General features: G+C 44.8%; 2 protein-coding genes across 2 annotated transcripts; one reads left to right on the top strand and one right to left on the bottom strand.

The window, feature by feature from the left end:
* Positions 1-11843: 11843 nt before the first annotated feature.
* On the top strand, positions 11844-25154 carry LOC310871998 (aldehyde dehydrogenase 1A1-like). The gene is made up of 14 exons (XM_083783649.1): positions 11844-11960; positions 15251-15435; positions 16858-16962; positions 17255-17395; positions 17899-18028; positions 18850-18911; positions 19502-19630; positions 20061-20174; positions 20479-20581; positions 20930-21114; positions 22848-23012; positions 23348-23505; positions 24198-24272; positions 24765-25154. The coding sequence occupies exons 1-14, from the start codon at positions 11918-11920 to the stop codon at positions 24835-24837; spliced, it is 1668 nt and encodes a 555-aa protein (XP_083639775.1). The 5' UTR covers positions 11844-11917; the 3' UTR covers positions 24838-25154.
* Positions 25155-27643: 2489 nt separating this feature from the next.
* Positions 27644-62281, bottom strand: tmc2b (transmembrane channel-like 2b; the record flags this gene model as incomplete). Its single annotated transcript, XM_083783396.1, has 19 exons — positions 27644-27795; positions 28039-28174; positions 28957-29035; positions 29597-29722; positions 30660-30899; positions 45403-45470; positions 47295-47423; positions 47641-47802; positions 48324-48503; positions 49345-49539; positions 50457-50604; positions 50701-50843; positions 51577-51675; positions 52652-52758; positions 53260-53341; positions 53831-53921; positions 58823-58957; positions 61312-61786; positions 62218-62281. The coding sequence occupies 19 exons, from the start codon at positions 62279-62281 to the stop codon at positions 27644-27646; spliced, it is 2811 nt and encodes a 936-aa protein (XP_083639522.1).
* Between the last annotated feature and the right edge of the window lie 9808 nt (positions 62282-72089).

The following is a 72089-nucleotide window of genomic DNA, read 5'->3' as shown; positions in this document are numbered from 1 at the left end:
TGCACTCCCTGGGATGGGGTGGACACTGTGGAAAGCCTTTGTCATTATTAGAAGTCAGTGGGGCGAAGAGTTCTCGAGTTACGTGGACTACAGATTTGCGTACACACGTGCACACACAGAGACGTGGTGCATTTATTATAGGATATATATCACTCATTCTTGAGATGAGGGACAAAAGTGGAAAAAACATGTCCCACACATAAGAGCCTTATTTATGTTAAAAATAAATTAATTCATAAAAATAAAAGCACTTGCAAAGTTAAATGTAATACAGTTGTGTATTATTATGCCATTAATTTCATTATAATTGTTTTCATATGCCATCTGAATTAGTTAAAAGCAGGCACTGTACCCAAAAATGCCTGTATTTAGCCTGTCCCCAGCAAGTGTTCAAAATTTCAAACTGCTAAAAAAGTGTTTAATACTGTCACAATCACATACATATACATACTAAATTAAAGTAGATTGTCAACAACATAGCAAACAATATACACAGTTAATTTTAATTTATATTTTCCATTAGATATCTCATATCAAATGTGTGTCCCACGTCTCCGTCAACTCCGTCAGGTTTTTAAAAAGTCTTAAATTAATCAGAAAATATTGTCGACAGATTTAGCCTGAAGACTCCTTTTCCAAGTCCCGTTTATATTTGTTGCAACAGTGGAGCACCTGGTCTGACAAGCATTCAATTGTTTGATATTTTAAACAAACAATGTTGATATCAATGAGGTCACAGCTTTTACATGTCAACTCCGTCAGGACATTATTATGATCTTTGTTAAGAATTCCAAAATAATGTTTATTATTTTAGTTTAGGGTTAGGTTTAGCTAACAAATGAAGCAAAAACAAAATGGCTACATTGTACTACAGAGGGTTAAGATGAAAACAAATGACATTTTGTCAACTCCGTCAGACGTCAACTCCGTCAGGTTTTGTGTCTGACGGAGTTGACATGTATCTGACGGAGTTGACAAAAGTGTTCCTAAAACAATAAAATTATAGTTTTTGAATAATGGGACGTATTCTAATTTGGCACACAGTTAGAGCATGCCTTAAGGAACATTTTTGGCTATAGGGCCATCACAGATTTGTCTCGTGGTGACCATGGCAGCCATTTTCCAAAATTGCCGCCACCTGATGTTATTTTACAATAACTTAAGTTCTACACCACCTAGGATCTTGATTCTGGTGACTAAGACTACATTTTCAAGGATGAGGGATACAGTGGTACAATTTAGATTTTCCCTGTGACCATGGCAGCCATTTTTCAAAATGGCCGCCACCTGCTGTTATTTTACAATAACTCAAGTTCTACACCATCTAGGATCTTGATTCTGGTGACTAATCTAGTAATCATACATTTTCAAGGATGTGGGATACATTGGTACTATTTAGATTTGTCCTGTGACCATGGCAGGCATTGTTTTTCAAAATGGCCACCACCTGCTGTTATTCTACAATAACTCAAGTTTTAGACCACCTAGGATCTTGATTCGGACGACTAATAATACATTTTAAAAGATGAGGAATACAGTGGTACTATTTAGATTTGTCCTGTGACCATGGCAGCCATTGTTTTTCAAAATGACCACCAACCTGCTGTTATTTTACCAATAACTCAAGTTTTAGACCACCAAGGATCTTGATTCTGGTGACTAATCATTACATTTTCAAGGATGAACTTTCTCTGGGAGGGGTCAGGGCTTATTTCAGGTGCAGGTTGATTTGCTACTGACAGGACATTAAAAGGAGGTGGGCTTTCTGGCCTTTGACTTGTCCCTTTCAGGTATAGACGCACAGTTTGACTTCACTGGCCACTGCAGTGTGGCGTTGTATCTTGGTGGCCTCCTGCCAGTGTTTCTCCATCCTTCTCATGAGCTCTGTGTTCTGGGGCTCTGTTATAGTCAACTTACATTGTCTTGGCTGGATTGCTTTCCTGCAGGGCCCAGCCCAGTCTTGTGCAGATGACCCTTTCAAACGGCAGTCTGGCCAAGTGTCTGTATTTAGTTGTGAGGCTAGATACAGGATACGATTGCTCACCCAGCCCCAGGTGACTTGAGGTGAAGGCTCCTTTGATTTGGTAACATTGCTTTGGTTGACATGCTGGGGACACAGAACGACACTGATGCCTTCAGTGTCTGCACATCCTGCCTGATAGTCCTGAAGGCAGATCTTCTGTCTTCAGTCTTTCGCTCACTGGTCACTGCTCACTGTTCACCTCAAGCAGGTCTTCAAGGTGTTTGCCTTTGCACAGGCTATATGGCTAGGACTCGTGCTTCAACCACTCAGAGAACTCCAACATGGTGTTGGTTGCTCCTGGGCCGCAGAGCATTGTGCGGCAGAATTCAGCTCTCATCTCTGGTGGCAGCTTGTTGAGGAGTCGTGCAACATGTGAGCCGCATCTAAGTTCTGTGTCTCCCTCTGGGCCTAGGGTAGACACTTGCTATTTTCCGTAACACTAATTGGTGGGGCTGTCCAAACTTGTTGTTTAGGTGTCAATCGGGTCTCTGTTGGTGAAGTCGGGTCTAGGTGGTCTAGAAGATGAGTTAGTCAGGGGATATTAATACAATCTGGTAATAAATTCCTTATCAAGAATTTTCTTCACCAATGTGTTTGGAAGGGTGTCTACTAACATATCCCACATTGCTTTATATTCAACCACCCTAGGGGAACTTTTGACAGCTGCTGAAAGTTGGGGTACCATCAACAACCTATATAGGGCAAAATGTTCATTATGCTTTAAGTAGCATGTGACATGTCAAACTAGGGAGTTTTCATGATTCTGAATGCATTCCAAGCATTAGCTATGCACGAAGAACACTCCTTGGGCTGAAAACGGCCATAGCCGTCATCACAAAATGAGGTCAGCACATTTGGGCAAGTGGATATATGGCCGAATTTAGCCCAAGGGGTTTGACCCCTAGTTTGGCCATAGACTCCCTAGTTTGGCCATAGCCACTTGGTATGGTATACCCAACTTTCAGCAGCTGTCAAAAATGCCCCTAGGGTGGTTCAATAGAAACCAATGTGGGATATGTTAGTAGACACCTTTACAAACACATTGGTGAAAAAATTCTTGGTAAGAAATGTATTCACAGATTTGACATTATTCTGATAATATTCCCTGACTAAATTGGTAAAATAATAGCAGGTCCACCATTTTTGAAAATGGCTGCCATTGTCACAGGATAAATCTAAATAGTACAACTGTATTCCTCCTCCTTGAAAATGTAGGATTAGTCACCAGAATCAAGATCCTAGGTGGTGTAGAACTTGAGTTATTGGGAAATAACAGAAAGTTGGCGGCCATTTTGAACAATGTCTACCATGGTCACAGGACAAATCTAAATAGTACCAATGTATCCCACATCCTTGAAAATGTATGATTAGTCACCAGAATCAAGATCCTAGGTGGTGTAGAACTTGAGTTATTGTAAAATAACAGCAGGTGGCGGCCATTTTGAAAATGGCTGCCATGGTCACAGGGCCAATATAAATAGTACCACTGTATTCCTCATCCTTGAAAATGTGGGATTAGTCACCAGAATCAAGATCCTAGGTGGTCTAGAACCTAAATCAGTTAAACTTGTCAACTCCGTCAGATGTTCGTCAACTCCGTCAGACGTTCGTCCCGTGATGTTTTTGTTAATTTCCAAAGAAATAGAAAATTCGATGTTAAATATTTTGTGCTTATGTATTGAAACACCAACTGAAATGATATGCAATGATGATTTTATTTTTTTCAACAATTCTACTTATGTACAATTTGGAGATTCCTGGAACAAAATATGTTCAGCTGGAGGTCAGGGGTCAAACCCTATCAACCTGGAGGTCAGAGGTCAAACCCCATCAACCTGGAGGTCAGAGGTCAAACCCTATATTGGGGTCTTTAGCACATCAAGGTTTGATTGACAGATTGTCACTGTGATTCTTATATACATCAGTGTGATCTCACCATGATGTCATGATGAGTCACTCATGACCAAATATGGAGTCCATGATGTCAGGCGTACTGGCGACGGTGGTAACCATGACAACCTGGACTCACTCAGACATGTGGAGTAACCATGGCGACCTGATGTGACCCTCGCTCACATCGAGACTCTATCTCTGCTCACACAGAAACACTGGAGCCACACCCCCACAACCTGAACCCAACGCAGAGGGGTTCAGTGGACGTGATCTGGAAGGTGTGCAGGTGGGTCAGAGTGTCCTCTGAGGACACGTCATAGAAGGACAGAGTCCCAGCGGGACGGTCTACATACACTGCTACTCTGCAGACCCCGTCCTCCCTGTCCTCACCGTCAGCATCCACTGCTGCTCTGATGGAGCGTCTAGAGGGACCGACAGGGAGGACAGTCCTCTCACCATTGTGTCCGACAGCGTAACTGTCGTGATCACACACCAGACTCCATGACATGCCATTAGATCCAAGGCAACAGTCATTACCATCTCCTTTCCTGCTGATTGCTCTGTCAGTCCCTGCTATATTAACCCCTCCACTGCACTGTACCTCAGAGTAGCAGCGTTCGCTCACACTCTCTGCACTCAGAACCTGAGGATGGTCATCAAACCTCTCTGGATGATCAGGATACTGATGACGCCGTCCCTCCACCGCTGTGACCTTCCTGTTGTCCTCAGACAGAGTGAGGTCACAGTGTGCTGTGTTTGTGTCCAGTGAGAACCGCTTGAAATCTGGTGAGAAAACACACAGTAACTATTAGTACATCATTCATTAATTTAGTACACACACACACACACACACACACACACACACACACACACACACACACACACACACACAAACGTTTGCACCCAGTCTCTCTCACACACGTGCGCACACGCACATGTGCGTGCCCACACACACACACACACACACACACACACACACACACACACATGTACGCGCACACACACCCGCATGCACAGTTGCACACACACACACACGCGAGTGTTTGCATCCAGTCTCTCACACACACACACACACACACACCCACATGCGCGCGCACGCACACACACACACACACACACACACACACACACACACACACACACACACACACACACATACACACACACACACACACACACACACACACACACACACACACACACACACACACACACACACACACACACACACACACACACCTACATGAGTTTTAACCCTGTGAGAACCACTGATATAGAAACATGAGGTTTAACCCTGTGAGAACCACTGATATAGAAACATGAGGGTTTAACCCTGTGAGAACCACTGATATAGAAACATGAGGTTTAACCCTGTGAGAACCACTGATATAGAAACATGAGGGTTTAACCCTGTGAGAACCACTGATATAGAAACATGGGTTTTAACCCTGTGAGAACCACTGATATAGAAACATGGGGTTTAACCCTGTGAGAACCACTGATATAGAAACATGAGGTTTAACCCTGTGAGAACCACTGATATAGAAACATGAGGTTTAACCCTGTGAGAACCACTGATATAGAAACATGAGGTTTAACCCTGTGAGAACCACTGACATAGAAAAATGAGGTTTAACCCTGTGAGAACCACTGATATAGAAACATGAGGTTTAACCCTGTGAGAACCACAGATATGGAAACATGGGGTTTAACCCTGTGAGAACCACTGATATAGAAACATGAGGTTTTTCAGAAAACTGATTTAGAAGATTCTTTTTAAATTTCAACGTCAGGCCTAAATGGGTTAAAAGAGCATCACTATATCCATCCTTACTGTATGTGTAATGTCCTATTATCTGTTTTCTTTTTGTTCATGTTTTGTAGGGTAAATGTCATTGGCTGGGTTTCCCAAAGACATTTTGTGTTGCACGTAGCTCTACACACCCCTCTAGACCACACCCCTCTAGGGCGCACACAGAAGCCTGTGTCCTTTTTTGGGAAACTGTCAAACACAACAACATAGAAATAGACAACCTAGACTAGAGCAGTGGTTCCCAAAGTGGGGTCCGGGGACCCCCAGGGGTACCTGAGGGAGTTCCAGGGGGTCCCCAGCTAAATGATAATTTGGAACCAAATGGATGAATTTTCTGAGAGTGTACAAATGGTTCCATTTGTACACTCTCAGAGTTAAATTAACAGTGGTTTTACAATATAAATTTGGGTACCAGAGGTAGAAATGCCATTAAATCGGGGGTCCGTAGCCTAATGCGTGTGAAAATCACTGCTTGAGCCATAAAAATCCTCCCTTATCGGAGTCACTGGCACATGTTTTCAAATGGGGGTCCGTGGCCTAATACATGTTGATGTGGGGGTGCTCGATACGAAAAAGTTTGGGAACCACTGGACTAGAGCACAGCCATACCTGTCCTCATTGGGCCCGTAAAAGGCCTCCTGCATGAATACATTGATAGGGGATTCACACTGAGACGGACTGAATCCGTTTCATTGGAACCGTTTCCGAATACGGTTGCCTGGTCCCCGATGGCCATGATTCACATTGCCCGAGATTCAACAGCGCACCCGGGTACACTTGCATAACACACTTTAATCCTCTTGATGACGGTGTGCTTGATGGCTGGTGCGCACGGACACTGACCATCAACTGTGCGACATTGTCTCAAATAAATCCAGACACACTGAATTGCATTGCCTCTTTGGCTTTTTGCCGTTATACTACTTCACTGTCAGCCTGCCTGCTATTCACTGTGTCAGTCAGTTCTGTGCTCCAGTGTATTAGTTTGCTATGGATTCTACTTTAGCATTATTATTATTTTGTTTTACTTTGGAAACTGTGCCAAGCAAAGCCCAAGAGCCACGTGTAGTCCGCAGAATAAGATCAGCGCGGTGCTGCGCGTATAAGCAGATTCAACAGGAGAAGGGCGGCGTTGAGAAATGCGCTGGTGTTACGCATCGTGCAGAGGCTGTGTTTTTTTTTGTTGACGCTTGGCTCGTCGACTGCATGCATTCACATTGGAACGATCCGTATCTGAATACACTTCAACGGTCCAGAGACCCTCCCCCCATGCGGTCCCGGGGACGGTTGGCGATCCGCTCCCGGGAACGGTACGCATCATTCACACTACCACAACATCTGCCAAGTACTTGGTCCCTAGTGCGCACCCGGGACCATAGTGTGAATCCCCTATTAGAAGCAAACCTGTTTCCCTAAAGCCTCTTTAGCCTATACACACACCATCCACATGTGGCAGTAGTAAAACCATTCGCAGATAATTGTTTTTAAGGGTGAAGAGAGCCTACTGTCAGCTGTCCAGCAGTCCAAATATTATTAAATTAAATGTCAGAGGCGGAGTGATGTTGGCAAGGTAAATGTAGGCCAATATGAAAACATTGTGCAAGTGAATTAAATTGAATAACACTCGAGTGTGGGTTAATAAATATAGGCCTACAGTATATACAGTAGTAACCCATTTAGACCCAAGGACGATTCTACAAATGCCTTCTAAATCCTGACAGTTTTCTGAAAAAACCTCATGTTTCTATGTCAGTGGTGCTCAACCTTTTCCATGTCAAGGACCCCCAATAATATATGTATTTCGCCACCGACCCCCATCTGAAAATATGTTGTTCCAGGGACCAGAGGCCCCTGTGAAACCCCCGTTTTTGCGGTTCTTTGATATGCATTAGGGGATTCGAATGAGCCTTCACACCAGGCTAAAGCAAACCTATAAGCACTCAAAGTCACTGAACGGCCCTGCGTACCACCTGTTTCGTATTTGCACATAATGCAGGAGGCAGCAGTGCGACCACTCCAACACTGCAACACTGAAACACCTGCAGAGAATTTTTTGACAGAAAGTAGCTCATAACATTCTACGGTGGATTTTTATGAAACAAACGCTTGGCAGATTGAAAGAGGATAATTCAAGCTTGCCCTACAGCTGCAATGTTGGTGAGTTTAACATAATTTAATACAAGCACATCGCAAAAGCAAATTGGATGAATGGGGAGTCAATGGAGGGTATTGCAACTCTAGATTCATCCCATTTAAAACAAAATCTAGAGTTACAAATTGCGGCTAGCCGGTTCTTAGCATCCAGCTTGTTGGTGCATTAGCGCCACATTCTGCCCCGGAGTGTGGATCAGACAACTCTCCCAACCTAGCCTTGGATGGAGATGTATTTGATCGATTTTGATATTTGCATAATATGACATCATAATCGATAAAATACTAAATCTAGCCTTGACCCAAGACTACTCCCAACCACACACCAGTGGTGGAAACTATTTTTAACTAAATAGATTTACTCAAGTGCATTTGGGCCTATTTCAGTCCACTACATTGCAGATACAATTATTTATTGTAGGCTACTTTTTCCTACACTATAATTATTGAAAACTTGATAATTGATCGTTAGCCTACTCAGCCGATTCAGATTATGATTAAAAAACATTTCTCCAGTTGAGACGTGTTTTATACCATTTGTTGAAAATACTGATTGAGTCACATAGTGAGCTTGTAGATCTATTTTTTTGAAATACTTAAATGTTTATTAGAGATGCACGATATAATCGGTAGCACATCGGAATCGGCCATGAAAATGCCATCGAATCGGTCTCAAAATAATCCAGATAATTTTCTCCGATAACAATGTGACTATCAATGGTTATTTATTGGTACTCGCAGAACTGCTCCCCTCAGTCACTTGGGTAGAACATAAAACATCATGCCCATCTAAGAAACATATAAAGACCAAAGCTAAAGCGCAGCATAAGCAAACATTAAAAAAAAGAGCCCCTGTGTGTGATATGATGACTCTGTCGGGTGGAAACCTTAATAATAGTATGTCCAAAAACAGCAAAAGTAGCAGATCGACAAGCTCGGAACGCGTCTCTACATGCACTTGATACTTTTTGTGTGACACTGAATAATGATCAAGTAGCTGTCGTTCATTTTGCCCGACAGCGACATATACTTTGTTGACCTGCAGGGTCTACACTAAATAGGTCTATATCCTTTTCCAAATCATTCAGCGAAAATAGTACTGTACAAGCTCAGCAAAGCTCACAACACGTTCAGAGCTGTTTTATTCAGAATGTTTGCCCCGAGAATAGGGACGCTATAGGGTCCATGTGATCGACATTGCAGTGCAACACATCGAATATCTGATAGCTCTCTCTCTCTCTCTCTCTCTCTCTCTCTCTCTCTCTCTCTCTCTCTCTCTCTCTCTCTCTCTCTGTCTCTGTCTCTGTCTCTCTCTGTCGAGCCGTCGTTTTGGTTCAGACTCAACTGTGGGACACCCTGTAGTTGTCAGGCCCAGTAACAGCTCCTTTGACCCGTCGGTTCGTGTGGATCTCCCAGGCCCCGGCAGCCGGCCAGCACCGGCACATCATTAGTGCGCGCACACACACACACACACACACACACACACACACACACACACACACACACACACACACACACACACACAAACACACACACACACACACACACACACACACACACACACACACACGCGCGCACACACACGCACACACACCACCCTGCATGGACCCAGTGAGGTAGAAATGCTATATCATTTTAATCATAATAATTGTGAGACATCTTGATTTAAATGGTGTGTGTATTATTACCGAGTCACATGATGCAAAGTAGTATAGGGGCGGCAGTGGATAAGGTTCCCGGTTTGATTCCCCCAGCGCCCCCAGTGTCATGATATTATGATCCCACCCAGTGCCGTCGCCATATACCTATACGCGCAATACGCACTGTGAGTAGGGCAACACGCCGAGGGGGTTATGAGGGTCTGTGGCCTAATAATGCAATAATGAGGTCCTGTCCTATAAATGCACACGTATACGTCTGTACGTGTGTACGTCTGTAATGCATGTAACTAGAGATAGAGAACCATTCGCCCCACCGACTTCAAATTCTACACACACGTTCCACACCCCCACAGGGCTTGCAGTGCCTGGTGTCAAGTCGGTCGGACCCACAGTGGTCCAGAACCGCCACCAAAGGCCTCTGGACAGGGCCCCTGGACAGGGCCCCTGCCCATGACGCTATATGGAGCCGGCCTGTTCTTCACATCGCAAATATATTCCGACATCTGCATAGACTCCATATTGTCGCATGCAGCTCGATTATGGCGATACCGTCTACCGTTTAGCTAGTTCCTCAGCTCTGAACACACTTGACCCCTTGTTTCATGCTGCATTGACGTTCATTGGCAAATTATCATTAGCAAGATATTAGCAAATATTAGCCAATTTCATTGCTTGCTCTTATTGCTATATTGTGTTTATTGTTACTGCTGTGTTACTTATTTTGCCTCTTCTCTTGGCCAGTTTACACTTTAGTCTCATGGTTTTTACTGGTTAAATAAAGGTTGGGCATGCCTGACAAAGAACTCCATATATGGGCATGAAAGGGACACAAACATAATACCATGCATCGTTCCAAGTAGGCCAGTGCCCAATGGGCACCGCTCCCGTATGACCTAAAAGGTCCTAAATGGCCATTGCCCTCTGAGTGGCTCTAACTTGGTAAACATGGTGAGATCAGATCTAACAAGCCTTCCAACCAATATAACATGTATAAATATAGCAGATGTTCAAGCTCGTATTCATAAAACATTTTCAAAGAGTGATGTGTCAACCCATCAATTTAGTAATTTGGGCATATCCTTACTTGACTCGAACCCAAGCATCCCCTATTCTTGGGGGGGGACATTCACAAAAAAAAACATATATCTGCAGTACAGGCTCACAACACTGCGCCGGGTCGCGAGCTTGTAGATTGGTTGCTGTAGATCAGACATATTTGGTGTGTGTGTGTGTGTGTCGTTGGGGCACATTACGTAGGTCCGGCGTACTAAGAGAGAGTCCAACATGCAACAGTCCGACACACGTGTGGCTAGTTAAGACTCACCCGTGGCTCCCGACATGCGTTGCCGTTTAAGACACATATATAGGAACTGTTATGTCAGACTTTGAGGGGGGAAGTGAAAATTGGTAGGCGGTTTTGTTTGTATATAAGTTTGCAATGCTACTGACGTTTGAGGTATGTGCAAGACTCTTGAAGTATTGCATTGTGGGTTTGAGCTGGCCCTTTTTGATGTCAATCAATCAAGTCACCTTCAAGTGGCCAAACATAGTTTTATTTTTTATTTTGAAAGCATACATTTTAGGGGTATGTCATGTGGTCTACCTGCACACCCTTCCCCTTTGTGATGGTAGATCACAATGAATCGTAGCCTACTGTACATTTCGGGTATACCCCTGGTTTCGGTGGTAAAACATTTCAAACTCGTTAAATCCAACACCAATGACACTAGCATTCTGCCAGCTATAGACTGCGATCCAATGCAAATCCTACTATTAGACACAAACGAGGAGAGAGGCTGCACGACAGGCCTGTTTTCACTGCCCTTTCCTCCCCAAAATGTGGTTTACGCGGTGCCCTTTCATCGTTTAACGAGGGTTAATTACGGAGGTTATGTTGTCCTAAGGGATAATTCTCAAAAGGGCTCTTTCCAGACAGCCCAAGATCAAAATACAGGCGCACCAGACACAGTTATGCGATCGCATTGTTCCCGGGAGACAGCGACGCAGCAGGGGGGCCCTTATCAAAGCAAACATCTTCCCAATTAGGCTATCCTGCAGTTGTTTTCTTTTCCCCTTTTTGGGGCATGAAACGGGTGCTGGATTGATGGAAAGGTGATAAGAGATAAGACAGGAAGAAGTGTCTATCACGTGAAAAAAAAGAAAGACACATTACACAACAAGTGTGTATACGTCCTACACAACACTTCTGTAGAGAAGTGGGACTTTTAGAGGACGGAGTGGAGCTATAAAAGGAGGCGCTTTTCGGTTTCCCTCCATCGAAACCCCAGAGCGAGGCAGGGAGAGAGAGAGAGAGAGAGAGAGAGAGAGAGTGTGAGTGAGAGGGGCGAATGGACCAGCTGTGAGACGGAAGGAACCATGCCTGTGATTGGACTGGAGACCAGCGCTACCTCAGCCGCAGGTGAGAGATGCTTGTTTCACAATACAAGTATTTTGTTTCTCTAAATTCTGTAATGCACAGGTTCTCTTTGACAACCTGCTCCGGGACTACAGATGGAAATGAGCTCTTTTGGTCTACACGACTAGGCTAATAATGTGAATGAATGAATGAATGTATGAATGAAGTGGGGTCCTGGGCTCCTAGAAGGGGTCCCAGTGGATCCCCAAGAAATGACAGTTTAAACACCTAAACAGTATTTTAGTGTTTGGTTATTCGAAAATAACCAATGTACAAGTTCACAACGCATGAACATTTAAACATTTAAGAGGAGGTCCGTGCAGCCATACATATTAATGTGGGGGTCCTTGACAAGAACCATTGTAAACGCGTAATGATATTGTGAACCCACATTTGTGAAATTAAGCTGTTTTCACTTTGTTAAAATATGAGATTAAAATAATAAAGACTCATTGAAGCATTTGAGTACTGCGAGATGAATTGATATGAAAGGCTAATTATTATCTACACGCTTTGTACTGTAAATCGAATTTAGCATTTTTAAGTAAATAATGAATTCAATGTCTTGTTTTAGGATAGCACTATTGAAACAGATTAAATCAACAAATGGGGCATTCAAGGCAATCATTTATAGAAAGAAAACAATTGAACAAATAACAATAATCAGAATTCTTCTAACCTGTTGTTGCTAAACTGTACAGTTTAAATGGACATGAAGCTGTCAGGCCATGTGGTGTTAAGCCCTGACCACACCAAAGGGTCACCATGCAACTTCTTGGGTCCAAACGGTTGCAAGGACTTGCATGGTGACCCTTTGGTGTGTTTTGGGCCATTGAATTCCATGCGTTGAATCACTTGGGACAACTTGGGATGACGTGCGTCAACATGCAACAGGACATATCACACCGCTGTGACAACGCTAAAACCTCCTCGGCCCTTTGGTGTGGTTAGGGCTTTAGACAACTTTCCTTGAGATAAATACTGTAGAAAAAAGCTTTCGCATACAGAAATAAGGCGTATGAACAGGTGCGTAGGCCATAGACATCAATAATAATATGAAAGATACGCCCACATAGTATCTGCTCTGTACATTAGTTTTACTTTTATTAAGGTAACGTACGTTTCGGTCCTTAGGCATCTTAAAAATAATACAAAATACAAAAGTGCTGGTATATTAATTACTAGTCATATCTCGTAATAAAGTGCAACTGGTAGGCGGGTTTCTGAACTGTCCACAGCCCTCCTCCGAAACAGTAGACAGAAACCATTTTATCAGCATTTGTGAGGACCGGTTATGACAATGGGTGGAAAATGAGTGAAGTTGTCCTTCAACTACACATTTAATCCTGTTTATAATGCCATGCCCAAAACAAGTTGGAAGTGGTTTAATAAATGTATGGTTGCAACTTGCAAGACAAGAAAGCACATATGTCTGTCTGGTGGAAACCGCATTATGTCCGAAACTGTTACTTTTCAGGATTAAAATTCAAAAGTGGCAAAAGTAGCAGATCGACAAGATCAAAACGTGTTGCTTCGCCGCGCTTTTGATGCTTTCATGTGATGCTGTAGTTGTAGTATGATCAAGTAGGGGCGTTACAAAAGTAAAACAGTTAAAAAATGCACGGAGATAAGACAATTTACAATATAGGCATTTAGCAAACGCTCTTAATCCAGAGTGATTTACAGTAAGCAAGAACAACACATGCTAATTTACATTAGATACATAGAAATAGTCATCAAGGATCATAAGCAAGTTAAGACCCTAACATCCGTCTAACAGTAGAATATCTGTACAATGAAGGTATGAGTATAAGAGGTTTCTGCCCTACAACAACGATATATATATATATATATATATATATATATATATATATATATATATATATATATATATATGCGTGAATTGAGATGCATTCAGCGTTGATCTCGAATCTGATAAATCTGCAAACAGAATTTCGGGTTAAATGTTAACACTAGGGGGTAGAAATTGTCCTACCCTGAGACCCAAAATGACGCCAATGCTCTGGCCTTAATTAATGAGCGCAGCCCGCTGCCCACTCCAACAGCTTAGAGTGGCTGCGCTGCGCCAGCCCGACTTTACGGTGCCAGTGCTGACCCCCTGACCCCACGGCGTTAGCCCACCAAGCGATGCCAGCACCTCATTTGACACGACCTGCTATGCCCTCCAAATTTCATCCTATATGCACACGGTTACACGCTCTCACACGAATACAGTCCAGAGTAGAGCCACTTGTGAGGACGTCACATTTTCTTTGGTATTTCATAACCCTATATTAAGCTCAAGGTGTCACACACTGAAAATAGCCTGACATTTTCAATGTGCGCCACTGTTACGCACTTAAGTGGAAACCAGCGACATGAACATGCAAAGTGAAGCAAAAGTGTTTGTAGCTGTTTTACACTGCTACAATCAAAGTTGAAGTGTTGTTAAACCATTCTCACTCACATAACATTTTATATCTTCTTTTTTTTTTTCACACACTTATAATGTTCTATTCTGATCATAGACCCAATTACTGAATGTTAAGTCTCCAGGTTTTCTTCAGAATATGTATGACACTGATATTTTACTCTGAAGAGCTCTGGTGCACTATAGAGCGTTGCAGTCCCGCCCCCTCGAGAGACCCGGAAAATAAATCCCTGTTCATTTTCCTCATAGACTTTTCAGAAAGTATTTAAAGACGTTTACGCCGCGGACAAAGCCAACTCTTGTCGTGACAAATCATGACAACGAACACAATCTTTCGGGCTGAAATGATAATTAGAAAGAAGAAGAAAATGGCAAAGTTACAACACTTTTTTGTTGTTTTTCTTCTTTGTAATTATTTGTTTGGTCCAAAATATTGTGTTTGTTGTCATGATTTGTCACGACAAGGGTTGGCTTTGTCCGACGCTTATAAGGTCTTTAAATAAATACGTTTTGAAATGTCTATGGGAAAAATGCATTGGATACTATTTCCTGGGCCTGGCGTCGTCAGAAAAGGGGGCGGGACTGCGACGCTCTATAGTATAGTGGTTCTTAATATGTGTACAAATTGCTCGTCCATTTGTACTGGAGTTACAGACCTGTTATGGTCATTCAGGGCTAGCTCTTTGTGTTTCTCGTAATATTATTGTCCACTGTTTACACGTCCGTGGCAAAAAATACATTTGACGCCTGCGTCCAAACATCCTCACAATGTCTCTATCTCAAATTGCTGCTGCATTTTTCATTTACATTCGGCCATCAATTTATTTTTCAAATACACATGTTGCGTTTGTGTGTGTTGCAGAGGAAGAGCAGGCTGACATGCAGCAGCAGACCAACAGGCCACAGAAGCAGTCTGGGAACGGCCACGTGATGGGCCACCAGGCGTCCAGCCAGAACCAGAACCACACGCCGCAGCATGCAGCTGATGGCCCACAGGACCAGGGCCTCCCCACGCCCATCCCTGACCTACCCATCCAGTACACCAAGGTAGCGTCGACACACACAATGCCGATTGGTGGTCACACATTCCGCTACCTAGCCCTAAACTACACGTTTTCTAAAGCTAAAGAGCTCATTTTTATATATTTGGTTATTTTTTGTTATTAAGTGCCTTACATCGCGAGATGTCCGGCAGGTTACTGAAATTTCAGAACTCAAGAATGTCTTATAAGATTTGTACCGGTGTCGACATAAAAAAGCCAATATACTGTATGGTCGTCAGGCTCTATAGTGTACAATCTCCATATAGGATAACAGTTAAGTGGGGGTTCATGGCAGCAGCAGGGGCCACAGTAAACAAAAATTTAAGAAATCTGGGGCTCCTCGACCGGTTGTAAATCCGTCCACACGTCCTTTATGAAAACGTGTACCACTGATGTTAGCAGTTTAATATTAGTAACATTTGTCTCCAAAGTAGAGAGGGATCATTTGGGCCTTTGGTGTGTAATTGCTAGCATGTTCAGGGGATAGCCGAATAGACGGCGGGCATTAACTACATGAAAGACAGTTCCCGGCAAGAGGGGAAGATGGTAAAATGTTTACGGGGCCTTTATCGGCCTGTTAATGTTGAAAGCGATTAACCTGGATTTACCCTTTTAATCTGGCTGCTTTACAGCATGCAGATGCATCTCCTCAAGCAGAATGATTTTAGATTACATTGATTGTAGGTAGTCTGGCTGTATTTCATTTAATCAGACTGAGAACGTTGAAGAATTGCACCGTGTGTCGAGGACTTGATCTGCTTTGGATACTAGAGAGTGGAGTTATCATGTTTTTTTCAATAACAGAACCGAATCTAATATAACGATATTTATCCTTAAAGTAAAAGGACACTTATGGTAGAGGTTTGGGTTGTGTCAGGCTGAATAGGCAGGTTGTAATGCCAGCCGAGCAAACAACTGTTTGGGAAACCAAGAACAGAGCTGGCAGGCAGCAGGTTGTAGACAGAGAGCATATAGAATCTGTCAAGCAGAGCAGGGCTTTAGAGGCTAGATTGCTGAAGAGTTGCAGGTGATGAAACTACAAACCAGTCTCCACAAACCAGTCTCCACACGCAGATAATCACACACATGCACACCACACACGCACACACGTGCACAGACGCAGACACACAGAGATGAGGTAGACGGTCCTTCAATAGTTTCTCAGTTGATTAGAATGTATATTTCAACATGTGAACATGTGTATGCAGCCCAACCATCTTAACCGCTTAACACAAACGTAGTATACTTTAAGTTCCTATTGGTATCACATTAAAAAAAACACATGTATTAAATGCTATATTTATCATTAAAATTTGCCAAATGATTGGAGGCCCAATTCACAGTGATCGCCCGGCCCACAGGTTGAGAACCACTGTGTTTGTGTGCTATGCAATAATGAGGCATACCTACCTGTGTTGTGTTTCAGCTGTTCATCAACAATGAGTGGCATGAGTCGTGCAGTGGCAGAAGGATTGCTGTGTATAACCCTGCTACCGAGGAGCTGCTGTGTGAAGTAGAGGAGGCTGACGCTGTAAGTATACTAGATCTATTGCTCCTCTAGTCTAGACCACTGGTTCCCTAACATTTGTGGGTCACGGGACAATTTTCATGGGTCACGGCTCGAGTAAATATCCCATTTTCTTTAACTACATTTAAAAAAATACATATATATTTCAGAAGTTGTCCAGCTCCAGTATGTTTTCCTTACACTTGTTATAGAATAATAAACAGTGCATTCCGAATCCTAACCATATTTATTAGGCATACTCTGTGTGTGTGTGTTTGTGTGTGTGTGTGTGTGTGTGTGTGCGTGTGTGTTGTAGGAGGATGTAGACAAGGCGGTGCGGAGTGCGAGAGCCGCCTTCCAGATGGGGTCTCCATGGCGAACCATGGACGCCTCGGAGCGAGGTCATCTGCTCTACAGACTGGCTGACCTGGTGGAGAGAGACCAGCTGATACTGGCTGTGAGAAACACACACGCACACGCACGCACGCACGCGCGCGCACACACACACACACACACACACACACACACACACACACACACACACACACACACGCATACAAACATACGGCAGTTACGGCGGGTGTGTTGTAACGCATGCACGCGCACACACCTCCGTTCAATTTCTTATTGCTTCTTTTATTCAGCTATAGTGTAAATCTTTGTCCTAACACAAACATTAAATGCCATTGACAATGAATGGAAAACCTACGTCATGACTCATATGTAGACAAGCCAATCGGCAATTCTTGTCCTACACAAATCTTAAATCCCTATTGACAATGAATGGAGAATTTCTGTCATATGTGTCTCTGCGACATGTTACATCACGATGATAAGAGGCGCCCCTCACTTCACACGGGTGTGACATTTCTTGTTCTTTTTAAATCATAATAAAGCACTGGTAATAATGTTGATGATAATGATGATGACGATGATGCTTTTCTTTTGAATGTTTCTTAGACCTTGGAGGCTTTGGACTCAGGGAAGGTGTTCGTCATGGCTTATTTTGTAGACCTAATGGCAACCATCAAAACCCTGAGGTATTATGGTGGCTGGGCAGACAAGATCCACGGCAAAACCATCCCCGTAGGTGAGAGACATCCCCATTGATCGTGTAATTGTCCTTTGGTTTACTGAAATTTCTGCTTGGAAAATATAAATTAAATTTTTATTTTATCCCCATTGACCATAATTATTATTATTATTATTATTATTATTATTATTATTATTATTATTATTATTATTATTATTATGCAGACCGCGGTAATCTTGCCAGCAAGATGGTAACTAGATGCAATTTCCCATTGACAGCCCATCCCAACAGAAATGTCCTACATGTGATTGATGGAGGGGTGTTATCCATGTTTTCTTTTTTTTGTTTTTTGACTGCTAGTTGTGTTTTGTTTTTTGTTTGTTTTTTCTTGTCTTTTTCTTTTGTGTAAGTCATGTGAATTTTGTATTCTTTGTTGTAAAATCATTAAAAAACTTTAAAAAAGAAACATCCCCATCCCCATTGCTTTGGCAATGTACACATAAATATATTATGTTTTCTCATGCCAATAAAGCCCATTGAATTGAATTTAATTGAAATTGAGTGACATTATGTCAGAGTTACAGACTTGTAAGCGTCCATTTTGGACACCCCCTCAAAGAACACTGAGGGGTCCCACTTTAAGAACCATTGCCTTATACCTCTATGTACGATGGACAATTTGTTCAAATAGCCGATCGATACAAGCTCACAACACGAAGATTTGAGTCTGACTGGAAGCAGCAGGCATGAAACATTTACTCACCAGACATTTTAATGTCCAGAGGGGGGGGGTATCAAAAGCAGAGGTACTATGGATTCTCCTCATCATGTCATGTGAGAGTTGACAAGGTTGCAGATCTGTTTGTTTTGTCTTTCAGATGGAGAATATTTCACCTACACACGTCACGAGCCCATTGGAGTGTGTGGCCAGATCATCCCTGTGAGTGAAAAAAGCTGAAGAGAGAAATTAGGACAATGAGTGGTGATGCAAAGTATCTAAGTATATGTCTGTTGATGCTTTTAAGAGAGGACTAAAGACTTTCCTTTTTAACAAAGCATTTGGTTAGCTTTTTAGGTTCTTGCCCCTAGGTTCAAGTGTACTTAAGTAAAACTTTGAGGTATCTTTTACTTTTCTTCAGTATTTACAAATACTTTTACTACTCCACTTCATATCGGAGACAAAACATTCTAACCACTTCAGCCCTATATATATTTCATCCATTTGAAAAAAGCAGATCTACAAGCACACTTTTTTTTTTGTGTGATAATTTTTTTCTAATACATTTTGAACTTCTGAAATGAGACATTCTTGCACACTGCATACTTTTACTTTTCGTACTTTAAGTATGTTTTAATTGATGCCAATACTTTTGTACTTTAACTCACTTACATTTTGAATACGGGACTTGTAGCAGAGTACACTCTTTTACTTAAGTAATGCATGCGAGCACAGGCATAAGGCAGATGAACGAATGCCCAGAGCTTATTAAAATAATTAAAATGAGCCCACGTGCACACTTTAATCTGCAGTGGAATTTCCCGGTGATGATGTTTGCCTGGAAAATGGGCCCGGCGCTGTGCTGTGGCAACACCGTGGTCATCAAGCCTGCTGAGCAGACGCCGCTGTCTGCTCTGCACATGGCAGCGCTCATAAAAGAGGTAGGCACACACACTCACGCAAGTACACACACGCACACATGTATACCACACGCACATACACAAATTATAGGTGAGTGAAAAAGATTGTGATTCTTTTTGCCATGGATTCTTCTGTCTGGATTCTTTCATGAATCAATTCATTATTATTATTATTATTGATACTTATTTGGATTAATTATTCATATAGTATTATAGATTTAGTGTGTTTTTATGACAGTAAACACAAGTGAAGCATTTATAAAATCGCAATGAATCACAGAATCGCAAGATGGGCCTATCATGGCATCAATGGAATTGTGGGGTCCCTGAGGATTCCAACTATACTGGCACAAAACACACAATAAACTATAGTACATTATGGGAATCATTTGCAGACCATATGAAAATATGGTGATTTTCAATGACTATAGCCCGTATGCTTTGGGCTCAGGCTGGTTTTCCTCCAGGCGTGGTGAACGTGGTGCCAGGCTACGGTCAGACAGCAGGGTGCGCTATTGCTCACCACATGGACATCGACAAAGTAGCCTTCACTGGATCAACTGCTGTCAGTATATCCTCAACTAAACACTACATCCTATAGAGCATTCAGAAATAAACAGCTTTTATTTTTCTTAGACTATGTGATTAGGTATTTTTACTTGTTTTGGAAAACATTTTAGAATAGTGAAAATAGCTGAGCTCACAGCACTGTAGGTCGTCTATTTTCACTATTACATTTCTTTGTAAAAACAAAAGCCTAATAACAAGGCATACTATGCCACGTCAAATAATAGGGCCCTATATGTCGTGGGTTGCCAGGTTGTTCCATTAGTGTAACAGGGCTGTGTGTGTGTCACGGGGGTTGCCAGGTTGGGAAACTCATCCAGAAGGCTGCAGGTGAAACCAACCTAAAGAGAGTCACACTAGAGCTGGGTGGCAAGAACCCCAACATTGTGTTTGCTGACTGTGACTGTGAGTACACTGTCTGTGTGTGTGTGTGTGTGTGTGTGTGTGTGTGTGTGTGTGTGTGTGTGTGTGTGTGTGTGTGTGTGTGTGTGCGCGTGCGTGCGTGCTTCTGACGGTGTTAACCCCGCATATTGTGAGAGCCTTCCGACCGATCAACTTCAAACTCTGCGATTGTACGGCCAAGGACCTGAAGGACTGATGTGCAGACTTGTCAAAGTCGTTTTAATCAGTCGGTTGTCCAGAACTGGAAACCCCACAAATATCTGTGTATATGTGTCTGTGTGGGGGTCTGTTGTCCGTCTGTCCCTTTCTTTCATGCCCATGGTGCGTATATACTGTGTGTGCTCTCCACAGTAGAGCATGCAGTGGAGCAGGCCCACAGCGGTCTGTTCTTCAACCAGGGTCAGTGCTGCTTGGCCGGGTCCAGGGTGTTCGTGGAGGAGTCCATCTACCAGGACTTTGTGCGTCTCAGTGTAGAAAAGGCCCTGTCCAAGGTCCTGGGAGACCCGCTGCAGCCAGGAGTGGACCAGGGCCCTCAGGTACGATTAAATGAAGAAAAAGTCTACTGAAAGAATATATATTCAAAGATCTGTGCCGCATTTTCTGGATTTTTCAAAAATAGCAGACCTATAAGCTCGGTGGTGCGCTATGAGCTTGTAGATCTGCTATTTTTCAATAGCTAAAGTATACATAATACTTAGTTAAAACACCAAAAGGGGTTCCCGTTCAGAATGGGTTAATGACCATAATACACCAAGTGGTGGAAACAGTACTCAAAATGTTTTACTTATAGGTATCAATACGGGGAAGCAGCTTTTTGCTTCTACGGGCCGTCGGCATGGAACAAGCTCCCAATGTACCTTCGTCAGGCAGCCTCTGTAGACATTTTTAAAGCTCAGCTCAAGACCCACCTCTACAACATAGCTTTTAAGTGATCTTTTTTTTTTTTTTTTTTTTTTTTTTTTTTAATTACTATTTTTAAATGTCGTTGCCTTATTTTATCTGTTCTTATCTTTGTACCACTGCCTTCTCCGGATTTGACACTGCGTTATTGTCCTATTGTTTTAACTGCTTGCATGTTTTAATACTGTTTTATTTTGCTTTTGTTTTTATTATCTTCTCTGCTCTGTAAAGCATTTTGAGCTACATTTATGTATGAAAGGTGCTATATAAATAAAGTTTATTATTATTATTACTTATAGGTAAAAGTATCAATACTGCAGTATAGAAATACTGTGTAAGTAAAAGTCCGGAATTCAAAATGTTCTTGAGTAAAAATAAAAGTAAGTAAAACAAAAGTAAAAGTATATTCAATGTGCAGAATGTCCCATTTCAAGTTGTCAAATGTATACAAATCTTGATGCCACGCCTTGTGAGCTTGCAGATCGTGGGCGCTGGCGGCGTGTTGCCTCCTCCGCGTCATCAGTGCCCATACCCGAAGGCGGGATTGGCGAAAGGGCCTTTCTGTGTGGAGTTTGCATGTTCTCCCCGTGTCCCCTAGGGTAGGTACCCTCACAAAAAACATGCAGTAATCCTGGTCACTAAACTGCCTCCCCCTGGCCAGCCGGGGCGCCTGATGGAGGGGAAAGGAACTGGTTGGAATAACGTGTTCCTTCCACGCGCTACGTCCAACCAGGGAAACTCCCCCCTGTCAGGTGTAAAGGAGCAACTTGGACACTCAAGCATGAAGGAAGCATGAGTTCAGTCCGTTGCTCTCCTCAGATTGGCGGAGGATGTGTAGAGCCCAGGATCACATTAGATGATTGACACCGGGGTGAAAAATGGGTTACAAAATCGTGGGATTAAAAATATATTAAAGAAAGAAATAATCAACAATCTACAAAGTAACTTGTAAACTAAAGTTTTCAAATAGGCCCTAAATATAGTGGAGTGAAAATACAATATTTGGATTAGAAGTAAAAGTACTGGAAATTGGAGATACTCACTCAAATACTAGTAAAAGTACAGTGCTGAAGTAAATGTACTGTACTGCACTGTATTTCTGGCGTCTTGCTTTAGCTCCTTTGGCTGCAGACGCACAAGCAGACCAGCGGGGGAGTCGGGGCGCCCCCCCGGAGGTTCAGGCCCCCGGCCCGGGCTGAAGCCTCGTCTGCAATAATCCAGACCAGTGTTGATTTTGACACGCTTACATTTTGATTTAGTCTTTTGACGTAATCAACACGGATCCCAGAACTGGACATTGTTTTGTCGGCATGTGGATCAACGTGCGAGTGACCGTGCGAGTGACCGTTCTCCTCCATGCGGCCTCCAGATCGACCGGAAGCAGTTTGATAAGATCATGGAGCTGATCCACAGTGGGGAGAGAGAGGGAGCCAGGCTGGAGTGTGGAGGCGCCGCTTGGGGACAGCGGGGACTCTACATCCAACCCACCGTCTTCTCCAATGTCACCGATGACATGCGCATTGCCAAGGAGGAGGTATATAGCTACTGCACGCACACACACACCAGAGAGTATATATAACCCAAAAGAGAAATATGACGCAAACTAATGAACATATAGATGGTATGCACGTGGCATCATCATCGTACCCGGAAGTTATGCGGGAAAGCCAACTGACTGGCAAAAAAAACTACCACAAACGGTTAGGGAAACAGTGCACTACTGGATTTAGCACGACAATTGTTTTCGACAATTGTTTTCTGCCAATGTCGCATTCCCAAAATAGCATCATGTCTCAGTTGCTCTCCTCTCGCGCGTGCGCATGCGTGTGTGTGTGTGTGTGCGTGTGTGTGTGTGTGTGCGCGCGTCAGATCTTCGGTCCAGTGCAGCAGATCATGCGCTTCAGCAGTGTCCAGGAGGTGATCCAGAGAGCCAACAACACCCACTATGGCCTGGCAGCAGGCCTGTTCACCAAAGACATGGACAAGGCCCTCACTGTGGCCTCTGCCCTGCAGGCCGGCATGGTCTGGTACGCACAGGGCTTTGTTTTGAGTTGACGATTAATATTGTCACACAAATCATACTATAATCATCATCATCATCATACTATAATTCTGACAATGTCTGTCTTGTCTGTCTGAATGTGTGTCACTGTGACTGCCATAGCTCCTCACTGCCTGCACCAATCGCTCCCCTTTTTCCAATTTAACAAATTATAAATGAATAATGAATTTATTAGTTAATTAAAAATGTGAAAACGCACCCAGGGTGCAGTACCCCCCGCTGCAAATATTTCACAACGGGTAAGGGCTAGTAATTGCAATTAACAATTTTTTTCCTTTTCTTTTTGCATTGAACATTGGAACGTTACAATTTGCACTTGCCTTTGGCTCCGTAATCACAAATTGCACAGGGCAGATATGACACAGAACTTAAATATACAAATAAATCGCTGACCCATTTAATAATTGAAGAAATATCGTACAATAAATGAATAGCGGAAATAGTTGATCTACAAGCTTATAGGTGCAGCTTAAGTCACGATGCAACGTGTTGTAGATTTACGACGGCGACAGTATATTCATGCAATCTTTGAAGAAAAAAAATCATCTTTTAACATGCCCAATTTGCCCAAAGATATGCATGCCAGCATAATACTGTATGTTGAATGTGGTAATATAGGATGTATTTGTCAGCCAGTGATGTGCTGCTCTATTACAGGGTGAACTGCTACAACGCTATGAGCGCTCAGTGTCCTTTTGGTGGATTCAAGATGTCTGGCAACGGCAGGGAACTGTGAGTCAAAATATTGTTCATGATAATAATAATCATACATCCAATTGATGTAGCGGTACTCAAAGTGGCTTTACAACTATTAAGAGGATAACTGGATTAAAAGGCTAAAAACTAAGCAAAGAAAATAAATAAATAAAGGGCAAAGAGGGCGATTGTTATTCACTCTATTTCACTAAGTCTGCTATATACAGTATGTGTGTGTACGGTCATAACCATTTAGACTAAACCTCCTTCACAGAAAATATATCCAATCTACAAGCTCACAATGTGTCAATTTACGATACATTGTGAGCTTGTATAGCTGCTTTACTCACAACTTTAGAATGTATTATTCTTTTTTATCTTTGAAAATCATTTAAAATGTTTGAAATGTGTCCATGGTGAATGTGTGTGTGTGTGTGTGTGTGTGTGTGTGTGTGTGTGTGTGTGTGTGTGTGTGTGTGTGTGTGTGTGTGTGTGTGTGTGTGTGTGTGTGTGTGTGTGTGTGTTAAGGGGGGAGTATGCTCTGCAGGAGTACACCGAAGTCAAGGCTGTCACCATCAAAATCTCACAGAAGAACTCTTAACAAGTCATACTTTGCAACTCTGTGAAAAAAGTGCATTTTTCAACGAGCATTTATCCCCACACCTTTCCTTCAGAATGTCCACGCATATTGTTATCCATCCCATGGATTTAATGTTACTGTATGGTGAGGATGTATCATAATTATACTGTATGTCTTCCATTCATCCACGTATGTTACGATTTTGTCACTATAAGGCAGAAACTTATCTCCATATTTTAACTTTTATATTTTTCTTTTCATAAACGAATGCCCTACTTTGTCATGCTACATGCAGTGTCACACAAAAGGAGCAAAAACAGCAGCTCTACAAGCTCAAAATGTGCTGCGATGGTTGTAGATCTGCGCTTAGCTATTTATGACTGTTGTGTGTGTGTGTGTGTGTGTGTGTGTGTGTGTGTGTGTGTGTGTGTGTGTGTGTGTGTGTGTGTGTGTGTGTGTGTGTGTGTATTGTTGTCTATTCAAAGGCGTGATTCATGATTTTGTTTTCCTTTTCATTTTATTATCTGTGATAAAAAAAAGAATCAAATAGAAACATTTTTACAGAGAATTTACAGTGCATGTGATTTATGTACGAAATCAATAAATCTGCTGATAATAACCATAATCATAACCAACGAGTTGTCATTCTGATCTCCTTATTGTCAAACGAAATGTGACCTTCTAGTAATATATTACTGTAATAGTATTATCTGTCCCTCGATGACTAGCAGTGTAACACAGGGGTCTTCAGCGTTTTTCAGACCATGACCCCTAAGTGAGAGACAGCTGAAGAAGGCCCCAGTGGCGCCGTCGGGACGTAAAAAGTGGTGGGACAATATTGTCTGTTTGGGGGGATCGAAAGAAAGATCGATGAATTGTTGTGTATTAGCTTGTCTGACACCTTGATGAGACGTAGACTAGACTACTATGGCCAGAATTGTCATTGCAGCAAGAGGCAAGCATGCAGCGCCAGTTGGGAAAAAATAAATAAATAGGCCAGTCATCCCACAATAGCTCGGGGACATTCAGACCCTTCTGACCCCCCCCCCCCCCCCTGGCGCCTATGGGACCCCCACTAGATACATTGTACTGTACAACATTGTGTTTTCTCAGACATTTAAACATTTGAACCCTCAATACCACACGGACAATATCGGATCCACTAGCTCGTTTTGCGACACGTGTTGAGTGGCCTTGTTCCTGTCACACAAAGATTTGGCGCCCCCCCCCCCCCTGCGGTAACTCTGATAACCTCCTAGGGGTCCCTAGTAGGACACCCTGTTGAAGACCCATGGTGTAACATATTACAGTTGCCAAAACTGTAATCATATTACAGTTATTAATCCAAGTAACTTTGAGTTACTATAGGTTAAAGTGTGATTTGTTTTTGACGTCTATCATTTATACTCCATAGTATAGGTTAATTGTCACTTGGGGGAAAAGGACAAATATACAAGCTTATTTTGTTTACTTTACGCCCTCTCTCAAAGTCATGACGGGTCGGTGGGAGAGGTTGGGTTGAGTAGGACAAAATTACTTTTAATGTAAGTAGTTAATGTTGATACCATGAAATGTAAAGTAACTAGGAATGTATTACTCTTCCTGTGTATCTTGTCCAACACTGATCATAGCCTAGATCTATAGTTAGTTGCTGCGAGAGTGAGGTCTAGCCAACACCAACTCGGGATTCCTGCCCTCCAAAACTTCCTATCCAACATCAGGTTCTTGAGCTCTGCAGTGTTGTCAGCTAAGCTGTCGCGCCGCAGCACGTCTACATAGGTGGTACACTTCTTTCCCCTCATGGCTTTGCCCTGTGGTTGGCTCCCATAGGGTAAATTTACTTGCCTCAAGTTCTGGGTGCCTGACGCAGTGCCCTGCCAGCCTCATCCTTCTCTCTCTGACTTTGTCCGTGACCCGTGGTAGGTCCCCATAGAGGTCCACATTTCTGATGCGGTCCGTCCATGTGACACCTAGTGCCATTCATAGCATTCTTCTGTAGACTCCCTCCAGGGAGGGTCCATGTCTCGGCCCCATACAGCAGTACTGACTCCACTGTGAGGGTCCATGTCTCGGCCCCATACAGCAGTACTGACTCCACTGTGAGGGTCCATGTCTCGGCCCCATACAGCAGTACTGACTCCACAGTAGCTGTGAACAGCCGACTCTTAAGGTCTTCTCCCATGTCTGATTTCCACACTCTCCTCATCCCGTGGAAGGCTTTCCAGGCTAGTGCTCTCCGAACCTTCAGATCCTGTTCAGTTGAGGCAGTCCAGGCCCCAAGGTAATAAAACAGCAACATTCCTATCATAGAATATTACTAGTATAACCGCGGTTCTAAAATCTACCAGTATCCATAACCACTTAAACCTGTTCTGGGAACACATTCGGTTGTAACTACAGTACACAACCCAAACCTTTACCAGTATCCTTGCACTGTAATGCTGAGAGTGGAAAAATGGAACAAAAAATGGACCTGCGGTCAGATGGTTGCTGGTTCAATGCTCCATACGTACTGTATGTACTCATTGTCCAATGTTTCTACTTGAGTAAAAGTACAAAAGTATTGGCATCAAAATATATAATATAGGACTCTGCTGTTTTTTGTTTTAGTTTTTTTCCCCCACAATATTTAGAAAATAGCACATTGGCTGTTCAACTACGAAGTAACTTTGTAGAACGTTTTAAAATAATTGCAGTGGAGTGTAAAGTGCAATACTCTGGACTTAGTAGGCCGACCTCAACATTGCACCTTAAGCACAGTGTACTTGAGTAAAATGTACTCTCCATCCCTGGTTTGTAAGTCCCTGAAGAAGCGTGACGATGATTCCTACTGCTGCTTTGGGCGACCTCGTCCCCTGGGTGCCTTGGTGACGGTGTCTTTGGAGTTGGGGGCGGCCAGTGGCACGTCTTTCTGCACTTTTACGTCCCCCTTGTCCTTCTTGGCCTTGGGAGACTTCTTGCCCTTCTCTGGTACCACTTCTACTGGGACAGAAAGAGACACTTCTAATTGGACAGAAAAAGACAATTCTACTAGGACAAGTGTGTGTGTGTGTGTGTGTGTGTGTGTGTGTGTGTGTGTGTGTGTGTGCTGTGAGTGCGTGTGCTGTGAGTGCGTGTGCTGTGAGTGCGTGTGCTGTGAGTGCGTGTGCTGTGAGTGCGTGTGCTGTGAGTGCGTGTGCTGTGAGTGCGTGTGCTGTGAGTGCGTGTGCTGTGAGTGCGTACCTGGTGGAGGAGGCTCCTCCTCCTCCTCTTCAGGCTCAGTTATGCCAGCCTTGTTGGGCAGCAGGTCCATCAGGTCTTTCATCACCTCGTTGGTGCTGTCCTTGTTGTTCCTACGGTTCTTCTCCTCGTCTCGAGCCTATACACGTCGTCAAAGATGGTGGATTTAGGAAGATATAGACCAGGGGTGGGCAACTGGCAGCCCGGGGGCCACATGCGGCCCCCAGCTTCACTTAATGCGGCCCCGCAGGTTAATATCAGAATACTGATAGTATTGAGTTCAGCTGTTGCAATTCCAAACATGCAAACATGACCTGCTTTAATTATACTTAATGACTAGTATTAAATGACTAGTACATAACGAATAGTATTATTGTATTGTCTTTTTGTGTACAATTTGTATTTAGTTCATAAAGTTATCATAACTAAAACTAAATCCATTTGAAAATCAATACAAAGGTGACTTTTCAGGATTCTAATTTTTTTTAAAGCAAAACATTATTCAGTATTTAGAAAAAATAGCTGATCTACAAGATCAAAACGCGTCGCAGCGCGACACGTTTTGAGCTTGTAGATTGGCTATTTTTTGCTACGACAGTAATATGCAATGCGGCCCTCTGGCGTGAGTGTGGAAATATAGTGATATAGACCATATCAAACGTAACCGCAAGAGGCGACAGAAAAGGTCAGACAGAGAAATTGTGTACCGAGTTTCATGAGGTTTGTAAATGTATCTGTAGGAGTAGCAAAACTTTTGTTTTGCAAAGATCAGCGCTTTAACGAAATGATTTGAAAATGTATGGCTACTTCGGCAGTTTTTATTTCGTTCTTATTTAATTTTCGTGAAAAAAGGATAGCCGACGACTATAGTTTTTAGTAGACGAAATCAATGCAGGAGAGGAGAGAGCATAAACGACTAACCATCTGCATCTTCTTCTTGAGGTCGATGTTAGCCTGTTGGTATCCTTGGGACAATGCATTCAGGTAGTAGAGAGCCAGTCTGTGAAGATAAACACATCACAACACAATTAATGCATTCAGGTACTACTTCAGTAAACCTCAAACATGATGAGGCCTGGGTTGGTATGTATGTGCTGTGTATGATATTACACCATGAGGAGGACAGCAGCCAGTGGCGTGCACAGATAAACACTAGGGGGTGCTAGAGCACCCCCTGCCCTTTTGGCAATTTTGCTCTTTAAAAAAAAGGAAAAAAGTGTGTGGACCATGGTGACATTGATCAAATCTTGATAAAAAAACGCTTCTACTATATTATTCAGGCCCCCGCAATCTAAAGCTATGTTTCTATGTCAGTGGTTCTTCGATTAAAGAAAAATAGCAGACCTACAAGCTCGGTGGCACTCGGTGGCGCGCTATGAGCTTGTAGATCTGCTATTTTTCAATAGCTAAAGCACCAAAATGGGTTCCCGCCCCAAAATGCGCTGCACAAGGTGCCCTTTTTTTTCACTTGAGCACCTGCCCCTCTAAATGTCTGTGCACGCCACTGACAGCAGCCATGATGAGGCCTGGGTTGGTGTGTATGTTCTGTGTATGATCTTACACCATGAGGAGGACCGCAGCCATGATGAGGCCTGGGTTGGTGGCGTAGGTGAAGATGTTCACAATGAAGGACGGCAGGTCTTGTTCTATGGTCTCCATGACAACATCGTACATCTTATCCTGGCCACTGGGGGGGAAAGGACATAAGGCAAGTCTCAAATGTTGTATCATTGCTTTACCTAAAGGAGAATTCTGGACCAGCGCTTTTATTACCACGATGTAATTACTGTATATCTGCAATGATTATATCCATCTTTTGAGCGCACCGTAGCTCAGAACACGTGCGCTGCGTCCTAGGCCCCTTCGCCTTTTGACAGAAACCCCTTTGGGACAAAACACTGTGCATTGTACTAGGAAGGTCATTACGAAAGAAAGGTGTGTAGAAAAAAGGATTTTAACCGATCAAAAAAAAAAGCGATTTAGTGTATGACCGGAGCTGCAGCACGCAGTGGGTGGAGTTATGTAATTATTCACCCGTACCACTCCATAATGGATCATATAAGAAAGAAGAAAAAATGAAGAAAACATCTAGTCAATTGGATTTCCTCTTGGCAATATCTGTAGAGGGCGCAGTGGAATAACTAAAAGTATTTTTTCTTCTGGACAAAAAGTGAATTTTATACGTGTGGTGGGGGGCTCAGACTCACGAGCGCGTCCACCGGGGGATAGTAGGCTTTTTTCACACCAAAACTGTCTTTGTGTTGGTGAGTAGCGAAATTGTTCTTTGTATTTTTGCAGAAGTCGAGAGGCTGTGCTGCAGGTTCTGCACACAACAATAATGCCTCCTCCACCTGCATCAAAGAAGAGATTCGTCCAAAGCAAACCTTTTAGTTTCGCTACTGCAGCGCAGTAAAGACGTTTGTCTGATTATTTTAAGTCCACTTTTGTGTGTGCGCGCGTGCGCGTGTCCACGTGACATAATTAAATGCTGTGGCACCATATCACCATTACACCACTGGACACGTCAAGTCGTCAACCCGAAATGAAGAAATGGGAAACCCATTAACTCTGTTCACCAAGGGATCTAGTACAAACCAATTAAAACCCCTTGCTGCGTGGCTCACCTGAAGGGCCCGCAGTCGAAGGAGGGCGGCAGCGTCATGATGGTGTAGATGACGGGCAGCAGGCTGAGGAACAGCACCAGCAGCAGCAGGCCCATGTAGAAGTTGTTGGAGCGCGACGCCTTGAACACGCGGGCGTGCGGCACGTTGCAGCTCATCACCGCCCAGCACTGGTAGTACATGGAGGTGAGCAGACGCAGCACGTTCAGACCCACCAGGCCCGGGGCATAGAACGCGCCCATCCTGTAAACAACAACAGGACAACCGTGAATGAAACCCCCATTAAAACCTGCGGGAAAGCATCCGTGTCACTTTAAGATCAGTGGTTCTCAACCAGTGGTCATTGATGCAGCTAAATGATGCAGAGTTGGTCCCCCTATAGAGCGTAAAATGAAACCAAAATCGACCCTTGGTCCATTTGGTGTCATTTACTCTCTCAAGACTTTAATTATTCTTGAACTGCATTACTTAATTTACAAGAAGTCTACACAGTTAGAGAATAGCAGAATTGGTTTTTTTTTATCAATGTTTGAATGTTATCTCTACAAACTATTCTTTAGTTTGGGATATGAGAGATTTAGAGGCATACATCTCAGCAAATGAAAAAGGTTGAAAACCACTGCTTTAGATTTTAACCACTTTAACCATTATTTTATACTTTGGCTATTCAAAAACTGTGAACATTTGTGGTTTCCTTTTTTAAAGTTAACCTTTTTTTACTCAAATATTTGCTTCTGGGGGGGTTCATGGAAAAAAATATTTCAGATACATTTGAGCATTTTTTAAAGACATTATTTTGTAGAATCGGCCTCAGGCCTATTAGGTCTATTACAGGACATAAATACTCAAGATTAGTACTTCAGGTCAGGACGGACGGACGGACAGTAGCTTGCGAGGATAGTTCAGGCAGGCATACTTGAGGGGTTACAGTACACGCTGTGCTTATGTGGGTACATACGGACGCTACTACACATGACCCATACGGCATACTCTGGCGTGGCAAGCAGCTGACCAATTGCCGGCTTATTTAATCTAAAACCTCTGTCAGAGCTATTGAAAGGAGAGTCCCGCCAATGAGGGGGCAGAAAACAGCGGCAGTCACGTTGTTCATGTAACTCGTTTGTCACTATAAAGCCCAGACCAGACATGGGACAATGCCGGTTCAGGCCTTTGGCACAATTCGCTAACAGAAGTCTATGTAGAAGAGGACTGGTGGCGCAACTCTCTCTCTCCCTAAGGCTCTGACCTCAGTCTCTGTTCCTCCTTTCTTCCTCCTGGACTGTTGGTATGCGCCTCTTTGCTCCCACCGCCACCCCAGCACCACCAGTGGGCTCTGCTAATAGTTCTGTTCCCCATGGTAGTCGGGGGCCCCGGGGATTTTTTTGTTCAGATTCTCGCAAATTCGCCAAATTTGGCACAGATGTTGTCCACACCGTACTTAAGCATTTTAAGATGGGTGCCAAGATTGGCGCCCCATGGTACTGCCATATTGCGCAATCCAATATGGCTGCCACCCGAAAAAAACGGAAAGTCATAGAATCATAAATGATACCACTTTTTAGGGGGTTTCTGGGTCGTAGAATCTGATTCTGGTGTTGTTTTAATGATTTGAGGTCAAGATTACCCCTCAAGGTCAAGTTTACTCATCAAAGTTAGTATATAAAGGTAATAATGGGGTAAAATCCAATATTTCTGGTGCGCCATGCCAGATGCTACCCCCAAAAAGTTATTTTTTTTCCATTATAAGTTGTAGTTGTATATGTATCAATGTAAGGGGTTAAACGCTGAGGGAGTGGCTGGGCCGGCCGAATGGATGAAGAAGAACGACAAGACTCAGTCACAACAAGAACAACAAGATGCCGGCTCCAAAAAAGCAGCATAAAAGTGGTCATGAAAAGCGGAAGCTAAAAGAGGAGCGCGATGAGCGTCTAGCCAAAATGACGAAACTAGACAAGTTTTTTTTAACAACACAGCAACTTCCCGCGGCAGCGGCTCCCTCCTCTCCAGGCGGCCAGGAGGAGACTTCCCTCCCGGGCCCTGCTCGTTCTTCTTCCCCGCCACCCCAGCCTCAGCGTCAGCCCTCGGAGTTGCCAACGAGTTCGAACACTTCAACCCAACCGCCCCGTCCGGTAACAGGTACAGACGTCACGTCGCCTAGCTGTAAATATATTATATAAATTATAAATTGCTGACCGGAGTGCACCTGGCTACAATCACGCATGGGTCAATGGAGTACGGGACTGGCAACATTTATCTGACAAGATTGACTCACATGCTTGATTTATCATATTAACTTATTTTAATCAACCCCGTGGGCCGGCCCTGTCCCGCTTCTTCAGGTGGCCAGGAGGAGACTTCCCCCCCGGGCCCCGCTCGTTCTTGTTCTTCTCCCCCGCCACCCCAGCCTCAGCGGTCGGATCCAACAAGTTCGACCCAACCGCGGCCCCGTACGGTAACAGGTACGAACGTCATGTCGCCTAGCTAGCTGTAAATAACAAACATAATTCTGATTATATAAAAGGTATTTTAGATATTAATTTATTGTATCACCCCCGTGCCCCGTCCCACTTCTCCAGGCGGTCAGAAGGAGACAGAGTTGGCGGTGACTGTCACTGTGGCTGTGCCCAGTGATGTACCCGCCACCAGTGAACCTGTTGCAGCAGCAGAGGTTGAGCCCCCCCGACTGGCCAGCACAGATCGAGGACACTACGACATCATCACTCACCGGCCTCCCGATGCCAAGACAAAAAGCTATATAATAGCAACAGGTTCATGTAGGCCTACCGGGCCATTTCCCAGAGAAGAAAAAAAAAGGTGTTTCTCTGAAAAATACTACACCACCACAACCAAGGCAGGTATCAAAATACAGAGATCATGGCTCTGTTATTCGCCCACATTGGACTGTGCCTATTGTGAGCCGTGCTGGTTGTTTGCTGACCGGAGTGCACCTGGCTACAATCACGCATGGGTCAATGGAGTACGGGACTGGCAACATTTATCTGACAAGATTGACTCACATGCACGATCTCAGATTCATACCGGAGCGTGTATCATATGAAAAGTGGAAGAGAAACGAGAGAATTGACGCAGACATGGAGAATGCCGTGAGAAATGCTGCCAATTACTGGAGACAGGTACTTGAGCGTATTATCAATGTTACAATCACTCTGGCCACTTGTAACTTGTCTTTTAGAGGACACAGGGAGAAAATTGGACAGCCTAACAGCGGGAACTTTCTCAGTATAATACAGCTTTTAGCATGTTATGATTAGGGGTGGGTCCCGAATCTCGGTACCAAGTATGTACCGAACCAAACGTGCCTGGGTACCGGGTACCCATTACAATAATTCAATTTCGGTTCTCTCTATCGGTTCCCACAGACACGCGGTCACACGCAATTTATTTATTTTCTTCCCTTAATAGATGTGCAGGGAACAGAGCTGATCTACAAGCCTACACCGCGTTGCATCAGCGCCGAGTTGTGGGCTTGTGGCTTGCAGAGGCGGAGCCATCTCTCTGCATGGAGTTAGTTGTCGAGGAGTCTAGAGACAGAGAGACGCGCTGTGCCTGGCACTGAGGCGACATCATTATTAAAGTTTCTTAAACGTAATTTTCAAGTAAAGTTTATGGGAGGAAACTTTTAAGAGGGGACAGGAATCTTGCGCCTTGTATGAGTCTTCACTACTGCATACGTGCGCAGCACGCTGGCTGCGCAGCATTGAATCAACATGAGACAAGGAGAGAAAGCGTCGGTGCACTCACTTCGAGTGCGCACCCGTGTGTGTGTGACTGTGAGTGTGTGTGTGTGTGATCACGGCGTAGGGTCAGATACCCAGTCTAACTTCGAGAGGTGGCGAAAAAACAACAAAAGATAGCCTACTTTGGGCAGCCCGTGTGCATGCACATTTCTGTTAGTAGCAAACCACAGCCTTTGTTTTCAATGATCCCCCATTGACGCGCTGCCCCTTCCCCTTCATTAGCGATGCTAATTTACACAGTCAATCGTGTGTGTGTTGCTCTCAGATCTCAGACATGCTTTTATTTGTTATTGGTAAGAGAAGTAGCCTACAACACTATTGCCCTGGGTAAATACAGAATCGATATTATATAGATACTGTAACGATCCCAGGAACCGGAGGCAGAGACGTAGTTCCAATGATAAAGATCCCTCTTTATTCCTTCAATAATCAACAGTATAACAACAGCATTTGTCTGTGTTCCTCCTAGCCTGGTTTGCACTCTCAACCAAACTATACCCACACAGTGTACCCACAAGCCCCCGTCAATCACTCCCCAGTAAGTCCCGCCCCCAAGACGGTCCTATTGGCTGCAGCCATAGCTGGCCGCTACACTACCCCCCCCTCACAAAAGTCCTCGACCCCGAGGACCGGGCCAACAGGCAAGACAAACAGCCAACGTACACCACGGCAACAGCCTAGAAATCAAAGCAAGAACCAAATACATTCCCCACATCCCAAATACAGTTCACAACTCTCTTTTTTTTTTTTTTTCACAATTCACAACGTCCTTGTCAGACCAGTGCCCCAGAGGACACCACATAGTCCCCCAGACGGGCCGGAGGTCTCGTCCGCCTCCTCGGCCGAGACCCTGTAGGGGTCGGGGGTAGGGGGACAGGGGCAGGGGGGGGGGAAAGGGTGCCCGGGGGGGGGGCAGGGGGGGAACGGGACAAGGGCGTAGGGGCAGGGGAAACAGTGTCTCCTTGTGGCATGGGCGGGGACCCGGGGGGGAGTTGGGCTGCCGGAGGAGAGGGAAAGGTCGCCGGTGCGTTCGTGTCGGGGGAGGGGGGACCCCCCCTGTAGGGGGCCAGTCTGTCTCTGTGGAGGGCTACCTTCCTCCCCCGAGGAGGCATCTGCACACGGTAAACAACCTCTCCCAGCCTCTCTAACACCTTGCAGGGTCCTGTCCACTTGCTGTCCAACTTGGGGCTCCGTCCCTTCTTCCGTAACGGATTGTAGACCCAGACTAGCTCGTCTGGTGCGAAGTCTCGGCCCCGGGACTTCACGTCGTAGTAGCGCTTCTGCTTCACTGCGGCCTCCTGTAGCTGCACCCGGGCGAAGCTGTGGGCAGAGTCCAGGCGGTCCTGCAGTTTCCTGGCGTACTCTGGCCCTGCAGGGACGGCTGGGGCGTCCGGCGGGCGACCGAAGACCAGCTCAGCTGGGGTGCGCAGCTCCCGTCCCAGCATGAGGAGAGCCGGTGTGCACTCCGTCGACTCCTGTACCGCAGAGCGGCATGCCATGAGCACCAGGGGCAGGTGCTTGTCCCAGTCCCGCTGGTGTCGGGAGGTGACGATGGCAAGCTGATCTCCCATGTTCCGGTGAAACCTCTCCACCAACCCGTCGCTCTGGGGGTGCAACGGGGTAGTGCGAGTCTTGTGTATGCCCAGGCGCTCGCACATGGCAGCGAACACCCGAGATTCAAAGTTCGTCCCCCTATCGCTGTGTAGGGACTCCATGGCGCCGAACCGGCTAATCATGCCCTCCACCAGGGCATCAGCGACCGTTACCGCCTCCTGGTTTGGGATGGCGTATGCCTCTGGCCACTTAGTAAAGTAGTCTATGGCGGAGAGGACATAACAGTTGCCCCCCTCGGAGCGTGGGTACGGTCCCGTAATGTCTATCCCCACCCTCTCCATCGGGCACCCCACCGGGAACTGTTGGAGTGGCGCTTGCGAGCGCCCGGGGGGGCCTTTGCGGGCAACGCAGAGATCACAGCGACGGCAGAAGTCAGCGACGTCCCTCTTCTGCCGCCCCCAGTAGAAGTTCTGCCGAAGACGGCGAAGTGTTTTGGTGACTCCAAAGTGTCCCGACCCACCTGCTCCGTGCATGGCTTTCAGTACAGCCTCCTGCAGGTCCTTAGGGACCACCACTTGCCACTGCTCCTCCCCGGTGGCCGCCGTCTTGAACGCCCGCTGTAGTACTCCTTCGGACAGCCGCAGTGAGTCGAACATGGTCCACAGACCCTTGGTCGCCTTGGAGAGGGGCGCCACCGCCTCCCATGGCGCGCGCTGCTGGGCCTCCACCCACAGCAAGACGGGCTGCAGGTCCGGGTCTTCCTCCTGTTTGTCTCTCCATTCAGTGTCTGTCACCGTTTGCAGCTCCTTGCAGACGACCTCCTCGATCCTCCTAACGGCTGTACACTCCTCCCCCTCCGTACGCCGTTCCAGCTCCCGTGCTTCTCTCCTCTCGCAGTAGCGGCAACCTTCCATCGCACACGGCCGGCGTGATAGGGCATCCGCGTTGGAGTGGCGGGCCCCTGGCCGGTGTTCTATCTTGAAGTCGTATTCCTGCAGCTCCTCCAACCACCTGGCGACCTGCCCCTCTGGTTCCTTGAAAGTCAATAACCACTGGAGAGCTGAGTGGTCCGTCCTCACCACGAAGGGAAGACCGCACAGGTAGTATTTGAAGTGTCTGGTAGAAAGTACTACTGCCAAGAGCTCCCGGCGGGTGACGCAGTAGTTCCGCTCAGCCTTGTTGAGCTTTTGGCTAAAGTAAGCCACCGCTCTCTCTCCCTCCGGCCACAGCTGGGATAGGACTCCCCCCACCCCCACACCGCTAGCGTCAGTGTCTAGTATGAAGGGCAGTGTGGGGTCAGGCGGAGCGAGAACCGGAGCCTCGCACAGCGCCTGCTTCAGACCGAGGAACGCCTCCTCGCACCTCTCAGTCCATGTGAAGTCTCTGTCCTTCTCCAGCAGTCGGTATAAGGGTGATGCAATGGTGGCGAAACCCTTCACATGTCTCCTGTAGTACGAGGCCAGACCGATGAAACTCTTCACCTGACTCTGGTCACGGGGGGTGGGCCACTCTTCCACCGCCCGCACCTTGTCATTCATGGTGCCAATACCTTCCGCGTCCAGCTCGTGCCCCAAGAAAGTCACCTCTCTGCGCATGAAGTGGCATTTCTCAGGGTGCAACGTCAGCCCTGCAGCTCTTATCCTCTCCATAACGCGCCTCAGGGACTCCAGGGCCACCTCGAAGGAGCGGCCGTGGACCAAAAAGTCATCCAGATACACCAGGCACTCCTGGCGGGGGATACCAGACAACACTTTGTCCATGAGCCGGGCGAAAGTGGCAGGTGCATTACAAAGACCGAAGCTGAGGACTTTGAACTGCCATAGCCCCCGCCCGGTGCAGAACGCAGACTTGGAGCGAGATTCAGGGGAGAGGGGGACCTGATAGTAGCCGCTCTTGAGGTCCAGTGTGGTGAACCACGAGGACCCGGAGACTAGGTCCAAGGACTCATCGATGCGGGGGAGGGGATACGAGTCCTTCGTGGTCACGTCATTCAACCGCCTGTAGTCGACGCAGAACCGCCAGTCTCCGTTCTTCTTCGCGACCATGACCACCGGCGCCGCCCAGGGGCTTTCTGACGGCTCGACGAAGTCTGCCTGCAGTAGGTCTTCCAAGGCCTTGTCACATGCCTGCTGACGAGCGAGAGGGAGGCGGCGTGGCCGGCACTTTATGGGCGCCGCAAGTCCAGTGTCAATCACGTGCTCTGCCATGGTAGTCCTCCCCACCTCGCTCTCACTCGTCGCAAAACAGTCCTGGAACTCCTCAAGCAGCCGTCTCAGCTGTTCCTGCTGCTGCTTCTCCAAGTCCCCGTACTCCTCTCTCCACACGCCGGAAGGCAGCTCACCCCCGCCCCCCTCGCCGGGCAAGGCCGTGGCTGCTGACTGGCACTGGAGGTGCCCAGCGTCGATCGACGACTCCTCCCCCCCCTGGGGAGGCCACGCTGGGCACGGGGAAAAGCTGGTGGAGGATGGCGGGGTGAACACAGGGGCCAGCGGAGATAGAGACTGGACGATGGGCTGGGCAGGGGGCAGGGGGCCGGTAGCTAGGGGGCCCATGGCAACTGTAGGACCCCCCGGAAAGCTAAGCGTACCCCTCCCCATGTCCAGCAGACACCCCGTGTCCTGGAGGAAGTCCAGTCCCAGGATGAAGCAGTCCTGCACGTCCGCCACCCAAACCAGATGGCGAACACGTCTGCCTCCCACGCACAACCACATCAGCCCCTTCCCCAACATGGGAGCCAGCTGACCTGTGGCCGTGCGGAGGCGCACCGCTGTAGGCTGCAGTGTTGTCCCGCCGGGCAGGATGTCCGGCCTCACCAGCGTCACCGACGACCCGGTGTCCACCAGGCCGGCAGTAGGCACCCCTTGGACAGTGACAGCGACATGGCAGGAGCTCCCACCCCCGGAGCTCCCACGGATCCACCCCACCACGACCGGTGGAGCACCGCTGTCATCTACTTCTGGGGGGGGTAGAGCCCCTTCCCCCCCGCTACACCACTGGGCTCCTCCTGCTGACGGACGAGGCTGAGAAGGTGGCGGCGTGCTGTCATCTACTTCTTGGGGGGGTGGAGCCCCTCCCCCCTCGCTGCACCGTTGGGCTCCCTCCGCTGGACAACAGGCCTGGGCTGGCGATGTTGGGGCAGCGGTGGAAATAGGGGCCCGCATATCCCCGTCTATGCGGACCCCGAGGAGTTTCCCCGCTTCTGGAGAGCAGCCGGGCACCTCCGTAGTATGTGGCCGGGCTGGCCACACCCCCAGCAGACCTGCGGGCCACGCGGCGGCGGTACCTGTAGAGTCACCGCCCGTAGCAGCTCAGTCATCTCCGCCGCCCATGCTGGCACCTCCTCCCTGGCGGGGCATCCTGACGCAGCCCTCACCGCATGGGAGCTCACTTCCTGTCCACCGCTGGCAGCAGCACTCTGCAGGCTCTCCCTCTCTATAGCCGCCTCCAGAGCTTCTAGCAGAGACTTTGGGTGCTGGAGTTGTACTTGTACACGCAGATCAGGGGGGGAGATGGCCCCGACGAACAGATCAGTAGCCAATTCACTCCGTGCATCGGCGGGCATGTGACTGTATGCCCGCCGCACCTGGCCCTCAATGTCATTAGCCAGCCCCCGGAGCGACTCACCAGGCTTCCTGCACCTTCCTCTCAGTTCATTTTTCAAGAGCGCTGGCTGGGACCACGTTCCAAACCGCCTCTTGAGGGCCCCCACCAGGGCATCGTAGCACCGCCGCTGCACAGGGTCCAGAAGCAGGAGACATGATAGAGCGTCCCCCTCAAGGCACAAAGCCAACTGCAGTGCCTTGTCCCTTGAGTCCCACCTTCTAGCGTCCGCCAGCAGTTCAAATTGGGCATGAAACGCCTCCCAGTCCGAGCCACCATTGTACTTGGGCGTCTTCACGGAGGCAGCAGACGCGGGAAAAAAAACGGGAGGAGGATGAGGCGGCTGCTTGCTGTCCGTGGCGTCCCCCGCGGCGCGACCTCCGCGGTGGTCAGCCTCCGTGGCCAACTCTAGCTGGGGCATGACGCCCGACGGTCCAGGCAGCCCATAATCTGCTCCGTTCCGCGGCTCTTTCTTTATTTTCGCTCCACCGGAGCTATCCATGTCATCTGCCGGTCTAGCTAACTGAAGCTAAGCTAGCTAGTAAACAATGCGCGCAACTTACGTCTCCGTACGACAATCAGTCTTTAGTTTTAGTTTTCTTCAGACACCAGTGTAACGATCCCAGGAACCGGAGGCAGAGACGTAGTTCCAATGATAAAGATCCCTCTTTATTCCTTCAATAATCAACAGTATAACAACAGCATTTGTCTGTGTTCCTCCTAGCCTGGTTTGCACTCTCAACCAAACTATACCCACACAGTGTACCCACAAGCCCCCGTCAATCACTCCCCAGTAAGTCCCGCCCCCAAGACGGTCCTATTGGCTGCAGCCATAGCTGGCCGCTACAATACATTTAAAAGAATCACTATATTATCCACAAATGGCTCAATAAAGGAGAAGATGTTATACTATTCATTATACATGTCTTTAGTATACAGTATACACTCTGCTCTGACATGCCATGCAGACTGTGCACCACATGATATTTTTTTCTAGATTTCTGACTTTGTGTTGCAGTGATGTTTATGTTGTGTAGTCTCTCAGGCATATTTGTTGTCATTGTCAGTAGTAAGAGGTAACTGTAGTATCCACAAATGGCTCAACTGTTAAAGGAAAAGGATGTTGGTCTATACTCTATTCATCTGTCTTAAAGCAAAGTCTTTGTAATAAAAGCTTTGTGAAAAACAATTGACCTTAAGTTTATACCATTTATTTTTTTACTATATTATCCACAAATGGCTCAACTGAATGAGGAGGAAGAGGATGTTACACTATTTATTCATTACATGTCTTAAATTGACATTGAGCTTTTTTGTTAAACATTTGACCTCTTTTATATCATTTTGGAACCGAAATAGGGAACCGTTAAGAACCGGAATCGATAAGCAGAACCGGAATCGGTACCGGACTCGAAAAAGTCCTAACGATACCCATCCCTAGTTATGATCCAGTTCTAAAATAACTTATTGAGCGACCACAAGGTTCTGTTAAATACTTGAGTCCTGACATTCAAAACGAAATAATCTACATTATTGCAAAACGGGTGCACTGCGACATTCAAGAGGAAATAAACAGTGCTCCATTTTTCTCTGTTATTATGGACACAACCCAGGACATTTCTAAAATAGACCAGATGAGCCAGCTTTATAGGTATGTGATTATCGAGCAGGATGAAAACAACAACGCTAAAGATCTCCTGATAAAGGAGGCTTTTCTAGGTTTCGAGGAAACAGCTGAAACATCTGCCCATGAGCTGCAGAAGAAAATTGTGGGCGCCATACAGCGTAACGGGTTTGACCTGAGCAAATGCAGGGGCCAAGGATACGACGGCGCGGCTAACATGAGTGGAGTATATTCCGGTGTGCAGGCCAGGATCATGGAGATCGAGCCGCTTGCCAAATATGTGCACTGTGCTGCACACAACTTGAATCTGACTCTAAATGACTCTCTTAAAAATGTACCAGAGATGCGTCAATTCTACGACACTGTGGAGAGTATTTATGTTTTTTTTGGCCAAAGTATTAAGAGATGGTCGATCCTTACTGGTCTAATTTCATCTGAACGCTCAGAGCATGCTAATGTTACTCTAAAACGTCTCTGCCCCACTAGGTGGTCCTCAAGGCATGATGCCCTTAATGCCCTGAGGTACCGTTATGTAGATATCATGAAAGCTTTAGCTAAAATCAACCTCGTCAGCACAGATAAAGAGAAACGTGATGAAGCTGCAGCCTTGAAAAAGAAAATGGAAAATTTCAGCTTTATTTTCCTAGTTGTACAGCAAACAAAAATACTGGAAAATGTGAATGCAGTGTCTCAAATGTTGCAAGCAAAAGATGTTGACCTCCATCAAGCAGTTGAACACCTCTCCAACATAATTCAGACCCTCTCTGCATACCGAGAGGACTTTGGCGAGGTCAAGCGCACCGCTCAAAATGTTGCAGCAAAATGGGGAGCACAGAGCGAGTTCGTGAATACACGCAATAGAAGAGTGAAGCGCCACTTTGATGAACTATGTGAAGATGAAAGGCTTGCTGATGGTGAAAGCTGCTTCAGAATACATGTCTTCAACGCCAGCCTGGACATTATTATCAGCCAGCTTTCACAGAGGTTCATTTCTATGCGTGAAACTAACGAGGTGTTCCACGCTATCCACCCGGGCACACTGCACAAAGCGCAGGATGACGCACTTCACGAGGACGCACGGCGCCTCGCGGACCACTACAGCAGGGATTTATCCTCAAGTTTCCCTGATCAACTGTGAAGGATATGGCGAAGATGCTTATTGTGGAAAACAGCACCATGGCAGCATCATTTACTGATGTTTGCACTGCGTTAATGTTATATCTCACCATACCTGTCACTGTAGCGAGTGCAGAGCGCTCATTCTCCAAGCTCAAGTTGATAAAGAATTATTTAAGGAGCAGCATGGGACAAGAGAGACTCAGTGGACTGGCTACGCTTTCTATTGAGAACTGCAGAGCGAGGGCTTTGGACCTGAGAAGCATCATAGATGACTTTGCTGAGTACAAGGCCCGTAAGGTGACCTTCTAATGATTGAGTACTCTGGCAACAGCCACATCCATTCCATGCTGTGGTTTTGTAAGTCATATAATGAGCTGTGTGTTTTTGTATTTTTATGTTTGATAGTTTGGAGACATCAGGCTGTGGTAGTTTTGTTTTTGTGCCCAAGTCAGGGCAGGTTGTTTATTGATGAATATACTGTATGGACACTGAGCTTGGAAGCTGGTGCTGTCTGCATGTGGTGCTGAAAAGCTGGTTTTATGATTGATTGAAATATTTTTTTGTTTGCAGAATTACAGTACATTTCAAGCACAAACTCAATACAAAGACTGTTAACTGTGAGTGGACGTTTACTCAATGCTGTACCATATGTTCTCATGCCAATAAAGCCCCTTTGAATTTAATTGAATAATTTAAATGTGTGGCCGGTCACCTCACCTGTAATGTTAGTCTATACCTATTGTGTGTGTGTGTGTGTGTGTGTGTGTGTGTGTGTGTGTGTGTGTGTGTGTGTGTGTGTGTGTGTGTGTGTGTGTGTGTGTGTGTGCATGGGCACGCGCACGCACAATTGTTTATGGCGGTGGTGGGGGGCCTACAAAATATTCTCGCACCGGGGCCCACCATGACCTCCCTACGCCACCTTGTGGTTGTCGTTTTTCCGTTAATATTGTATCTGTGTTGTCCCAGCCTTGTACCTATTGTTTTACCCATTTCTCCGACATATTGTAAACCACATTTGTCACATGTGATTAAGTAAATGCAGTTGCTGGTTCTAGTTGTTATTTGTTGTTTAATCTCTAACACGCGTTTTGTAGTTCTATTTTTGACTAATTGTTTGGGTTTGAAGTATTCTGGTCCCTCACGTGCTGGTGTGTTGATTTCTTTTAGCTTGCTGTGTACTAGATAATCTTTAAGGTTTTTGTTTTTTCTGTAGGCCGATATAATTTTATAATCTTTTAGAAGATCATCCGTTCGGTTCTCAAAATTCCTTTTTATTCTGTTGTTGGCTAGTGTGCTCTGTGTTGAATAACTGGTTATCAGGGCCAATTTAGGGCCTGGATCTCGCACTCTTATATAGCTATTTCGGACTGGTTTGGTCCTTCTTCAGGCAAGATTCTGTTAGAAGAATGATTAGTTGTGCTGCAGCCCTGGTTTTTATGTGTTCCTAATGGTGGGCGTGACTAGTAGTCTTTGGCCAATTAGCTTTGTTTGATGGGTGTGGTTTACTTGGCCATTGTTTCACTCTATCCAATCAGAATCAATGGGTGTGTGTTCCATTGTTCTGGATTCTTTCATTTGTGGTTTGGTTTTAGTAGAGACAAAATGTCTCTAATGGAGAATCAGTAATAATTATAAAAGAATTTCCTCCGGTTTACAGGTACTAGCTAGGGGGGGAATTAAAAACCTTCAGTGCACTGTGCCTACACATGTTGCGACTGTGTAGGCACAATGCAAGGAATAAATGCATTCGCCATGTATCCAAAAGGAAGTCTGATCCAATCATTTTTAGATTTCTCCAGTTTAATCCTGAGTTTAAGTTTTGTTGTGTTCAAGATCTGATTTTAGGCATGTTTAAGCCTCCAGGAAAATCCGTGTTGAGGTTCTTAATCCACTGTTTTTCATTAAAACGTCTTTGTCCTACTGTCCAGTTGAGATTGTGTTGAAGTCCAGCGCATTTTAGAGCTTCAATGCCATGAGCCATGAAATGTTGCACAAACCTTGTGGTTGTCTTTTTTCCATTGTTAATATTGTATCTGTGTTGTCCCAGCCTTGTAGCTATTGTTTTACCCGTTTCTCCGACATATTGTAAACCACATTTGTCACATGTGATTAAGTAAATGCAGTTGCTGGTTCTAGTTGTTATTTGTTGTTTAATCTCTAACACGCGTTTTGTAGTTCTATTTTTGACTAATTGTTTGGGTTTGAAGTATTCTGGTCCCTCACGTGCTGGTGTGTTGATTTCTTTTAGCTTGCTGTGTACTAGATAATCTTTAAGGTTTTTGTTTTTTCTGTAGGCCGATATAATTTTATAATCTTTTAGAAGATCATCCGTTCGGTTCTCAAAATTCAAAAATAATAGTTCTGTTCCCCATGGGGGGGAGGGGGGGGGGGGTTTTATTGTATATCTATCTCTATGCTCTTAATGTTTAATGAGGGCTGTCTAGCATATTATATCCACAATTCTCATTCTATAATGAAATATTGGTTCAATCTATTTCTGAGTTATCTGACTGAACTGCCAATACTGGCAGACACAGAACAATACTTAATGAATTGTTTTGCCCTTCATTTAGCCATGCAGTCCAACCATTTGTAGTCCTCACACACTCATCTTATGGACATGCCCTGCTGACAAACATGATATATCAAAGCAATTGTTTCACAATTGCACCCACTGTACCCACATGCAGCGATGGTATGTGTATTTTAGTATGTTACAGCTGAAGCAAGTATCCCATGTACATGTAAAATAAAATATTTGTTGGTGGTTTCATTTGTTGACCCATTCTGAACGGGAACCCATTTTGGTGTTAGCACTATGTTATGCTTTACTTATTGAAAAATAGCAGATCTACAAGTTCATAGCGCGCCACCGAGTGGCGCGCTACGAGCTTGTAGGTCTGCTATTTTTTGAAAAATCGAAGAACGACTGACATTTTTAGAATCTGATCTCAGGTCAGAATGGGTTCATCAGACCAGTGTGTGTCCAGTGGAAACCTCGTATGAATCTGATCTCAGGTCAGAATGGGTTAAGGGTCCGGGTTTGAGGGGCTGAATAATCGGTCCCTCTAACATACGGGACTATACATACCATATCATGCCTTGATTGAAGATCAGTCCAAGCACATTACCGCTGATGTCAAACTCTCCATAGGAAGGCTGCAAACACAAACACAAACGTCGACAGTAACACAAGACTGAATCTCAATTTGCATCTCTCTGTTCTCTCCGTCTCTCCACATGGCTCTCTCTCTCTCTCTCTCTCTCTCTCTTTAATTAAGTTCTCTGAGCGGTGTCTGGTTTACTTCAGCATGAAGGATCACTTTTCTTATTTTGTCAGCAGTATCGAGTTGAGTTGCAGGAGCCAGTACAAACAGTACTGGTATACTGCCAGGCCGTAGCAAAGCATCTGCGTGCCGTACACATTCACCATCACATAAACATACATGTATTTACAAATAGTTGTGTATATGCCACATGTATATTATAAACATTCAGTGTTGTACATAATATTCCACGCAACACTACATTGTAATACAAAATGTTTTTAACGTGTTTTGATGTTTTTAAAGGCGGTTTCAGTGTTGAGTCTACATGGTGCAAGACACTGACACACAAATCAAACGCAGCACGCGGAGCGGCGGAGTCAGTTCAGTCAGTCAACCTCAAGGGAAGTTCTTGCTTGCTCAAAGGCCCATACTATGCTCAAGGGGTTAACATGCTGCATTACTATGTGGGAGTATACGTGTGTGCAAGTCTCTCACGTCATTCGCTGATGCGGCAGTCAGCTGACTAAGTGGGCAGGCTACTTAAGCTCACTAGACTCCATGCTCTTCCTGCCTTCCTCTGCTCATGGTTCCCCGGTCGTATGTGATGTTTTCTCCCACCACCACCCCAGCACCACCGGTGGGCTCTGCTATCTATGCTCCCCATGGGGGGGGTTATTGTATATCTATCTCCCTGCTCTTATGTTTTATGATGTTGCTTAATCATGCCGAGCAGGGAGAAATCCAGCAGAGCCGAACGCCAAGTCAAATATCATATGCACACTCATTACTCATTCTTCAATAAATATTGTTTAATCTATTCGTGAGTTGTCTGACTGAACTAGGTATAGCCTATATCAATCAGACATAACTCAACAACCCCCTAATCCTATTGTCTAAAGCCCAAACCACACCAGTTGCTGCAACTCTATGCAACTATAGTCGCAACTCCTTTACTTGCAACAAAACAGTTTGAAGGTCAACCACACCAATGCAACTTTCCGCGATTCTGCCAATAATATGAAATAATAACACGCCAATAGTATTCTTTGAGACACACATCCGAGTCTTTGCGGGGTCAAACAAGGAATCATATGGCGTGGGATCCCCTGGTCGCTCACTCATACTAGGACTTGATGTATGCGTAGCAGCCAGGGGGGCAGTCAGACAGATATTTTGTGAAGCCACTAAGGAAATCGGGATTTCCTGAAAGTTCATATAATGGCCTGTTGTGGCGCTGTCATTGGGCCCAAAAAAACCCCATAGCTCCATAGAGATCCATGTATTTGGGCCCAACTTCACCTAGACTGTATTACCTTAATAAACATGGTCATGAATACTTTCTGCTTCCAGTCACTAGTTTAAAGTCTCATTTCTAATGTCATAATATTCTTTTTGGAAAATTATGGTCCCATTTATTTAAAAAAATGACCATAAAGTCGCGTATGTTCTGAGGGGCGTGGCTACCGTTACAGTCTATGATCGGGATCCCCCACCCACTCGAGTCAAAATAAAAACCAACGAAGATGAAGGGGGGGAAGTCCCGCCTCGTTGTCTGGGCCAGCCAATGGGCCAGCTGGGCCAAAACGGATCTAGAAAGATGGCGATTTACAATTCAAGGACTGACAGGCTTCATTTTACGTCCATATCAGACCCGGAGAACGCTTTGTCCATATTTTCTTACAGTCTATGGTATAGCAGCTGGAAGAATACTCACAAACCCCGCCTCCAGGTCCCAGCACCAGCAGTAGTTCAGGAAGCGCACCACGACGGCTCGCACAAAGTCACCGATCAGGATAGTCAGATAGCTGACCTGCATGTCCGACACGATGAGCTTCACAAACTCCTGGACAGACCAGACACACAAAACATGGACATATTATTTTGTGAAGAATTGTTTTCCTTTCTTGAACACTGATCTGATGACTTGCAAATCGTCTCTGTCGGGTGGAAACCTGAAGGTCCTAAACTGGTATACTTTTCAGGATGCTTCACCCATCGTTTCGAGCTTGTGGATCTGCTACGTTTCTGATACGTTTGTGTGACGCCATAGTGCTTCTTACTATTCCTACAGCCGTCTCCCAGCAGGGTCCTCTGATGGCGTCGGCAGGGTGGATGTCGGGCGGAGGGACGTCGGTGGTGTTGGGGTGGAAGCTGCTGTAGTTGGCATAGTATTCATTCAGAGCCCAGATGGTTGAGTTCTTTATCGTCTTCTCCAGCTCCAGCTGAAGAACATGACAAAACCATGAAGTCATCTGAATGGTTTTACTATAGGCTGCAGTAGCCTTGCATATAAGCCAGCCAGCCTTCATCTGCCTCTGCAATGCATATCGCCCTGCAGGCAGATTAAGTCTGGCCCCTTTCAATTGTGGGAGGACTTCGCGGCCGAAGTGGTTCGTTTGGAACCAGGCTATAACCAACCAGGGCCCAGTGTGCAAATATGGACCGGGACATTGCAGAAAATAATCTAACACTGAGAGGGACGACACTAATATCCACGCAGGCGGTGATATAAGTATCGCTACGCAAGGCTACACCTGCATAACTTGTGTGGGTGCCGGTGTCATTATTCCAACGGTGCGTTGGCCCATAAGCCTATTACCCTCCGAGAAATGGGAATTATGGGCAGTCCCAATGCATTCACACACATTCACAGACACTCACATTCACAGACACACACACACACACAAGCACATTCACAGTCACGCACACATGCACGCACGCACGCACGTGGTATGCCTCATACCTTGGCATTGACCTCATCAAAAAGGGCGAACAGGAAGGTATAGAGGTTTCCCAGGAAGAGGGCGAAGATGCGTCCCAGCTGCCACTTGAGGGCGATACGGGGATGGTATTCCTCCAGCTCAGCAATGGTCTCAAACAGCGGGGGACACATGAGACCCAGAAGAGACATGACAAACTCCACCTACAGGGCATCAGGTGTGCGACAGTTAATCCAGATAATCAATTCAATCGATTACATTGATTAAATCGATTATTTGAAAGAAATCTATTAACTCAGTGTGCTGATATTTTACCTCCGTATATCCCTTTAGCTTTTCAAAACATAATGATGACAATCAGCTCGTATATCATCTGTGTAAGCTATTTGTCGCACAATGGACACAAATGTGACCAGATTTGACTGAGAGACTGCCATCGCGCAAATTCCAACATGACTTTATAGCACAGTCAGACTCTTCACAAGAGCATGTCTGAAATAAGTGTCAGAGCTGAAATCGACATGCAAATATAAAATAAATGCTTAAACATGTAGCTTAATGTTAGACGACAGAAGTGAACCTTTCAAGCCTGTTTTCTCAACTCGCTGTTTTCGGCAAAACATTACTCTATAAGCCATATCTCCAAAACTGGTGGGCCAAACTGAACAACCAATATGTCAATTTGAAGCTATGATTCCTTGCATTCATATGACATGAAAAAATCCAATGGCAGTCCCTCAGTCAAATTTAGTCACAAATGGTCCATTTGTACAGGGATCCTTGCAAATAAAACACTTGAGAACCACTAGTACTATAGTTGGACTCCTAATATGCCATAGTGTCACAATTACGCGTTCCGAAGAAAACCTGGAGACTGACATTCAGTAATTGGGTCTCATGATCAAAATAAGAACATTATAATGGTGTGTAAAAGAGAAAATCAAACATTTGCCACGGACAAGACCAAGTCAGACACATCTGTCCGTACACAGACATAATGAGCCCCTGCAGAGGATGACTCGGTCAGCATCGACCTGAACCTGCCTCGTTCTTCTCAAACCAGGACAGGTCGTCGTCGTCCATTTTGGAAAACTCCTGCGAGCGCTTGACCACAAAGTAGATGAGGTAGCCGCTGCCCCCCAGAGCGCACAGGATGAGGGCGTTGGCCAGCACTCTGAGGAAGCGACGCAAGTGGACGTTCTCGTCCTTCTGGTTCTCCTGCTCGTCTACGATGGACTCCTACAGCGAAGGGGAAACAAAGCGTTTGTCTCACAATCACAAACTTCCGTGGCATGCACTGTACTTTCTCACTATAGCCTCTGTGCCCAGGCTTTATGCTTTCTCACAGAACAATGTCGTTCTGGGATAATGTTGAGACAGACAAAAAGGGAAAATGCATGTTTGTATATCCTGTGTTGAGCATTATGGCATTTCTGTGTGTGTCTGTATGTGTGTGCCTTTTTAAGAGATCTGAAGCAGGTTGGACTCTTTTCATTCCAATGGAAGAGTGAACATGAGCACTTTAGCTCCATGGTCACTGAACTATTGGACCCGATCGTCACGACTCACGAGCCAATATTCCCAAGATGTCCGCCTTCTTTTTCTTCAGAGAGACAAATCAGGAGAACTTCTACTTTATTATCAACATTTCCATATTGCAAGATTTGACGTCTGCGCCTATTTAGGAGACCATTTTGTAGGATTTGTGTACAATGTCTCCTCTCTAGTGGATCCAATCAGGATGGGCTATCTTCCTATATATTAACTTTGCATGAGTGGACAGTCAAGAGAGTGACATCGTCAATGTGGGCCATTCAGAGAGCTGGGGATTTGAGTGGAGAGTTAAGAGAGACACATCAACGTTTAGGTGACGTTGCCAGAGGAAGTGTCCTCTGTCAGCGTGCTAATCCTTCAAGGGCTCATGTTCCTTTGACATGGCCCCAGCTGCCATCAACACACCCACGCTCGCACGCACGCACGCACGCACGCACACACTCACGCACGCACACACTCGGGGGTATTTTCATGTCAAGGACCCATCAAATTGATGTGGCTGTGGACCCCTATCTGAAAATATAACTTTTTGCGTTCACTTTACTCATGCAGTAACTCCATCTGTACCAAGAACTATCATCATCATCATCATCATCAGGTACCTTGAAGCTGGTGGTGATAGAGGCGTACTTGTTGTCAGCGGTCTCAGGGTTTCCTATCAGGTAGTCCCAGCTGGTGAACATCTTCCAGGCAAAGGTGAAATCTGAATCCTCACCTCCGTCTCCACCCTCATTAGCGTTACGAGCCATCCTGAACGAAGACACACACATGGGGTGTGTAATTGGGGTGTGTAATTGATTTGTGTGTGTGTGTGTGTGTGTGTGTGTGCGTGTGTGCGTTACATACGTTCTAATAACGACCATCAGACTGTATCCGAAGATACCGACGCCCACCAGGAGGTAGGACAGGGGGAGGCGGAACTTGAGCAGGCCGATCTGTCGGATGTCGTTGTAGTAACCGTAGAACAGGAAGGAGTACTTGCAGTATCCCTGTGTGAATATCGGTGTCGTAAAGTAACTCAGTACATTTAGTACTTAACTACTTAAATACAATTTTGCATTTAAAAAAAAGCCAAAGCTCTGTTCCTATGCCATGTTGTATGTGCTTTTCAATGCAGAAAAAGCAGATTAACATTTCTGACATATTAATGCTATAGAGCTACATCGCAGAATAGGGCTGATAATTAAAGTGTACAATCCCTGTAAGAAATGCATGAATGAAATGAAATAAAATGGGCTATGTGCACACGGAGTAACTCTTCCTACTTCCAGGCTGCTTCCCTACTTCCTTCACAGGTGTTACCGATGATACTAATTAAGGCTCGGGTTACCATGGCGGAGTCAGGTTACCATTTAGTGTGCAGTGGTTCTCAAAACTTTTTAATTTCAAGGACCCCCATAACTCTGTTCAATCCAAATGGACCTGTATTAAAGGCGGGTCCATTTGGTTCCATTTGTACACTCTCAGAGTTACAAACCCGTACGGGGCAATTCGGAAACCCACTCAAGGACACCCACTGGTGTAGCAGAGCGTTTCCAGTGAGCCATCATGCACAATAGCAGCACGTTACGCACCCCGACTCTGACCAGAATGAAACAGAGCCTTCATTAGTATCATTATAGTAACACCTGTGAAGGAAGTAGGGAACGGGCCCATGCAAGTTCTTTCCAAAATAGTGAGTGTGAACGTGTGATCGAGGCAATTGAGATTGTATGTCCTCACATCAAAGTCAAAGAGTACAGAGAAGTCCATGGCTTTTGCCTGCTCTTCTCTGGGGACTGTCTTCCTGGGAAGGGAGCCGTATGGAAGGCCCATCATTACCTAAAAAAACAAAAACACACACACACACACACACACACACACACCGTTAAGAATTCTACAAATGTCTTCTAAATCCGAACTATCCGATCTATGAGCTTGTATATCTGCTATTTTTGAATAGCCAAAATAGGTTAAATTGGTTAAAAGTAATCTAAAATGACAGATTATTTCCTGGTCTTCAAGGGTTAAAATCCAGACAACAATGCTGTACAGTGTACGTGACGTAAAAAAGAAGAAGAGGAGAAAAGAAAAAGAAAAAAAACTCCATGAGCAAATTAATATTGTAGAGTAGGGGCTTGGCTTTTGTTTTCGCCACACAACACCATACAACTGTGCATTGCTTATCAGTAAACGTATAAGCAAAGGCTGACCTGTCTTTTATGGCCCATGAAAACAAAGTGGTGGCGATAGACAAGCTGTCGCTATGGCCTTCTCTCTGTGCATGTGTCTGTATGTATTTGCAAGGACGTACGTATGTACGGCTAAATCAGCATTCCGAACTTATTGCTTGGCCATCAGTCAGGGCTGGACTGGCCACAGGTCGTACCGGGCATATTCCCGGTGCAAGGCCGCGACCGTAGGGGGCCGCCATGATTTAAAAAAAAAGGCAGGCCAATAGGCGGCAGGCCACCAGGAAAGGTCCGGGCGTGTTGCCATTCTGCCAGTGCCATCATGATAATTTCACTGTACCTGTATCAGTGAGTGACAAATAAACCCTTGTATAATTTATGTTGTTCTGTAAAAGTGGTGGTATTAGGGCTTGTTTGTTTGTGTGTGCCTCAACAGAGTGGGCGGTAGAGTTTCTGCTATCTGCACGCTGGTTGTGGTGGGCCAGTCTGGGCCAAATTCACGCGAAAATGACCGGGCATGCCATCAGTATCGCTATATTATATAATTTATATTTTTTAATCTGTAAAAATTAATGTTGTGTTATCATATTACACAGTGATGAATCAGATATGGACTGGGCCTGTACCTCTGGCAGCACCACCAGGCCAAACATGAAGCCAAACAGAACCAGGTTCAGACCATACATCCAACGTAGGAAGATGAAGTAGGACGCCACGGACGACCCAAAGTGACCTGGGGTTCAGTGGAGTCAAAAGAGAGGGGAAAGAAAATGCTATTTTTAATGGGTTAAAACACTGGTACAGCAAACAAAGGGATAGAATAAAGAGTGCTAGAAAAGTAACGTGTACTGTACATGTGCATGTTTTCCCTGTAGTAGCAAAAGGTGAACTTTAACTCTCAACTTAACCATTTTGGACTGAGGCCGATTTTAAAAACGCCTTCTAAATACTGACCTAAGTTTTCTGAAAAACTTTGAATATTTATATAGCAGCCTTCTGGACCAAGGCTTAGATCACCAAAAGGGGTTCCCACCCAGAATGGGTTAAAGAAAGGAAAAATAGCAGATCTACAAACTAACAACGTGTCACAATGCTCAGGTTATCCATTTGTAGATCAGCTAGCCTATTTCCCATATTCGTCTTATGGCGAAGTAGGGCTTAAGTGGATAAATAATTCTCATATTAAACTGTAGCCAAATACAGGTCAGAGTCATGATATCAGGGTGGTACCGACTCTCAACTTCTTTTATCCTGCTCTCCCATGGAATGCAGGCGGTTTTGAAGTTGTCAAAGTCACGTTTAAACTTGATCCATTTCTGAAAATAAAAAAAGCAAAGACAGCAGTCAAAACTGGGTTGATTTATATGGCCTTGATCCAACATGTATGATGCGATTGCTTTGGTTGACGATGACCAATGTGTGGCACGCAGCAAAGTATAAATCAGGCATTACGACACCATCATGGCCCGCCAAAATACATTTTAGACGTCTAAATAAGCTTCTAGCTTCAGCCTACACCCTTTTGGTCCGTTATTTTCTTCTGCAATTTTTTTTTCGTGTTATTTATTGTGATGTATTGTGCTGAAAAGGACCAAATAAACTATCATCATCATCAACTGCAACTGTGATTTAGATGACTAAAATCTTATGATATTAAGTCAACTAAAACTAGACATTTCAGATTACTAAAATACGACTTAAAATAGAAATGTATTCAAAAGACAATGATTAGGCCTACTATTAAACTAACTAAATCAAGATTTGCTGTCAAAATGAACACTGATGTGCAGTCAGAGAGATGTCACCTTCGCCATCATGATTTTGTAAGCGTAGAACTTCCTGTTCTTGCCTTTCCCCAGGGTTCCTTCAAACTTCTCCACGAACTCGTGGGCCTCCCTGTCAGGCCAAGCAAAAATGTAAGACAATGAAAAAACGTCAATGTTCATGTAAAAAAAAGACTATAGAAACAGTCCACGCTTATTCAAGGTGAATTTCAGGGCATGGCAAACCGACACTTTGACTACTCAGGCCTTTCGAAACGCTGTCCATTTGTCATGACTTCTGCTGCGTAATTTTTTCCGTCCGTCTGTTCTTCTCTTAATCAACAGACAGTGAGCACGCTCAGCTCGGGACTTCTATCCCCTTAAAATGCCAGGGGGCCCTTAGAATTTGGATTATCAACCAACAGAATCATCTGTGAACTAGAAAAAGTGCCCTTCCGGGCACAGGTCTCCACCAGGTTATCCACAGATCCGTGCAGTTAGAGGTAAAAACACTTTTCGGCCAGTTATAGCGCCACCTTGAGGCTGAGTTGAAATTGTTCATGTGGCATTTCGTCCTCGGCCTAGTGGGAATGTGGGTGCACAATTTCACGGAAATCACGCGATGTGTTCATGATTTGCAGCATTTTGTTTGAAACTGAGCACTCCTGTGAACTTTGGAAGCCAATGTTAACCAATCAGGATGGAGTCTGATAAATCTGAAAGACCCGTTTCGTTGAATGGCTCTAGAGAGACTGTGTACCAATTTGCGTGATGTTTGGACAAAATCTGTAGGTGTACTGTGCAACAAACTTGTTTTGCACAAAGCGGCCTCCTGGTGGCGCTATAACAGGCCGTTCTGGAAAGTTTGGGGCAGAGGTTCATGGTTGGCATCCAGGGAGTGTGTGTGCAAAATATGGCATGGAAAAACTTGTTTTGCACAAAGCGGCCTCCTGGTGGCGCTATAACAGGCCGTTGTGGAAAGTTTGGGGCAGAGGTTCATGGTTGGCATCCAGGGAGTGTGTGTGCAAAATATGGCATCGACCGGGTTAACGGTGGCCGAGATTAGCTGTTCACGGACACACGGACGGACACACAAACGGACACACAAACGGACGGACGGAGTGCAAAACATACTCTCCCTACATGCCTTCGGCCTGGTGGAGACAATTAGTGTCATTTTAAAGCAGCAATATTAATGCATAAAAACATAATTTTGACCAATCTGTGTGGGAATAATATAACTAGTAGTACATCTGCAGTGGTTGGAGGTATCTCCTCACTCTGGTTGACAGCTAGTACTGTCATAGCACAATATCTCTCCTGGAAATGTCAGAATGGTAGAAACGTGGTGTCCGATGCAGGAAAACCCGGGGTTTGAATCTCATGAACATTATGGATTTTCACAGTAAAATCTCCAGTATTCATGAATATCGTTTGGTACTCTCACAGTTAAAGGTATATTCAGTGATTTCACTTAATTCAAATATCACTTATTTTTTTGTTTTGTTGTGATAATCCTCTCTACTTTAGAGTGTGCTGGCCATATAAGGAGTTCTTCCCTGTCCCCAGTTAACCCCTGGGGGTCAAAAAACCTTAGGTTTCATTTTTGGCTCTCTATCCTGATTGGATGAAAGGCTTAGGTCCCAGCCAAAAACGAAACCTAAGGTTTTTTGAGTGAAATCACTGAATATACCTTTAAGATAAAACTGAGTATTTTACTTTTTTACAACTAACATTGTTCAACGTCATTTTATGCAATCAGATTACCCAGGCCAGAAAGTACTTTTTTGCCACTCTGTGGGTGTTCCCACTTAATCCCTCTATTAGAAGGAGGTGGTCATTAGCCTATGGAAGCAGGTGGTCATTGGCCTTATATGGACGGAGGTGGTCATTAATATATGGAAGGAACATTGTAGGAAGTGAGCCAGCCACAACGACATGCATTAAACAGTGTCAAGCTCATGAAAAAGTCACAAAGCGTCTCAACTATCTTGATGCCCTGCCTGAGCATACGTGCTTACACTCAACTGTGTAGACACACATACCACACCCTAATTGGCACCTTGGTTCATGTGCACTTTGTTCCTGGTGTGTGTGTGTGTGTGTGTGTGTGTGTGTGTGTGTGTGTGTGTGTGTGTGTGTGTGTGTGTGTGCCTGCCTGCCTCACCCCTAGCACTCACCTCTTCAGACTCTACAGTACCTCACCCCCTAGCTCCAAATTGTCTCCACCAGGCCGAAGGCATGGGGAGAGAGTATGTTTTGCACTCCGTCCGTCCGTCCGTCCGTCCGTCCGTCCGTCCGTGTGTGTGTGTGTGTGTGTGCGTCCGTCCGTCCGTCCGTGTGTGTGTGTGTGTGTGTGTGTGTGTGTGTGTGTGTGTGTGTGTCCGTCTGTCCTTCCGTCTGTGTACAGCTAATCTCCGGCAACGTTAACCCGGTCGATGCCAAATTGGCTAACATTGGCTTTCAAAGTTTGCAGGATTGGCCCATTTTGAACAAAAAGCCTCAAATCACAAATGCAGGGTGCAATTTACGTGAAATCTTTCACAGACTTTCCTACTAGGCTGAGGAATATATCCCACCCTTTTCACATTGGCCTGTTATAGCGCCACCAACAGGTGGACTTTTCCAAAACACATTTTTGGAACAAAATGCCTCAAATCATCCAATTGCCATCCAAGGCGTAAGAAGAAAAGGCACCCTTTTCACATTGGCCTATTATAGCGCTACCAGGAGGCCACAACCTGACCTGCCCTGGTGGAGACCCCGAGTGGCACTTTATTTAGTTATTCCTTTATCACTTATTGTTACTTATATGTTTTAATGAGTTATACTACACATTATTTACATGCACTGCATGTTAATGTAATGTAATGTAATTATGTTATGTTATAAGAATAAGACATAGGCCTACACTAGATTTGATCTTTAACATTTTATTTTTTTATATTATTTATTTATTATTATTTTCTTTGCACTCTTTGTAAGTCACATCTGCCTGAATTGTAAATGTTCATATCCACTATCCAGAGATGTTCTATAGTATGACAGCTCTGATTTGCGTTTCAGATTCCACAACAATCTACCTATAAAAAAGGGAATGTCAGTGTGTCGATCTGTATGAAGAACTGTCGCTGCTCCTCACTGGCTGCACCAATGGCTCTGCATTTGTACACAGACATTGACCATTGACCTTATGGAGGTCTTAACGAGGCCCTTATTCACTTTATCAAACTGTACGCTGTTGATTAGTGTTTAATGCCTGTCGCGTTGCGTTACACCATTAGGCCTGTGAGTTTCCTATCGAATTTTGTTGCCTTCCGGCTGTAACTGTGCATGTTGTTTACAAATGGAGCAGGATTTGGGACATGGGTGCATGGCTGCATGCGTGTGTGTGTGTGTGTGCGTGCGTGTGTGCGTGCGAGAGGCAGAGAGAGCGCTTTGCTTGCTTTGTGGACCAAGAGTGCTTTGCTTGCTTCGTGGACCACTTGGGGGTCCGCGGACCACCTGCCTGATATACTGTATCATTAACAGGCTATGATGGGGTCATCCCTATGTTCCCCAGGTTCTATGTTCCCCACTTACCTTAGGGTTTAGGGTTAGCGTTAGGTTTCTGGTTTAAGGACTTGTATTTTGCGTGTCTTAAGTACCAGGTCTTATTCCCTAACTTGAGTAAACTAAAGACCTGGAGGCGTGATCAATGCCATTTGGCTATTCTGAGTGGCCAAAGAGCATTGATCACGCCTCCAGGTCTTTAGTTTACTCAAGTTAGGGAATAAGACCTGGCACTTAAGACACGCAAAATACAGCCCTTGAGTGTTTTGTACTATACAATTGTATATAAGTACAGAACAAAGAATGTTTGTTTTTGCCATCTTCGAAGAGTCTGAGCAATTATGTTTTAGCACTGTTAATCTTTAGTTGGCTAAGACTAGATAGTTTAAGTAGCCTAGGCAGGCCTAAAGTTCAATGGATTGTTCAAAGCCTAAGACTAAGTTGCTAAAATTTAGCATGGTGGGGAACATAGAACCTGGGGAACATAGGTACGCTCCCGCTATGATCTATCTTCGAACGGGTAAGGAAGGACTGGTGATTTATACTTTGGCAATGTGTTGCATTCAATTCAGTCTAGGAACAGTTTGCTTACTATTGTAGGCCTGGCAAGTACTGTTGGCCAAGGCTTCTCAAAGTGGGTGCCGTGGCACCCTAGGGTACCTTGAAGCAAGTCCAGGGGTGCCTCAGAATATACTTTGACATTTTTTGGAATTTATCAATATCAATTCAGTTGAACAACTTAGAAAAATGGATCCGAGATAAAAGTAGGTCTGTTGTTTTTGTTGAATGTTCCCCCCAGAATAAAAATCCTTGGGTTTAATTACAAGACCAGTTCAAAAGTTATTTCCAGTCTGTCCTAATGGAAACAAACATTCTCCCCATTTTTCCTCGTGGCATACTGTATCTTTGGGGGGAAGATTTACATATTTATGTAACATATGTTAGGCCTATTCTGAAATGAGCAGTCAGTGGTCAAAAGACTTCAACAGGTCGTATTGGTTAACACATCATAGAGCTCAGTAAAAGACATGTTTCCTGAAAGCATGACAACTTTGCACATTTGAAACGTGACAAAGACGATTCCGGTGCAAAGATGCTTTGGGGAAACAAGGATACAGCGGTACCAAGGCTCAACTCAACTACTTTGTGTTTCTCCAAAGCAGTATATCAGCTCTTTATAGAGCACAGCACTAAGAAGGAGGATGGTCAGAGAGAGGTACAGCCTTAAAACAAACTTTAATAACACATGAACAGCATCACATGCACAGGACATAAGTGATGGCAAAGTAATGAAAGTCAGTTCTACGATCACAGCAACAACATCACATGTGCATGACATGAGTGACGTGCAAGTGTATAGCGAGCAAAGAGGAAAACAGCACATCAAACAAAACCAGCAAACCATGACTCAAGAACACGACGAAAACACACAGAAGGGGCAAGCAGCGGAAAGGAGGTGGTATGTTGTGTTAGTATTATTACTTCAGATATTTAAGCCTCTTCCTCATGCGCCACGGCTTGTTTCTCAGGGTAGCGATCAACTTCTTCTTCTCCTCCACCTCTTCTTTCAGGGCTTCCATCTCTCCCTCTGACATGGATTCAGAATCAGAGCCAGAACTATACCAGAGGGAAAGAGGCACCACACAGCAGGTCAGGCTTTGGCCACCAGGCCCACCACCGGTCCAAACCGAAAGCCAAAGTCAAGATCGAGTCTCAAAGGCACACCTGTATTCGGAACGGAAATGGCTGCTCTACATTCTCGCAATATCATATTGGCACGAGTGTGCCAGTGATAAACCAGCATTATGTCGGGCATGTATTGCCATGATGTGTCACATGAATTGTTGCCTACAAATATACATATTTCAGTTTACAATCACCTCTTTGTACATATCATATAGCTTTGATACCTCACTGTATTATGATGAAAACCATATAACGGCGCGGTGAGCCAGGCCAGGACAGAACACGGCCCGGCCCGACTGGCTTTTACCTCTAATGCATTCTATGGTTCACAGACATGCCAGTCTGACAGACAGACAGCAGTCACGAGGGCTAATTAGCCCTATAAATCCACATTATGGCATCAGCGCGTGCAATTCGGCCAGTCAGTTTTAAGCCAGCTCACCTTAATTAATTATAATATGGGCAACGTACGTTGTAGCTGTGTAGGCTGTAGGCTACTACATTGATCTCATCATGAAATCAATCAAGTTTGGTGCCAAGTGTCCCACGAATCATTTTAATATGACGACATGAAATGAACCTGCACTTACATCTGACAAAGAGGATAGGCTACCCGCTGTAGCCTATATGGTTGAAATAGCTATATGCCTATACGTGTCCATGATCAGAACCCATTCTACATGGCACTCATGACAGATGACAGTGAGATGATATTAATCTAAAAGACGGACTTCCTCGCATGAATCAATGCAGCTCTATTTTACCTCTGCAATTGCAATTGTTCTGTCTTTTTTTTATAACCCTGCAGTGCATGGCAATTCATCAGTAAGGGCTTTTATCATTGCCGAGTTGTAATATAGCATTTGGTCGTGTGGTGAACAGCTACAAATTAACTTCTTTCTCATATGTGAAAGTATCAAAGTAGCCTAACTGTAACGTCAGTTAACTTATTAACGTTCTGACATTTAACAAGGAGTGAAGCAATGAAGTTGGCAAGTTTCCTTTATAATAAATTATATACATATAACTAGCGCTGTTTGCGTGAAGATCTGTCAAAATTAACTGCTCTGATCATCGCGGCTGTAATAATAGAGTGCGGGCTACTATATTCTATTCATATAGGCCTACAGCAGTGATCGCGGCTGTGATTCCTTTCCAGCAACCATTTTTATTGTAGCCTAATTTGTGAAGCCGCTAGTCACGGGACTCGATCCATTTTGTTTGAGCTGCGCAAACCCTTTTTTCTTTTTTTTACAGATGGATCTCAGACAAACTGCTGTCTGCTGAGTCATGCTTGAAGCCTTTTATGGTGCGATATGGGGCGTAGATCAATGCAAATGAGGTTGTCGGGTGATTTTCCGATCACTTTGCACCCGCTGCATTCAGTATGACATACACCTGCGATACGCCTGCGCACCTGTGGTACACACCACTCTTTGAATTGCACAGCGAAAATTCATATTGATCGGACAGATAAATAGGATATCTGTTTACGACTCCGTTACACTGTGGCGTATTTCACTTTTGTGAATGAGGACCGTAGTGTCTACAACGCCATGTCATAACCAGGTTTATTGAAATGATAGCTGTCATACATTTACACCGATTGCTCCATCACCTCTCTTATGCTGTGTAATGTGTTGGCATGCTCTGAATGAAGAAATAACACTACCATATGTCATATTAACCATGTTTATTAAAACGGTTTTAGAATAACACAGATTGCTCCAGCACCTTCCTCTTTCCACTGCTGATCATGTCCAGCGCATGTAAGAATTAAGCAATATCGGCAAGTTAGCTGACGCGCGACGTGGTGATAAAAACGTGTGTGTGTGTGTGTGTGTGTGTAAAACATTGCACATTGCAATGCATTGAGGTAGAGATTCTGTGAGGTAGAGATTCTGTGGTGGAAGGTATAGCAACAGCCATATTGTTAATGTGTTTTATGACACAGGCACTTAGCATTCAGGCATTTAGGGCAGTTTTTGCGTGGACCGAGTCGGTTTTTGAGGCTGTGGTTGTCGGCCCACTGGTTCTCAGCGTTGCGTACGGGCACCACCGGGGGTCCAAATGGACCCTTTCGGCTCTGAAACTCTGATAGTGTACAAGTGATTTGGTTCCACTTGTACACACTCAGTGTACAAGTGTTAAATAATGAATTTACAGTGTAGTCCCAGAGATGGAAAAAATATGATACCAAATGAGGGTCCGTGGCCTAATAATAATAATGCATGTCAAAACGGACAAAGCTTTGATAATCACTCGTCTACGAGATCGGGCAACACTCCATACTGCACCTGCTGTCTTTTCCACCCTTCTTCTTCTTGTCCTTTTCGTTCCCTTTGTCCTTCCCTCCTTTCCCCTTGCCGTTCTTGTCTCCTTTCTTGTCCCCTTTCTTGTCCCCTTTCTTGTCCTTGTTCTGCTCCTCTTTCTGCTTCTTGGTGGCCGCTCCTCCCTTCCCCGCCCTGCCTCCCTTCTTCTTCTTCCCTCGCTCGTCCTCGCTCTCCTCGCTCTCCTCCTTGGCGGCGTTCTTCTTCTTCCTGTTGGAGGCCTTGGAGCCTTTGCTCTTCACGCTCCTGCCGTCCTCCTCCTCGTCCTCGTCGCTGTCCTGGTTCTTATTGGCTTTCTTCTTCTTCCGTCTCTTCGGCGCGTCGTCTTCCTCCTCCTCCTCCTCCTCGTCCTCCCCCTCCTCCTCGTCCTTCTTCCTCCTGGGCCTGGCGGCTTTAGCTCTCCGGGCTTTAGCCTTCCTCCTTGCCTCCACTGAGTCACACACACATACGCACGCACACACACACGCACACATGTTATATATTACAGTTCAAATAGCCAATCTACAAGCTCACAACATCACGACTTTAAACAAAAACAACGAAACAATTTTAAAATGTTTTCAAAATAGAAAAAAAAGGCAAAAAAGTCTAGGTATAACTTACAGACTTACCGACCGTCGGACAAACGACCGACCCGTCGGACTTACCGACCGACCATCAGACTTACCGACCGACCCTTCGGACTTGGCGGTCAGGTCTTTTGGATTTTGCCCTCCCTCAACATCTTCCTTGGCATATCTTTTCAAATGGGGGTCCATTTGAGTATAAGTGATAAGTCCAAGTGAAAATAAGTTCGCAAATAAGTGTTAATTTGGGGGTGCTTGACATGAAAAGGTTTGGGAACCGCTGTCATAGACTGACCACAGGAAGCCACGCCGTTAATAGAGGCCGTCTCGTTTGACTCGTTTGGCTTCATCCCTTTCATTGTCTTTTAATTATTAAAAACACAGCTGCAGTCAAACGTCAAACAATTAATTGGCAATTAATTATTAATAGATACTTCATTGGACTAGGTCACAACAATTATTATGTATCAATGTCAATATGTTAAATGTCATGTATCAATACGTCTGGCTCATTGCTGAAAATACAGATACTCTGAGTATCTGTAAGGTGCATTTGTATACTCAATCAGTTAAAAACCTGAGGCCGATTAAAAAAAAAATATGTATAGTTTCATTATATAGATACTCCACTGTTACGTTCTTAGCTTACGCATGTTTCATGATAACCATTTATGTATGTGATGTATGCCATGCTTTTTTGTTCTTGCTTAATGTAAGTCGCTCTGGATTAAGAGCGTCTGCTAAATGCCTATTGTAAATTGTAAAGAAAATCTTCTACATCCTAAACGTTTTCTGAAAACCATTAGTTCTCAAACTTTTTCATGTCAAGTAGCACAAGATATATGGCTGTCGACCCCCATTTCAAAATATTTAGTTCCAGGGACCCCCAGAAGCAAAGTTAGCCTACAAATGTTCGCTTTTTAAGTACGACAAAGATTTGCACAAATCTTCACGATTTTTGCACTCTTATCATGAAAATGTGTGAGAACCATTGCATGAAGGTAGGTTGAAAAGTGGCGGGTGGTCTTTTAAGATGTTTTTAGATTTCAGTTATGAGTTATAGAAGGTATGCGGTATGTGCGTGACATCAAATTCATCATCATACCTGGAAGTTATGCAAGTGGCAAAAAACTACTTTCTGGCCTTGTCAGCCCATACATCCAAACAGAAAAGTCCTGATTGCATTTAACAATGCTAAACTCACTTCTCCACTCAGTTTGCCGCACTCGATTTGCCACTCACTTTAAGCACGCATTTCCAGAGGGCAATTACAGTATAATGTATTAAGGCATATTTGTGAGACTCTTGACTAGTGCGTGTGCCATTTTGCTTATACAGTCATTCTTGAGCAAGTTCTAAAAGAACAGTGTATTACAGAAAGTAGTGATTTTACCTTCACTGTCGTCACTATCACCTGCAGCATCAACTTCCATTCCAACTGCAAAACACAATGAAAAACAATAAACCAACAACATTTAGCTTGTTTACTTCGCCAGTCACCACTAGTGATTGATTAGCATCCATCCTGTGCTTGTTTCCACATTCAAGTGCCAAGGAAATTCTAATAACAACAATAATAATCTTTAAAAAAAGAGAACAAATTCAGGATTCAAATTCAAAATCAGCAAAAGAAGCACATCTATAAGCATGCACAAACGTGTGGACCTGCTACTTTTGTAGCAGTAGGGTGTTACTTATAAAAGTAGGGTGTTACTTATAAAATAAAGAAGAGAGAGTATGAAGATAAGAGATTACTATACCCACCATCCTCCATCCTAATGGCCACATTATCCTTTTTCTTGGGAGGCATTGTGTCAATCTGATCCGGATCCTCGGGCTCTTATCTGGATTTACACACTTTTTTCCACCTTGAATCCTCCATTGAGTTCAGTAATCTCCTCTCCTGCCATGGGTCCCGTCACACACACACACACACACACCTCTCTGTTCATAGTGTTGTGGTAGAAAGGTAGGTGACACATTGAACCCCCCACCCCCCCCCCCCCCCCCCACCCTTCTCCCCACACACGCACGACAGGTGCACCTGTGTGTAGGCTTTCTAAAGGCTGGTCTCCGTGGCAACCTTCAAAGCCACTGTCCAATAGATGACAATCTGACAGAATGACACACACACACACACACACACACACACACACACACACGAACACACATGAACACACACACACACACACACACACACACACACACACACACACACACACACACACACTCACACACTCTCACACACACACACACACACACACACACACACACACACACACACACACACACACACACAGTGGCTCTACTCCTGAGCCACTGCCGCCCGTTTAGACCATGGTGTAGACCAGACCTGGGCATTACACGTGAAAGGTTACTTGAAAATGACTGGGCCAGATCAACTTATGTCATATCATAACTAGTCAGACCTGGCACAGAATAAGCAGCAAGCTGTACTATTTCAGCTCGTGTAGACATCCTGGAAATGACGTAAAGATCATCCCCACACACGCTCACAACACGCTGCACACACGCGCAATCGAGCAAAATAAATAAAAACCTTATCTAATAGGCTATTATTTCAAATGCACATTGTATATCCAAACATTTTTAAAACAAAAACCTGCAGAAGACGCATAACACATACTGCATATTTGGTATATTCTCCAGCTAGTCAAAAAGCAGGTTTTCCACCAGGAGTTCCCTGTACAAGATTTTCGGACACCCGGATTAAAAGTCTATAAAAGCTGGTGCATAAAGTGAAATGGTGAACATCAATCAACAATAAAAGATAACCCACACGTGTACAGTACATTGAAGTGGCAGTGTTCATTGTGCCTTATTGCCAATGGTTTCAGCCTTGTTAGTTAACTTGTTACCCATGCTTGTTACATTCCAAATCATTTCTGCCTACAGTACAGTAAGTCACTTAGGGACGTCGACGTTGGGTATAACGCAGTTTCAGGAGTAGAGACCTCCTTCTGCTTATCACGGCCACTCCCCGCTGACTCCCTCCTTATCAAAATCACCTGCCTTTCATTATCATTTGGGCAATCCCTGTCACAATCACCACAGTATAAATACACCTGCGAGCTGTCGCTTACCTGTTCTTACTACCTACACGTCTCGAACTATAATTAATTGCATTTTATAGAGCTTTTCCAAGTGCTCAAAGCGCTTTACAATGGTTCATTCATTCATACATGAGGAGGTGAAGCGACGAACAGTCGACGCCAGCGTCCTCACTTCCCACATTCACACACCAATGGTGGCAAGCTTACGCTAACCGACTCATTGGAGGCAATGAGGGTTCAGGGTCTTGCCCAAGGACACTTCGACATGTGGACAGGAGGAGCCGGGATTCGAACCGCCGACCCAGGGATCATTGGACGACTTGCTCTACCTCCTGAGCCACAGCCGCCCCTACCACCTCCATCTCCTCATTCTCACCCTTCTTACTCTTTTCTCCATCTCTTCCAGGAACCCCGGGGCAGTATTGGAGCAGAGACGACCGCTCTCTGAGCGAGCATCGGCGGTGTCCGCTCCTGAGACTACTCCCCCACCCTGAGTCTCACCCTACCTGGGTTCCCCATCCAATACTCATCCATCCCTTTTTGTTCAATAAAAACCATGTAAACTTTAATTAAGCAGAAGGTGTGGTCTCTTACTAGTGAAAAGTGACATGAAGCACTTTCTGCCTAAGTTATGTTTTGAAAGCAACAAGCATTATGATCTGAGCGGTAACAATAAGGCACAATGATGCAGCAGTGTTAGGAGAGTATAGTGCTATAGGTAAAAATGTTAATTTTTTGACAAAAATGTGAGCCAATTATGCTATGAGGCTAACGAATGATGCATGTCATTGTTGTTTACTGTACTGGATCATCCAATGTTAATGCAGCAACAAGATACCCATAGAACAAATGTTGGAATAAAGGTCAGCGCTCCTATTAAAGTTAAATGAAGACTTAAGCAGCCCTGAGTGACAAGCGTAACGAGCCACGCGCACTCTGACACACGCGCACGCACACACACACACACACACACACACACACACACACACACACACACACACACACACACAGTGAGGACAAACCTGAGGACAGCAATTTTATGAATGGCATTTTAAGCAAATATGGCCAAAAATAGCAGATCTATCGAGCGTCCCAGTCCCGCCCCCCATGAGCGGCCCGGAAGTCAATTTCCAATTCCTTTTCCCCATAGACGTTTCATAAAGTATTTATTTAAAGACCTGTAAGCCTCGGTCAAAGCCAACTTGGATCGTCACGACAACAAACACATAATAATTTTTTCTAATTATTTGTTAAAAAAAATGTTTATTGTCATGAGTGGTCACCATCCCAGTTAGCTTTGACCGAGGCTTACAGGACTTTAAATAAATACTTTATGAAACGTCAATGGGAAAAAAAGAATTGGAAATTGTCTTCCAGGGCGCTCGTCCGTTCTACCGGATCTCGTCCCCACCAGTCGAGATTTAGCAAGTTAGCCTTGACGACATTTTCAATATATTTAGTCTCAGTTTTAGTCATCGTAGCTTCCTTTTTATTTTGTTTTAACGTCAGTGAAAAAAGTTAGTCGACGGCCATTTTTCGTCATAGTTTTAGTCGACACTAAGTTAACACTGGGCCAGAGAGCAGCGGCGACAGAAGAACATCCAGCATGAAGCCAGGAGGAAGCACATCAACGGCAACGCCAGGAGGACATGCAGGCGTTCTTCTCCATCGCTGTGGTTACGGCACGGTTATGCTGAAATGTCAGATGTGACCCGATGAATAATGCAGGGGAACAGGAGCCCACTTTGGTGACTACCTAAACACGCTCCTTGGAATCCTGTGGGCGTCAGGGAGGTGTGCAGCGGAGACGCAGCAAGCTAACTCTACAGGGAGGTTTCCTCCTCACGTCATTAAGTGGTTCTGGAGAACCACTTAAGGGTAGACGTTAAGGGATATTTGCCACTGGTCCTCTGGGCCATGCAGTGACTTCAGCTATGCATGTTTTTTGAATAGACAAATAAAATAACAGTCAAGAATTGATCCTCATAATGATGGGCTCACAGAACGCTAAGGTACTATAGAAGAATAACAGTTTAAGTCCAAATGTTATTCTGACCCCTCCACGAAAAGGCCTAGTTGTCCTGACCCCTTATCCATCATTTATACATTATGGATAATTAGTGTGGACTTAAACTGTTATTCGTCTATAGTAGGCCTACTCACCAGACAATTTCACAACATTATTACAAAACACAAGTTCCACAGGGAAACTATGTGAACTAAGGCCATCCTAAGTGTTATGGTTTCTTCTAGTTAATGTACTGGCCCGGAGGTTTTTAAATAGTACTTCCGAGCCAGCCATTTATACGTCTATATATCCCTGTTCTCAATGTTCACACCAAGCAGCACCCAGGTTGATATATTTTATATATTTAGCTCCTCTGAGAAATCTACACCAAGCGCTGCAGGTCAAAGATGAAGTATTGGAGGACACTGGCCATTTGGCACATGGCCCAACTGCTGTGGTCAAGAAAAAGATACCTCATTTACACAACAATGCTGGAGAGCCTTTCTACCCCCAGGCCATTCAGAACGTGAAACACCACATGGCCTAATATAATATATATATAATATATATTATAATATATATAATAGGTCAGTGGTTCTCAAAGTGGGTGCCGTGACGCACGTCTAGTGGTGCCACAGAATACTTTGATACTATTTGGAAATTATCAACATGACTTCAGTTTAACCACGTTACGTATAAGATCTGCTACTGTATTTGCAGCATGTGACAGCATCATACGGTGGATCGTGAATTATGCATTTAAGAGTAAATAATTATGCATAACACCTCTAATAGCCTACAGCGGAATGCCTTTCTATTGACAGTGCATAGTAAGTAGGAAGACATCGTCTGTCGGGTGGAAAGCTCATATGTCCAAAACTGTTACTTTTCAGGGTTCAAATTAAAAAATCGTGCCATATTTTGAGCTTGCAGATCTGCTATATTGTGCTGCTTTTGTGTGAGTGTGACGCTGCAGTGTGATCAAGTAAGGGCATTGGATTTACGAAAAATCACAAAAAGGTAGAAGAAACTAAATCAGTGCCCGGTGCGTGCAATGCCCTCGCGTCTCTCTCTCCACCTTTCATTAAGGGTAGTGACTAGCAGACGCCATGCCTGTAGTAGTACTCCATCCATCCACAGATCCGGTAATGAAGACAACATGCATGGCTCGGTTGCCCGCTGCGTTGTATACAATGCGGCTTTGGCGCTGGGATCAAAGCCAAACAAACGTTAAGGTTGGCGGACAGGGTGAAACAACGGGCACCGGAGGGGAGGCAGGGGGGCGGTCGGTTATACCTGGATAAGACGGAGACATGAGAGATAAGATACGTGGCTGCTTGAGATATATTGACACGATCTAGTAACAGATTCTGTAAGATACGAGAGCGATGATGCAGATTCCTTCACCGAGGAATCCTGAAGCGGCAATGCCCATTTAGTGATGAAAAAATAATGCTTGCTTCATTCTTTGGATCTCAAATAACTGAATAATGAATAATAATGAATACTTAATGCCTTGCCTGCCTTGTCATTAACTGGGCATGAGCAGCGATGGAATTGGATCACATTCTTGGATGCAGGGTCATGGATAAAACGTCAGAGGTCTTAAAGGAGTCTTGTTGACTCACTGGAGTCGGGACACAGCATCCTTGGCACTGGTCTGCAAATCTCATAATAAGGCCCTGCCCTGGTAGTGGACACTCATACATGTGTTTCGGTTACCCGTGCCGATTACATCTGCAGCCAGGTGGAAGCTGGCCAGCTATGGGCCAATCAGAACGGATAAGATGGTAATTTGGCCCGCCCTTAGAGATGCAGCAAAACAGCGGTGTGAGAGGAGATGCTGTCAATCAAACATAGTTTGTGTGTGCAAAAGAAGAGCTACAGCCAGCCAGAGGAAGTGGAAACAGCGCTCAGGACATTTAAGTGCTGAACACCGTTGTACTTCGAATTGCATGAAAAAAAAAAACAGATGAACTACAGAGCGCCAAAATCTGATGTAATTTCACCACCTACATGTTGTTTTTTTTTGTTTTTATTATCACAACTGTGTTCCAAAAATAAACAAATGATCCCGGTGGTTTCACTCAATCCAGAAGTTTCAGAATCAACTGACGAATTAGTAAATATTTCGCTAGAAACAGAGCTGTATCAAATATGAGTGACTGACTGTCGTAAACGATACAGAGCCAGTTTGGTTATTTTTTAACCACATGTTTATATGAAACGATTTTAAGATGACCCAATGTTATTCTCCATAGATAAATCACTTATGCAAAACAGGGGATGAGCGAGTGATGTCAGTACTTCAGTAGTCTGTAGCATTTCTAAATGCTCACCGGTAATGACATGCCCAAAACAGGGACGCCAGGTTGGAAGTGGTAAAAGGGAGCTCAAATGTAAACATAACAATCTGTGATTGACGAGATTTCGTCCTTGATCGTCTTCAAATGGTACATGTAGTGATTTTTCCACTTGAATTAAATCTTTTTTTACTTAAGGGATAGTTCACAAATGACCTCAGTAGGCTCTACAGCGTCGAACCGACTTTTATTCGGCTCTAAAATAGGAGTATGAATCGGCCCTAAGTAGTTCCGGTCATTTTGTGAGGGTCATTGTGTCACTCATTAAAAGTAAATTAGTCCACAAAACTAACGTCATTTGTATTGCTGAGGTCACACCCCTGTCTCAGGCAAGGGTAATATGAACACAAGGATGGTGAGGCAACACAGCAGTTGGGCAGAGTTTAAGAGTTGTTTATTTTCCCCAAGTGCAACAAGTGACATCAAACAAATACAGAGGAGACCGAAACATCTCCTCAGAGACTGATACCTTCTTGTCCAACAACAGCAGACAGCAGACTGACTGGAATACCAATTCTCTGCAGCTATATACCCCCCATGGCCCCTCCCACCAGACAGGACCAATTGATAGGGGTTAACATAATCCACAACATGTCAAATCTGCTTGGGTTTGGCACAAAACACATTTTCATACACCTCAATTAATTTAAGCTTGTAGATCTTTTCTTTCTCAAGTCTTTAGTTTTCCAAAGTCCTCTTTTTAGAGTCCAGTGTCCCTCATGACAAATACTATCCCTATCCACAGACAGGAGTTGGTTTGGCCCAGTAGGTGCTCAGCTGGGCTTCCACCTATTCCACAGAACCCATTGAACATGTTTGATAGCTGAACAGAAATATACCGAAAGTTGATGGAGATTTGTTGTTTAGTTTGTCCATATCCATGCAATGAGCAAAACATGAACAGTGACAGGGTGGGGTCACACTGTCACAGCTGACCTATTTCTAAAATATTAGCACAACTTTTGTACAACTTTGACCCCTCTATCACATGGAACAATTTTTTTGGCGTTTGGGCGTGATATGGACACAAAAAACATAGTTCCGTCACTTCCGTGTGATAGAGGGGTGAAAAATTAACTGAGTAAAAAACGAGTAATACACTGTCTGGAATCTGGATATCAGCTTGCCTTGAATGAGATTATAAACAGAGTAATTCTGTAATCAATACCAGCTGTGTTTGGAGGAACGTGCAGCGATGGGAATCAACCAGGTGAATGAAGTCAACATTCATTTGTATTCATGCGGGACTCGACACGTCATCACACATCATATAGGGCGACTGTGGCTCAGCAGGTAGAGCAGGTCGTCCAATGATCCATGGGTCAGCGGTTTGAATCCCGACTCCTCCTGTCTACATCGAAGTGTCCTTGGGCAAGACACTGAACCCCAAATTGCTCCCAATGTGCTGGTTGGCACCTTGCATGGCTTCCGCCGCAATTGGTGAATGAATGTGTGTGTGAAGGGTGAATGTAATGCACAATCTATGTAAAGCGCCTTGGATAAAGGCACTATATAAATGCACCATTTACCATTTACATTACGTTTTCGTATACTAAAATTGTCTTTTGATATAAAAATGGAAATGTTCCCATTGTTTTGGCATAGATTGTTCGGTATGCCCATATGATGACCACGGATTAGCTCTGGTCCATAGCCAATGCTTCTATGATTCTGCCCTGCATTGGCTATGCTACTTTCGCTTTTAAATCTCACATGGAACTCAGACCAGCCTCTCCTCTTTAGCGTATTTAAAAAGAACGTTTTTGCTACTCACCAAAACAAAGGCGGGTTGTGTCATTAGAAAGCCTATTTTCCTTAGTGGACGCACTCTGAGCTCCCCCACCATATGTATAAACGGTACTTTTTGGCCAGAAAGGGATTTATTTTCACCGGAGGAAAAATATTCTCTATGAGGCAGTTCTTCTTTGTTTTGTTGAGTAGCAAAAACTTTCTTTTCATTTACGCTAAAGAGGAGAGGCTGGTATGAGTTCCATGTGAAGAGTTCAAAGCGAAAGTAGCATAGCCAATGCAGGGCAGAATCATAGAAGCATTGGCTTTGGTTATGGACCAGAGCTAACCACGGATATGCTCTAAAAGTGTGAAAAACGTACTATGTTTCATTTCCCTACGTCTTTAATACTGTGCTTCACATTCACTCATTCACACAAACCTCTCATCACACCTCACACACCGTACGTGTTACACCCAGGCAATATACATACATTCACACACCAACAGCGGAAGCAACCACGGCAAGGCACCAACATGCCTATTGGGAGCGGATTCGTTTAGGGGTTATATGTGTCTTTGCTCAAAGACATTTAGAATCCGGGGGATTGGAACCAGGAACCTTCAGGGTCCCACGAGGCAGTCGTCCCCTGACTTGCAGCACAGAGACTTCAAGGCAGCAATGCATCTTCCATGGGCTATGAGCATAGAGCATACTATGAAGCAATATAGCATTGGGCATTTGGGCATAACCGGCAACGGATAATGGATCTCTTAAAGGCAATGGCATGTGGCACGGTGATTGGTTTCATTATTGTACTGTGTGTGTGTGTGTGTGTGTGTGTGTGTGTGTGTGTGTAAAGTGAAGGGGGAGGGGCCGCATCGCGACTTGTTTCTGTTGAGAGAGAGAGAGAGAGAGAGAGAGAGAGAGAGAGAGAGAGAGTGCCCACAGATGTGTGGGCATGGGGAAATCATGGAATGGTTTGAACTAAGA

The sequence above is a fragment of the Protomyctophum parallelum genome (assembly GCF_964188405.1).
Source record: "Protomyctophum parallelum genome assembly, chromosome: 15".
Classification (NCBI taxonomy): domain Eukaryota; kingdom Metazoa; phylum Chordata; class Actinopteri; order Myctophiformes; family Myctophidae; genus Protomyctophum; species Protomyctophum parallelum.
This window is presented reverse-complemented; position numbering and strand designations above follow the sequence as displayed.

Excerpts from the sequence above, each read along its gene's own strand:
- LOC310871998 (XM_083783649.1), top strand. The coding sequence starts at position 11,918 with ATGCCTGTGATTGGACTGGAGACCAGCGCTACCTCAGCCGCAG. Across the intron at positions 15,436-16,857 it reads TACCCATCCAGTACACCAAG|CTGTTCATCAACAATGAGTG; the intron begins GTAGCGTCGACA and ends GTTGTGTTTCAG. Across the intron at positions 20,175-20,478 it reads CCTTCACTGGATCAACTGCT|GTTGGGAAACTCATCCAGAA; the intron begins GTCAGTATATCC and ends GGGGGTTGCCAG.